Consider the following 72,089-nt stretch of genomic DNA (forward strand, 5'->3'; position numbering starts at 1 on the left):
ATAGCGTAGCACCAAATCACCTTCCTCAATACCCTTCTTCTTAATCTTCTCATTTATCTTTGTCAATGCCCTATTCTGCATCTTCTCATAATGTTCCAAGGCACTCATCCTGTCCAGCTGAACCTCTTGTAACTGTAAGAGTCTCTCTTTAAATGTGTTGCTAGATGGCCCTAGTAGCTTTTCTAACATTTTAACTGCAGGCAACTCAACTTCCACAGGTAACAAAGCTTCTTTGCCATACACTAAGTGAAAAGGTGTAAAACCTGTGCTTGTCTTCACCGATGTACGATAAGCCCATAAAGCACTGAACAGCTCCAAATCCCAATTCTTGCCCTGATGTTCTGTCACCTTTGCAAGAATGTGTACAAGTTCACCATTGAATCTTTCATTCAAGCCGTTGCACTGCGGGCAATAAGGAGTAGTAAAATTATGCTTAATCCACATTTTGGCACATAAGTATTCTAGCAAGTCAGCTCTAAAACCAGGCCCTTGATCAGAAAGAAGCTCCCCAAATTTACAGCAGATGTCTTCATAAACAAACTTTGCAACATCTCTTGCAGTAATTTGCTTCACTGCTCTAGCTTCTGCCCACCTGGAAAGATAATCCACAGCTGTCAAAATATAACTCTTCCCCCTGCTGGTAATGGGTAAGGGTCCTACTGCATCAATTCCCCACTTCTCAAAAATGTCAAAGGCCAAGATTGTCTTGCGCAACTCTGGTTTTAAAACTCGTTTCCCAAATGCCTGGCACCTTTTGCATGAGCTACACCAGTGATGCACATCTTTTTGTATACTTGGCCATATGTAACCCTCCTGTAAGATGTGCAATGTGATTTTAAATGCAAAGTGGCCACCGCATGCTCCTTCATGATTCTCCTCAAGCACTCTGTACAGCTCTTCCTTCCATGGTACACGCCTTAACACCAAGTCAACCCCTTGCATGTATAAGGTGTCACCAATGAGCTTGTATTTGCACGCTCTGCGTACAAACCCATATTTCTTTGCCTTCTCAATGTCCTTGGGAATGACTCCTGTCAACAAAAACTCTTCTTCCAGTGTCAGACTTTCACGACCCCGATAAAGTGGCAGATCTGCTTTTAACACATATAGCTCGCCAATCATTCCCTGTGCTGCTTCATGTGCTTCTGTATTAAGAGAACGCTCCACATGCCGAATGCCCCATGCTTCAAACTCCTTCAACAAGCTCTTGATCTTGAAACACTTGTTCCTCAATGCAGGGTTTTTGCTCTTCCATACTCCTAGTATCAGTAGAGAATCACCTCTTATGCATAGTCTCTTTACACCATGCTTAATGCAAATGTTTAGCCCTGCTTCCAATGTAGAATACTCTGCTTCATTGTTAGTATGAGCATCAACTTTGAATCCCTTTACAAATCAGCTTACCTTGCTGGTCATAAAGAGCTATACCACCAGAAGCTGCATCATGGCTCTTCCTGTATGAACCATCAAAGAACAAAACATGAGCATTGCTTACTTCTGCCACATTTTCTACCTTTCTGACACTTTCCTCTTTGACAAGCATAGGGTTTTCCTTATAAGTTAACAAGTCTGCCAAAGTAGCTCTGTTACTTTCTTCCACCAAGAAAGAGAACTCAAACTCCTGCAATTCAATCACCCACTTTTTCACTGCCTTAGACATGTTTACACCATTGATGAGCTGAGGCAAGAATGTGTAGCTAGTTAGGAATACAAATGGCTTTGTCAAAAGATATTGGCGAAATCGTCGGCAAGCAAACACCACACTTACCATTACCAGCTCTATTTCTGACAGTCCCTCTACTGACTTTACCCTACTAGCACAATAGACAGGGTGCATATATTGGCTCCCCTTCCCTTTTTGCAGCAACATAGCACCAATAGCATACTCTCCTACTGAAGGATTCACATAAAAAACATGTTCCCAATTTGGAGCCTGCACCGCTGTCATCTCCCCCAAGACTTCTTTGACTCTCCCCGAAACTCCTCTTCACACTTGTCATCCCATTGCAAAGGATCGTGCTTTGCCACCTGTTGTAATGGATATAAAAGCTGTGAGGACAATGAAATGAATCTTGACATGTACTTTACCTTCTGAATGAATGTTGCCAACTGTTTTGTAGACTCTGGAGAAGGAAGAAGCATGATTGCCTTGACCTTATCTGGATCAGCCTCAATGCCATTTTCTGACACCATATGACCCAACAATTTTACCCTTGGTTTTGCAAAGAAACACTTCTTGGGATTGAGTTGGCCACCACAATCATTATATCGTTCCAGCACCATCTCGAGCTTCTCACAGTGATCCATGCGTGTGCTGTAGACACAAAAATCATCAATGAAATCCTGTACACATTTTCCAATGAATGGCAGAAGCGCCCAATTTGCTCTCTTTTGATAGTGAGCTGGACCATTTGTTAGCCCAAATGGTAGTACTGTATAGCAAAAGCAGCCCCATGGCGTAATGAAAGTAGTTTTCTTCTGATCCTCTGGAGCAATCTGCAACTGGAAATAGCCTGAAAACCCATCACACACACTGTATCTTTCATGACCCGCCACTGAATCCAGGATTTGATCAATGAAAGGTAGTGGGTATGGATCCTTCTTTGTGGCTGCATTCAAAGGTTTGAAATCCACACAAACCCTCCATTTTCCGTCCTTTTTTGGTGTGACCACGACTGGGCTCACCCACTCTGTTGTCTCCACAGGGCATATAAAACCAGCCTTTAGTAGTTTGTCCACCTCTTCTCGCAAAGCCTTCATCTGTTCTGGACTCATTCTCCTTAATCTTTGACGTACTGGCTTGGCTCCTTCCTTTAGCTCTATGTGCAAATCTTCCCCTTTGAAGCCCCAAACTTCTTCATAAGATGTGATGAATAAGTCTGGATATGTTGACAACATCTTTAAATACTTCTCCTTCTCCACAACTGAGAGATCTGTGCTAATCATCCTGGCCATCAATTCGTGTTTCTCGTGCGGTTTCACCTGGGGTTGCATTAGCTCTTCAATCACCTCATATGGGCCTTTAGACTCATCTTCAATCCTCTTCATGGATGCGACTATGCTGGTCTGTTCAAAGATCCTGTCCACCATCAGAAATGCCACATTTACCTCTCCCTCACTACTAGTGGTGGTGCTACTGTCTTCATCTGACACAGTGGAAGACTCCTCACTACTTGGACTCTCCCCTTCTTCATAATCTTCATCTAGCGGCTTCCTGCTACTCATGTCAAATAATCTTTTGCCCCCTGTCTCCCCATATAAGCTGATTGTACCGTGTCTCCAATCTTGAACGGCCCGCACTGCGCGTAGCCATGGTCTTCCAAGGATGATAGGATAAGCCCCTAATCCTGCTGGCATTACATGAAAATCCACTACCGTTTTAACTGCATAGGCTTCGATTTCCAAGCTCTTCAATACCCCTAAACACTTGATCTTTTGATGGTTTGCCAGTCGTATGCGGAATCCTGAGACTCCTTCTACTGTGAGGCCCATCTTTTCTACACATGTTTGAGTGATTACACAAATTTGTGCACCACCATCCACGTATCCCTGCCCAAGATTCTTCCTCTTGTGCCAAACATCTACTATGGGACAAATGTCTGAAGACTCATCAATGGCCAACACTCTCACTGACCCTCTATTGGGTTCCTTCCCCAGCGGACTGACTAGTTTCTTCCATTGGCGCTTCAGCTTCGGTATCATTTCCACTAGTTGTCCAAAGGTCACGTCTGCCTTCCTATTGCTCAGGTCCTGTTTCAAGTCATAGCTATCCTGCCCTTCCCCTAGTGGAAAATCTGAGACGTGAAATTTTTGGCGGGTTCTCCTTTTCCTTTTAGCCTTCACATCTTCACCCTCATGACTCTTCCCTTTCTTCCTACTGGGACCTGCTTCATTTCTTCCTTCTTTATCCTCTGTGGTTCTCTTCCCAATAGGCATTACTAATGTATCTTCCAACATTGCTGCCTTCTCCAAGGTGACCACACTTAACACTTTTGTCTTTCCCTTGTCCTCCTTGGTCAATCCACTAGGTCCTGCCTCACCCTTAATCTCTATGCCATAATCATTTGATCGGTTCGACAACTGTGCAGGCAATGGATACATATCTCCACCCATTCTTGGTGGTTTATCACATTGTGGGCTGATGTGGCCAAGCTCTCCACAGTTATAGCATGTGGGCAACTGCCTCCAACCCCTGCCGTTATTCTGTCCACCAAAACCATTCTTTGGTTGTCCTTCACCTCCTGGCTGATTTGCAAGTCTCACACGACCTCGATTATTTCCCACATTGCTTAACATATTTAGACTAAGATTCTTCATCAAATCAACCACTTGCCTCAAGTCCTGCCTCAGTTCATCATCTTGTGCTGCAGTAGTGACCATTGCTGGCACAACTTGAGTAGCTACTGAAACCGCATCTGCCGGATGAACCTCCTCTGGAACCCGACTTTGCATGGAATCCATTTGCTTCATCTCTGACACCATAGGTAGTGAGCTCACTCCCAATTGAGTTAGTCTATTCAACTTCCACTCTTTGTTCCTTGCCACCTCCAATGCATCCTCGTATGTTCTTGGCTTCTTCAATTCTACCCTCCAACGCAGGTTTTCCTTGAGGCCAACCAAGAACCGATCCTTCTTCATCATATCTGGTGGGGGAACTTGTGGCTGCAAGGCTTGACACAAGCTCTCCAATAATATGGAAAACTTCTTGATGTAATCACCAATGGGCTCCGCTTTTCTTTGTCTCAATTCTTGTATTTCATGCCAAACTTTGTCTGGATCTTTCACCTTCACAAACTGTGCTGTTAAAGCTTGTCGGACATTTTCCCATGTCAATGGCATAGGTGGATCAGCCCTCTACAACTCCTCCTCATAACCCTTACACCAGCTCCATGCATCACCCTTCAAACAGATTTGCAAAAGGCGTAACATTTGAGCGGGTATCTGGATATGGTGGCTTATGCACGCAACTTCCATGTTTTCTAAGAACTCTTCCACACTCTCATCATTTTTTCCATGAAACTCTGGATAAGGGAAAGCCATTGTTACCCAAAAAAAACTCTTTTGACACAGATGCAAAAACAAAACCTTCTACTAACTCAATTCTCAGAAGAAAACTTCAAAACACTTCAGGTTTAGAAGAGGATGAACACATGCACATCAAACGAATTTGCATAGTTAATCATGGGAATTACCACTGGCAAAGGAGACTCCAATATTTCCCTCCGTCTTTCTGGCCCAAACATATATGCCATACGCTGTTGAAAGAAAATTTTTCTGTCCACATAAACATTTATCTGAATTCTTTGGGTAAAATGGAAAGGAGTAAATTGAGGTCCATTGTGATTATCCATTGAGAGTGGCCATCCAACTCCCAAGAGGCACAACTGGCTAATTTCCCGATTCTATCAGAATTTGAGGCAACACATCAACTGTGAAACGGCACCAATCCCAAGAATTTCAGCCTGCAAACCATACTTCAGTTGGCTGTCAAATCAAGGTAATATAGCACAATTTTAGAAGGCATCTGTCACACAACTGTCCTGGCATAGCAGTCATTCACTGAGATTAATCACATGCACATGTTTTCAGTCTTGTAAACTGAAGGTTCTTAGAATGCTCCTCAGTGGGGGCACCAAAAACTATGAAGGGAGGCGGAGAGACACGGAACACCTCTATAGCAATGCCTTTCCACAGTTCGGAGTACACACCAACATCAAGAAAAAGGGGCACCAGTCAACTACTCAGTGAGCTGACACAACATTTAACATCTCAAGCATGAGACTTTGTCTCTACCCTCATTCAATTTTCCAAGCAACTGGGGGAAGCCTACATACATTTGATCAAGACATGTAAGGGGAGATGGACACATCAACATCTGCCACCCTTTACTCAATTGATACATATGCATATAGGGGTGCACCCTTATTATGAAATAGGCTCACAGCCATAAGCCTAATGATCACCACAGAAAAATGGTGAGAGAACCACTTGACATAAACAAGGTTACATTCCATCAAGTATGAGCTTTATGCAAAACTTCAGTTCCCCAAGAAAAGACAACATCAGTAAGGAACTTCAATTCTCCCAACCTGGCAAGTAGTGTGTGACTAGGAGGCACAATCACAAGACAAAATCTTATCAACACCACACACGTTTCAAAGAGCATCATCCCAAACACACTCTCACATCACACATGCACAATGAGATAACCTCACCCGAGATCAAACAAAGATGATCTGAACAATGTTTTGATAGGCGAATCAAGATAGCCCAACCATAAGAACCACCAGCACTTATACTTCTACCTTGAGCTTGATTTTCTCTTGAACCTTCTTTAAGCCCCACCACCTTATATAGCCTAGTGTGAATAACCTCCAAAGCATGTGAATAGCCCAAGCCTCACAAACCTCCAAAGAATAGTGTCTTCATGTGAAAAGCCCCCAGTAGCAAACACCAATAAGGATATAATGGAAGCAAGCTGGTTGCGCTGAACCTTTTCTGCAAAAGATGCTTAACTTTCAAGCAAACCAGCATCTTTCTCTAGTGCAGGAAAACTTAGCATAGGTAGCATTGAATTTCTTCCCACAATCACCCCACGATGGTCTTGAGCTTTACCCTCAAATGAACACTACATAAGGACTAACATGCTCTTGTCAGCTTGGTTTCCCCTTAATTGAGCTTGGGTAATTAGAGCAACAGCATATCCCCCCTAAACCTAGCAGTAAAGCCCAACAAGGCAACACACGAAACAAACACAAGCTCTGCTCTCCAGCGGCGGCAACAATGCGATCACCAGCTCTGTGGGCAGCTGCACTACCAGCCACCAGCGCGGCAAAACAAAAAAAACACAACTCTGAAAACTACACAAGGCTTCATTCCCTCCTCTCTACATACATGGGCTACGCAGATGTATTGCGCAGCTCTCTGGGAATCTTAGAGCTGAGCCCCCCCACACTTTCCATAAACACTACAGCAACTCTTCTCTCTGAGAGATATAGAACCAACGCAGCTCTTCCACACATGGGCTACGTAGCTCATTAAAAATATCTAGAACTACAGCTCCCCTCGTACATCAGCTGCGCAGCTTTCTGAGCATTTAAGATGCGAGCTCTCCCTACCACTGGAAAACTACGCTACACCTTCTTCTCTCTACACACCTGGGCTGCGCTTAAAGCATTAGAGCTGCGGGTACCATCTCTATCCCTCTTGAGCTTGCTCCCCTCCTCTTCTTATACACCAGTGTGCGCTGCCCGTTCAACCCAAGAGCATTATATTATTCATAATACTCCAACGTATGTCAGAGAGCTCACCCCCTTTCACGCGGCGCCCTTTTGAATTTTAAGGCTAGTTGAGGAATTTTTGAAACCATCCAAGGCCACCTTCTATTTTTAGCAAGCCTTGTATTTAATTCCATGGTGACTCTTGCATTCGAGGAAGACTTTGCACCTTTTTAATAACATCTTGTGGACCACAAATACCTTGTTTCCCATGAAATGCCAAGGACCGGTACTGTAGTTGACCTCCTCTAACGGGTCCCTATCCAGTTTTTTTAAGAAATAGAGCTTTGCATGCTCACATTATTTGTCAACATCCTTGTCCACATGTGATAGTGCTAAAACCTGCCTTGTGAAACTGATTCTCATCTCACACTCCTTCCATTTCTTATTTATCAAGATAAACCAATAACTAACTGTACACATTGCATATTTTTGTTAGATCCGTTCACATGTGGCCTTATACCCCCTTTGGCCCTTGGAGATGGACACCCTTTATTTGTAAATGCCATGCATGAGTGTGTACATATGCCAAGAAAATATTACCAAAAAATACCTAACAACGTCTCATATACAAACTTGTATTTTTATTTCAAAGTTGCATAAAAGAGACATATTTTGTACAGGATGGAACCCTCCTATCTTAATACAGTGGGATTTTAAGATTCCTCCCTCCATCTTTTAAGATATAAAGGTGTAAGAACCTCTCCTTCTGTTCTTGTAATCATCCCCTCTCTGAAATAGAAGAAAGATCTTGTTTTACCCTGTTTTGGCCTAGAAAGAGAAAATATCTAGAGAGAGATAATTCAAAATTGAGATATCTTTAGATACAAAAATTCTCCTAATGTCTAAAATGGACTCCCTTGAAAGAGAAGTTCAAAATGAACTTTCCAATGTGCATTAGGAATTAATTAAAAATGTGTATAAGGGACCTTAGCCTAAGGGTCTACATTTTCAGAAATTTTTAGATTATGGTCCAATTAAGGTTCCAATCGGCCAATAGGATTAATCCAAGTGTTAGGATGAGATAAATGCAAAGAACAAAAGAAAATATCCAAAAACGAGTAAATGCTTACATAAGATGAAGAGTTGACTAAGTACAAGGTTTATTAGTTTAAAAACTAAGGTATAGTACTAAAAAAATGAGATATTTAGGTGAAATGATGCAATTTTGACACCTCAGTAAGGTGGGAATCCCACTTGAACTAGGCGTCTTCTTCATCATCATTGCTTGGGTTTTTTAATTCAAGAAAATGTGATATTTTTATCTCGCCTCTCTCCTGGAGTAAATTGGATCAAAAAGGGAGCCAAACTGATCCAAATCTTGTCCAAAATTGGGTCAATGGAAGGATCTAGAACCTAGTTGGACTTGGTTAGTGGCCTCCCTCACCTATAAATAGACCCTTTATCCTTTGTATTCTCATCCTTGAGCTATACCATGCCAGTATTATCTTAAAATAATCATATTTCTATTATCCCTTAATTTTCCTCTTCTCTTGGGGAGCTTGGAGCTTCTCTCTCTCTCCAACAACTCTTGAAGTTTGCTCTTCTCCTCTTGGTGGGCCAATTGATTAGTTGGGGGCTTCATTGTTTTGCTGATCAAAGAATCAAGCCAAACTTAGAGGTAAGACTAATTTTTATGGTTTTTTTCAATTATCTCAATGACTTTCTTCTTCTCAACCCCTCTCAAGCTTGAGAAGCTTTCAAAATGATGGTTTTTATTCAAATCAAGCTTTCCCTAAGATTCTTAATGTCTAATTAGAATTAAGTTAATCTTTATGCTTAATTGTAATGCTTTCCTTAAGTAATCTCTCTCTTAAAAAGAGTAGTCATCTTTATCGCTAAATCTTTAGCAAAAGAATGTTTCTCAATGATAATCTCTTATTTCAAAACTAAACTGTATGCTTGATGAGCTAGAGATTAAGAATTGATATTTTCATGATTTTGTGTTAGTAAAAATAATGGTTATTTGAGTAGATAAAAATTACTTTAACTCATTCTAAATGAGAAAAGGATTATCCTAACAAATTGGGAAAAGAGGAATGCTTAATTTAGCTTAATCAAGGAGAATAATCATAATTATGCTTATAATTATGGTTAAAATTATGATATGTATATATAGTTTAATTTTAAGCTTAAAAGAAGAACTTCTATCATATTTTCATTACAAGTTTTTATTCTTTTAGAAAAATTGAGAATTATCAGTTATGCAGACAACGAAGCTATGGTAAATTTTTCAAAAAAAAAACACATATCTTATTTTTATGCATAATGCAAAAAGAGGAATTCCTACCATATTCTAGGTTTAGATATTTTATGCAAAAAGGATGATTTTTATCATATTCATGGAAAAATACTTTTTTAGTATTTATGCATAAATATTTAATTAAGAGAAAAAGAGAAATTTTTGATAAATTTATTTTAATGCATAAGAATTTTGATGTAAAAAGAGAAATTTCCATGATATTCGAGATCCAAACAATTAAGTGTTAAAAGATGAATTTTTGGCATAATTCAAAATATGAGAATTTATCAAAAGTAGAATTTTGAGTATTATCATTTTTATTAAGAAATATGGGTAGAATTGATTTTGTAAATCCCATGAATCTTTTATTCAAAAAGAATAATATTAAAGCTATCTTATTTTGAGAAATTTGAGAAAGAATGTGAAAATATCCATCGAGAAAACTTGGATAATTCTTAATCAGAAAAGGAAATTTGGAATCCCTGGGAGGATCAAGGATCCAATAAAAAAATGAAAGTTAGACATTAATGAAGCTTGAGGAATGAAAACATAATACATAAATGCTCTTTCTTAATTTTTACATTAAAGTTTTGATAAGGTTTATTTATCCTTTTTAAACCTTCAACTTTGATACTTAGATTTATTGGGAGATCGAGAAAAAGTTACCTGTAGCTAAGCCAAGCAATTGGCAGGAACTTAGAAAAGTTCTATCAGATCGAAAGTAGAGTAACCATGTGAATGGATGAGATGTGATGTGGATAGATGTGAATGTGAATGAATGGATGGATGCGAATGAATGTGATGATGATTTGAATAGATGTAAACGGATGTGAGTGTGATGTGATGATATGTGAATGGATGTGATGAGATGTGAGTGTGATGATATGTGAATGGATGTGATGAGATGTGAGTGTGATGTGATTATATGTGAATGGATGTGAGTGTGATGTGATTATATGTGAATGGATGTGATTATATGTGAATGGATGTGATGAGATGAATGTGATGTGAATGGATGTGATTATATGTGAATGGATGTGATGAGATGAATGTGATGTGATTATATGTGAATGGATGTGATGAGATGAATGTGATGTGAATGGATGTGATGAGACGAATGTGATGTGAATGGATGTGATGAGACGTGAGTGTGATGTGATTATATGTGAATGGATGTGAGTGTGATGTGATTATATGTGAATGGATGTGATGAGACGAATGTGATGTGAATGGATGTGATGAGATGTGAGTGTGATGTGATTATATGTGAATGGATGTGATGAGATGTGAGTGTGATGTGATTATATGTGAGTGTGATGAGACGAATGTGATGTGAATGGATGTGAGTGTGATGTGATTATATGTGAATGGATGTGATTATATGTGAATGGATGTGATGAGATGAATGTGATGTGAATGGATGTGATTATATGTGAATGGATGTGATGAGATGAATGTGATGTGATTATATGTGAATGGATGTGATTATATGTGAATGGATGTGATGAGATGAATGTGATGTGATTATATGTGAATGGATGTGATTATATGTGAATGGATGTGATGAGACGAATGTGATGTGAATGGATGTGATGAGATGTAGATGGATATAAATGGATGTGAGTGTGATGTGATGATAAGATGTGAATGGATGTGATGAGATGTGGATGGATGTGAATGTGATGCGATGATATGTGAATGGATGTGAATGTGATGTGATAAGATGTGAATGGATGTGATGTGATGTGGATCTGATGTAAATGGATGAGATGTGATATGGATAGATGTGATGAGATGTGAATGTGATATGATGTGATATGGATGGATGTGATAAGATGTAATGTGGATCTGAATGAATGTAAATGGATGTGATGGGATGTAAATGGATGTGATGACATGTGATGTGGATGTGATGTAAATGGATGTGATGGGATGTAAATGGATGTGATGTAAATGGATATGAATGAATGTAAATGGATGTGATGACATGTGATGGGATGTAAATGGATGTGATGACATGTGATGACATGTAAATGGATGTGATGACATGTGATGTGGATGGATGTGATGAGATGTGATTTGGATAGATGTAAATGGATGTGATGTGGATGAATGTGATGTGGATAGATGTGATGTGATGAGGATAGATGTGATGAGATGTAATATGATGTGAATGGATGAAGGATGATGAGATGTAATATGATGTGAATGGATGAAGGACGATGGGAATAGATATGAATGGATGTGGAATAAGCAATGTGAATTGATGTAGAAGAATGTAGAATAACGAGAAATGATGTGGAACAATGTGGAAAGATGAGAGTTCATTTAGAAACTGTAATTTTATATGAAACATGTTTTTAAAAGATTGTTTTATGTCAAGAATGCTGGGAAGCATTTTGACTATCTTGTAGATTAAGGTCGTGAGTGAGGACCTATGTGATAAGGTTGCAACCAGCTGTGCTGCTGAGACAGAGAGTCAATGAAGGACGTTTCATGTGGCATGATCGATCGAGGTCTTGACTAGCCTCGGTTTGATTAAAATGGTGAGCTTCTGGTATGGTGGATGAGGGACCAAGGAAGCGGCCTATGAGTGAAGCACTAGGTGACCTGCGAAGGAGCCTAGAGGGTGTTGACCATACGGTGCTCGGGCTCTGGGTTGCTGAAGATACCCATGTGTGCGTCGGGGAAGAAAAATGAGTTGGAGTTGTTTTCTGCGGGCATGGATTTGGTTGATTGGCCTTGCTGGTCAACGGATGAGTCCATGGCTCTTTTATATGGATCTTGTTGGTTGATCTTGTTGATCTTTAACGGAGAGTCCATCTGCATTTTCTTATGTGATTATATTTCCACGTACTATGAGCTAGGAATTATTGAAAAGGCCATTGAGTGAGCAGGTGAGCGTTTTGCCAATGATGCCATAGGAACGCTGATGAAGGAATGATTGGAAATTGGATTTCAAGCTAGATATTTTGGAGGATTATTATCAGTGATACTATGGTTTCATTAAAAGATTTTTTTAAAGACAGTTGAATCTGTGAAAAATGCAATTTCATATTGGTGGGTGTGTAAGTGGTGTGACTATCTTGAATTTTGCTTGAAGCGCCGACTAGGGGGTGTTGAGAGCTTTGATAGCCCAAGCTCATCTGCATCTTCATCTATGGCAGTACATCATGAGCTTGAGAGGGGCTGTTGAGATTCAAGCTCGATGTCAGCTTATGCCAGTTGCACTATGTGCTAGCATGTTGGTAGTAACATGTGTGAGACATAAATGATCGTGTCTAGGTGGTCATAGCGTGTGGACAATAGCTAGGGTTAGCTGTGTGTGGACACAACACATGTAGTGTGTAGCTTATGGATTATGGCTTTATGCATTTGTGTGAGATGGGACATGGCTTTCCTCTATGGTTAGGGTTTGACTAATACAGTAGGGTTTGCTCTTGTGTGTGTGTCTCCTCTCCCTCTACCTATTTTTCATCATGGTATCAGAGCCCGGTGCTCTCTATTAGGGTTTATGAGTGAGTGAGTGAGAGAAGAGGGAGAAGAAGCTATGAAGAAAAGCTTTGGAGCTTGCCATTGGAGCTGTGAAGCTTGGAGCACACCGATTTTCACCAAATCTTAGAGCTTGGCCTACCGGGTAAGGAACACTAAACATCCTTGAGCAGATTGCAGGTGCAAAAACACAAACAATATCAGATTTGAGTTGCCCAAAGCAAAGAAAAATTTCTGTTTTGCAAGCTCTCCATTGAAGCTTGATTGTGGTGAATGTATGAAGAAGCAAATGGTTGCAAATCTGGTAAATGGGAATGTGTTGGCAAGCCCTAGAGTGAATTTGGAGCAAGTTTGATGCGCATTGAAGTGATTGGAAAAATACTATTTTGAAGCCCTCACAAAAACAAAGAATAGAGGTTCAATTTTGATGCAATTGGAGCTGTTCTTTTGCAAAAATCAACAAATTGGTGGCAGGAGTGTTGGGAACTCTCATGTAGCTTCAATAGTCTTAACCAACTCTCCAAATCCCTCCAATAGTAGGCGACGCAAGGCCAAAAATAGGGCAAAATTTGTATAGTATTGCAAAGTGGAGGTCAAATACTAGCTTTGTGTTTGATTAATCTCAAAATCTTCTTAGCAATAGTGTGATACACATAGAGGAGAAGGTTTCTATGTGGTTTGTTGGAGCAATTATGCATTTTGGAGCTAATTATGAACTGATTAAAAAGGCTATAAATAGTGATTAGTGAAATAGAGGATCATTAATTGACTAATTAATCTCTCAAATTTAACAATTGGTCAAATTCCTTTTACATGGAGTTAGTAGACATCATTTCTGAGCTAATGAATGCCTGGTCCCTCAATTTGGACAAGAATTGAAGAAATTAGAGCACTTTTCCTATTGGTTTTTACTGGTTTTTCTCAAAACAGAGAAGGGAATTTCATATTTCTAGTATGTATGCACCTTGTTTGGTGTTAATATGCAACATTGAGCTTGTTTGGGTGTCAATGCAAGTTATCCACACTTGATTGAACCACTATATTACAATTTGAAGCCTTGGAAAGCGTGCCAAAACATGGTACTTTGGACTATGTATGCCAGTTCAATTTGAATGCAATCAGTGTGATTTTCTAAATCAACAGTGAAGTTGGTTGAGTACTTTTGTGTATCTGGGACACTTATTAGAGTGTGGTTGAGCTGAGGAAGGCTCATTTACAGAATTGGACGTGTGCAAAAGGTGCATTTGCATTGAGCAAATATGTCAGACAACCCAGTACAGATTGTGGGTGAGAAATTGGATAGAAAGAACTTCCAGGCATGGAAGTACAGGATTAAAAGATTTCTGAGAGGAAAAGGATTTTGGAATCTTGTTACAGGTGCGGAGCCACCCCGACAACCTACATAACAACAAGTTGTAGCTCATAAACAATGGTCAGAGAGAGTATACAAAGTTTTGCATTACTTGTCTATATGTATCTCGAATGCAATACTCATACATATACATTGTGCTGAGAATCCCATGGGATACTTTGGTAAAGCTATTTGATACGGATACTAGTGCTCATAAGTCTCAATTAAGACAACAGATTCATAATGTGAAGCGGAAAGGAAGGAGTATTCATGATTATGTACAAGAGATAAAGAAGTATGCAGATGCATTGGCAACTATCAATGCCCCCATGCTTGATGATGATTTGGTAGACATTGCCTTGCGTGGTCTTGGCAAGAAGTACAAGTCTTTTGTTACATCTATCTCTGTTCGGAGTACAGGTTTACCAAATTTTGACAAGTTGGTTTCACTCTTGCTTGTTGAGGAAATCAAACTCAGTGACTCTTTTCATGATGCATCTACTAGCCATGATGATCATGGCAGGAATCAGGCTTTCTACTCACAAAGGGGATTTAGAGGCAGGGGGAGATTTGCATCACGAGGTCGTGGTAATGGTTGTGGATGGTAGGGTAGGTCACCACAATAGAATTTTTAGTGAGACAGGGGGAGATTTGCATCACGAGGTCTTGGTAATGGTCGCTCATGGATGGCAGGATAGGTCACCACAACAAAATTTTCAGCGTTCATATGGTGCTAGAGGTGGTCATGGATATACACCTCAGAGAGGTAGAGGTAATCCTCACGGAAGAAGACATTGGCAAGGCACCAACAAGCATCTATGCAAAATGTGGAATGCCATTACTATGGGAAGTTTGGTCATATGGCACGTGACTGTTACCGTAAACAAAATGATTTGAGAGGGAGTAGAGCACAACATGGTGGAAATTTTGCATCAAGTAGTCATGATGGCAGTGCAAATCACTTGTTTGCCATGAAACATGTCATGGTTGGGATCTATGATGACACATGGTGATAGTGATGACACTTGGTATATGGACTCTGGGGGGGAGCATCAAACCATATGACTTGTCATGGGGTGAATGGTTTGAACATATGAAGCCAATGGATGTGAAAGGCTTTGTGGAGACAGGTGATGATTCCCAGCATGTTATCACTCATGTTGGGAGTGTACCATTGGTGATGCATAATGGTGAAACGAAGTCTATGTCAAATGTCTTGTATGTGCCTTCTATTACAAAGAGTTTGGACTTAGTTGATCAAATGGTTGAACAAGGTTTACAGGTTTGTTTCAACAAGCATTGTTGCTTGTTGAACAAGGTTTACAAGTTCGTTTCAACAAGCATAGTTGCTTGTTGAACAAGGTTTACAGGTTCGTTTCAACAAGAATGGTTGCTTCGTTGAGGATTTCAAAAATGGATGTAGAGTCATTGCTAAAGGCAAGAAAGAAGGTAGGTTATTTAAGTTGTATGCTGGGATTCTTGAGTTGAAATGGATGTAGAGTCATTGCTAAAGGCAAGAAAGAAGGTAGGTTATTTAAGTTGGTGGATGCTGGGATTCTTGAGTTGAAATCGGCTATGTTCTCTTAAAGCCAAAATGTGGTACAAGACATTGAAATATGGCATAAAAGAATTGGACATGTGAACATACAAAGGTTAAAGAACATGCAGGCAAGAGGCATTGTTGGTGGACTGCCTAGATTCAAGTATGATGGGAATATGCATGTATGTGATGCTTGCCAGTTTGGAAAGCAAGCAAGGTTGCCATTTCCTAAAGAAGGCAACATGAGTAGCAGGCCACTTGAGATTGTTCATAGTGATGTATGGGATCTTGCAAAAAACCCATCCATTAAAGGTATGTGATGCATGTATGTGATGCTTGCCAGTTTGGAAAGCAAGCAAGGTTGCCATTTCCTAAAGAAGGCAACATGAGTAGCAGGCCACTTGAGATTGTTCATAGTGATGTATGGGGTCTTGCAAAAAACCCATCCATTAAAGGTAGCTTGTATTATGTGACATTCATTAAAGGTAGCTTGTATTATGTGACATTAATTAATGATTTCAGCAAAATGGCGTGGATTTACTTTCTCAAAGAGTGAAGTGTTGGGAAAGTTTATGGACTTCAAAGCTTTTGTAGAGAAGAAATATGGCTCTTGGATAAAATGTTTGAGGACAGATGGAGGTGGTGAATACACATGCTTTTGAGAACTTCTTGAGAAAGAATGTCATAAGAAGGTAGCTAACTTAGGAGCAAAGCTATCAAAATCATGATGGCCAAAGGGGTGCGAAAAAGCTATGTACTAGGGCCTCGTATAAGCCATTTTCGCACCTCTCTGGCCCTTCTATTTTTTTTTCCCTGTAATTTGAATGTTTATTTCTGGCCATGTCGTCAAGGGAAAACACGTTTATTTCACTTGAAAACCAACTAAAATTAAAGGGCAAATATTTTCACATTACAAATCAAACACGTACTTAAAAGCATCTTTCTACATTGTATTATATAAAAAGTTACGTATGGGATTTGGGAATACTTTTTACAAGTGAGGTTTGTTGCTTCCTCTACGGAGAGCTTGTTGGCTAGAATGGCAGTGGCGACTTCTCGAGGTGAGTCATGGCCAAGTGACTTGGAAATTCCTAATCAGGCAAGCACCTAGGATTACAAAACTGACTGACCAGCCCAATAGTGGCCACACATAGTTGCTTTGAGAAGGTCTTCAATGCAAAAAGGGGAAAGTTGGCATATCCGGTGTAAATTCTTTATGTGACTAATCACAGTCATTGGGTGGGAGGTGTCCAATGTAGTGGGAAAGAGCCGGATATGGACCTACAGTAGATCACATTCCCCTGCCCCACATAGCAAAATTGTCCATCTCTAGTACCCTCACTTGCTTATCGTCTTCGTCTACATTAGCCTTTCTTTCCAAGTCAATGTTGGACTTGGATTCATCGATATTTTGTGTTGGAGTTGGTGTCCAAGGCACAATTACGTGGGATACACTTTGTCGTGCCGCTTGGAACTCCTCATCGGTGACATTTGCCTGCTTTGCATTCCTGGCTGCCTCCAGAGCAATCACCACTATCTCCTCCATCGAGTTTGTGAGTGGAGGCGGTTCTCCTCCATGTTACCTGTGTTGGAGTTGTCAACGAATGGGAACACCGCCTTCACCTTGAGCATGCTCAAGCACTTATCCATGCAGAGGCCACATGACTTTTCAATGTCATGCAAAAAAAATAAAAAGCTCCCCCCTGCCACAACCGGACATAGAAAGTCAATCTTTATCTCAGGAAGGGGGGCACAGTCATCTTCATCTTCAATTGTGGTGCCGCTTCCACTGGCCTCAAAGCAGCACGTATTTTTGCGAGTGCCAGCGTACCTCCTAGAAATTATTTTGCGGTGACGATCAGGCTTTCATTGACACCTATGTGCATTACACTCTGAGGTTCTTCCTTGTCGTGGATGAATCCGCCAACATGCGTAGTTGTGGCATTTCAACCTCCTCTTCCTTCTCTCCTTTTGAAAGGAAGAAAACAATGTAGAGGCCAGCCCATGATAGGAAGCGATGGCCAATGGCACCTTTGTTGAGCTTGTGTACTTGCTTCTTATCAAGCTCTAGGAAGTGTCCAAATTTCATAGCCTTTGCTTCAAATCTTCTGAGCTACTTTTGGAAGGGCCTTTCATTATGGTTGATGTACTCTAGGACATTGGAGGGAACCCACAATCTGTCATTGGTGGCCAAAGAGATAGAGTGCGGCTTGATGTGGGTGTCCATGTAAGATAATGTGTCCACAAATAATTCCTCATGGAGGCGGAGTGTGGAGATCCAATCGATCTCACGAGTGAACATTATATGCAAGTGTGTGGCTTCTAGAAACTCCCTCTCACGGAGGAAGTCCATGCAGCGTTCTAGGCAGCCATGTGCTTTGAAGCTCGAGAGTGAAGGTGGCTTCTTGTGCTGTTGGGAATGAGTGAAAAATGACACATAAGGCCTTCAAAGTACTATTTATACAAGATAGTGGCCAATTCACACTTGACCCAAAAAAAAATTTGTTGATTTTTTAAAAGGCGAAACTACCTCTTCAAGAAACTAGACAACATATTTTAAATATCGAAGTATCTCAAAAAATATTTTTTTATACAAAACTCCAGTGGAGGGATATTACAAAATTGTTATAGTGGATACTCATAGCTTAGATTCTTTGAACCAAGGTGTCACCATCTGGGCCCCAATCCGAGGACACCCTGGTGTTTACTTCCATCCTCTTCCAACTTATCCAAACACCCAACACAGTAAGTGACTCCAAAAAGGGGTGAGCAAATACAGAGGTTTAAATGCCAAACAATCCTTTCCTTCCTACCCTGCACATTTGAAGCAAGCATTATTGATTCTCTCAAATCCCAAAATGTGTAGGTGATCATGGACGTTCAAAAGGATCCAATGCTTACTTGCTTTGAAAATCTCTATCCCCACATTAGGTAGGCATATATAGAGATATATAGGCTCTACAACCTCCTCTTGAGCTTGTAAGGGTATCCATGCACCCTTCTTCCTCATCCCCACCAATCGAAATAAGTACACAAAGTGGTATGAGCTCACAAGAATCAAAAGGAGACACTAGAATGCACTACATTGCACTTGGAATTCTCTCCTTTGTGCTCCCCTACCACAATGTCCTAAGCAAATTAACAATCTCTTCATAGCCTACCACGTTACACGTACATTGTTGGGGTTCGTGTGCAAGTAATGGCCTGAAACATGTAGGAAAACACATGCATAGGGCATGCCCATCTAAGAACAATCGATCTTGAGGCTTTTGTGTACTTCAAAGAAGAATGTATTGGCCATCATTGCTTTAAGAGCAACAATAGTCCAAACATCAGGCATTGGCCATTCAACACTAGAGAGGGAAGGAGAGGGGACCTCTTCAAGCTTGCCAAACCTCCTGACTTGTGTCAGGACTACATATTTATGGTTGTAGAAGAAAATATTTCAACTGGCAAGGTTAGAAGGGGCGTTGTCTGAGAATACACCATCCAATGTGCACGTGTATGACATAGAATGTTCCTGTTAGGCTCCTTATGGGCTGCTCCTCAATGATATTAGAAGGAAAAATATCTAGAAATTAGGAAACTTTCAAATAAAGTTGAAAAGAACAGTTCAAATACCATGTACACTAACATACTAAAGTGAAAGCATATAGTTGCAAGGGAAACGAGGACTATGATGATGTGGGCTCAAAGAATTTTTTATGCCAAGTACACATATTGCACTAGGGCCACCAATCCATCATGCCTTGTTTCCTTGAATCCTAGTATAGACACCCCTTCCAATGGTGCCCAAGCACATCTCGACGTCGAACTCATTGCGGTCTAGTGGCACTGGGCTGCAAATATACCCAATCTCTCTTTTGAAATTGTTTTTCAACCCAAGCACCGTGTTCATCCCTAGTATTGTACATAAGCATAGCCCCAACCTCGTTCCTTGGCCTTCTCCTCGACAAAGATGCACTACCCTCCATAATGTGTTCTTCTAGAAAGGTTTTAGGGGGGGGGAGAGAGAGAAAGAAAGAAGGTTGCACAATACAGATTGAAAAATGCACATTTGATTTTTTTATGAAAAATCCTATTTGTTAGGGATTTTTGACCCATGAGAATGATAGGGCTGAAATTGGTGGAGCCCTCTACTTTTTAGAAGCTACCCCCTTGCTTTATGACACCCTCCTACGTTTTGCACTCCACCTCCCTAATTTTTGAAGGCCACTCCCTACTTTTTGAAACCCACAAATGTATTAATGAGGGAGACAAGCCTAGTTGCCCCCTACTTTTGGAGGAGACCAAATGTGCACACTTCTATCTTCCTATTGGTCCATTGCTAAATGAGGGTCATTAGCAAAGGTTCCAAAAAAAGATGTCCTAATGCTTTTGCTTTGACAATAGTGGGAATGACCGGGTAGTCATTCAAAGTGGATGGGAAGAAGAAACGACAACCTTTCCCACTTCCACATCATCCGACAGTACCGCCTCTCAAAAGGAGCTTCTCATACAGTCCCAACCTAAAACTGAGAGCCACCGTCAGGCCCCCACGTCTAAGAAATTAGGTGAATATCCAAACCCTGCAATGGAAAAGCACAGAGTTGCTCAAGCACAAGCCTTGGTACGAAGCACGACTCAAGACAAGTAAGGGTCCAGACATGATCTACTCGAGAGGTGTAATGCGGGCGAAACACACAAAGCATTTACAGGTGCCATCACAGGTTGTAGAGGAGAGTGCACACGAATCCTCGGAAGAGGGGTCAACTCTCATGGATCGTATGTTCTGAGAGGACCTGGCAGTCCAACGTATGCAAGAAGAGGATCAATTGCCCTTGAATTCTATGAATTTGATGACCCACAATCGGAAGGAGCCAGTAGAATGGAAGGAGCTCGTGATCTTGCAGGACTAGCCGCATTTCTATCCACCCCACCACAGAAGTAAAGACGCCTATTGCAGCTCTCTTAGAGGGAACCCAACCCTTGAATTCTATGACTTTGATGACCCACAATCGGAAGGAGCCAGTAGAATGGAAGGAGCTCATATGTTGCAGGACTAGCCGCATTTCTATCCACCATGGAAGTGAAGATGCCTATTGCAGCTCTCTTAGAGGGAACCCAACCCTCTGGCGAGATCATAGATGAATGGCTATGTCATGGATTCTGAGCCAACTGACGATCAACAACTTCCCAAGGTTCATGTAAACAAGTTGGGTCAGTACTTCAAGAGTGATGACACAAATGCCATCCTCCCTATCTCTTACAAACATCACAATGTGACTACCATCTTGGATGGGGGAGCTGGAGTGAGCATCATCACCAAACAATGCTAGGAAATGGGGAAGACCACCCATTGAAGTCTCCTCATTGGTAGTCAAACTTGCCAATGGAGGTACGGCTAGGCCAATAGGAGTGGTGAATGGCATAAAGGTCAAAACCTTTAGCTTCACATACCGAGTCTCCTTCGTCTTGATGGACTTCAATAATATTTTGAACTTGTATGATATCATTCTTGGTAGGCCATTCCTCAGGAACACCAAGTTGGTTAACGAGCACCATCTACCTAAGAAAGGATGGGAAACAGTACAGAGAAATCATGAGGGTAGACTTGCCTACACGGAAATCACACCCACTGGGCGGTAATCTGTTTACGGGGCGACTGAATCATCTGACACAACCAATAGGTCAGTACCCATCAATAGCTTCCAAGCATGTAATGACAAGGTGGACGGCAAGGATCAGGATGATAAATGGTATGTTCCACTTCCTGAACCCGACTTCTCCCATAATTCCAACTGTCGCTCGTAGGAGATACGTAGGAGCCATCACAACCATGCAGCACGAGTTCACATCAGGCTAGGCCTCACAAATGGGAAAACTCGTTGTCCCATATGGGCTCAGTGAGTGCAGAAGAGACACTGAAGCCACAACCTAATGAGTCCAAGGCTAAGATCCCGTGGAACAAGGCCAAGAGAAAAGAGGGAGAAAAGCCTAAGGTCGAGAGTGAAAATAAGGAGGATCTCAGATTGGTTTCCTCTCACTTCAAGCCTTACACGGTCCAGGATCATAAGATCCGGTTTGAACAGGGAAAAAGATCTGCTGACGAGAGGTACAAGAGATAGATACAATGGCCTCGCCAAAGTAAAGGAAGTTGACTTAGCCGATGAGGGGGGAGGACCCAAAAGCGGTGTTCATTTGGAGAGGATTTAACCCCCCACAGCAAGAGCATGATCTAGTCACCCTACTCAAAGAATTCAAGGATTGTTTTTCTTGGTCTCACAAAGACATGAAGGGTGTTCCGCTAGAAGTGGTGCAACACACGATCCCTATGAAGGAGGGAGCCAGGCTAGTCCGCCACCCAAAGACTGTACCCAATGAATAAAGAATATGCAGACCTCGTGAAGGAGGAGCTCCAAAAGTAGATTGATGCAGGATTCATCTACGAGATTGAGCACGCAAAATGGGTGTCACCAATTGTTAGAACCCTAATATCTCTCTAGATAATTGTTATGCATAAACATATATAAATCAGGCATAAACTCATCCACCCGACCACCCGAGTCCAAGGGATGCACACATGAATTATAATGAAGTACATCATACATTTACCTTGATGTCCCATACTATCAAGTGGTATAACTCCAATCCAGTAGCATGTAGCTGTAGTGTGAAATGGTAGGTTAGTAGATATAATCTTCTATACAAGAGAACATCATATTATAAGCTAGCCTCAAGATAACATAGCCTTAGCCTCAAGATAACATTAAGAGACCATCCCTTGAGTGTGCCCCATGCCCCTATTATATAGGAGGGTCCTCAAGTGACTCTTGACTCTCCATTTTCCATGTGTGACCCTTAGATGCCTGACCCTAACCTTAACTCTTAAGGTTAGTCCTAACCCATGCTCCACTAGAGCTTGTTCCCATGCACAAGCTTAATGTGGGTTAGCCTCCTAGTATATGCCACATAATGTGCAGATAACATATTTCCCCTCTCTCAAAACATTGCACTCTTGTAATGAAAATAAGGAGAACTACACTGAATAATATCAATCGACTCCCAAGTGGAATCCTCTATTTCCATATCTTTCCACTTAATTTTAACCTCAAGGATTAGTCAACGACAAAGTTTCCTTTCCCTGAATTTAAGTACCTTATCAAGTTCATGTGAAACATAGAATAATTCTTCGACTTCAACGAGTTCTTGAGGAGTAACTATGTTATCCTCACCTCCCAGTTTCCCTTTCAATCTATTGATATGAAAGACTGGATGAACTCTAACATGTGGAGGTAGTTTAAGTTCATACGCAACCATGCCAATCCGATGTATAAATTGAAATGGACCACAATATTTAGGAGACAAATTCGAGTCTTTTCCTTTTCACAAAGTCTGAGAATCTTTAGGACCTTTTAAATAAACCAACACTCCTGGTTCAAAAGACCAAGTTGAGCGTCCTCTATCAGCATAGAACCGTGCCCTATTCTGAGCACTCCTGATAGAATCCCGAGCTTCGGTCAGTATTTCTTGCATATCACGTAAGAAATCCCTCGCGATGCATCAAGCTTGATGTCCTTAAGACCGACATCAATAGGTGCCCTGGGTTGATACCCATACATAAGCATGAACGGACTAAAACCAATCGCCGTACGTTTAAAACTATTATAGGCAAATTCCATCATTGGAAGATATTTTTCCTAATTTGATGCTTTTCCAAAGACATATGCACGAAGCATATTCTCTATAATCTGATTCATATGCTTTGTTTGTCCATCAGAGGAATTCATACTCAAAGTAGTTGCCTTGATGTAAACCATTCGGAATAAAGTAGGAAAACATGGCATTATAACAGCAGGAACCAGGTATCCCGATGTACCCCACATCTGCTCATGGAATTACTGGCATCCCGAGCTACCCATATCAACATAGAGAGTCATCAACGTCTCGATGAATCACATATGTCCATCCATAAACCATCAGGTTGACTGTATAAATCACCTAAAGTTTGGAACTAGAGAAAGAAATTCCAACAAAGAAAAAATCCAAATTTCCTTAATCCGAACACAACAAGATAAACTCATTGAACTCTAAAGAAAGAGATTTTAACAAATGAATATGCCGATGAGATTACACTCATCTCAATACATATAGACTATAGATAAAAGAAGTTTATCTGGAGAATACCCACACTATAACTTCAAGTGAATTAAGAAAATGAGATTGTCTTTGAATGTTGAGGTCAACATGCCAAGTGATGTAAGCAAAGCAACAATCTTGAGTCCAAATTATCCCATAAAATAATATATGTGAGGGATCACTAGCGTCCCATACCACCATGATACCCCCCATACATACCTTAATAATTTGAAACTCCCTAGTACGCCGTCTAGGAAATATAAATAAAATCCTATATAAAAGGAATAAGATGGCCTTATCCCAGACTTTCACATACTAAAACATGTCTCTATATACTAAAACCTGTCTCTATATACTTGAGACTGCATCAAGGAATAACTCTTTTCGAGTACATCATTAGAAAAGAAATTGAATTATTAGCACCTTTCTAATGATAACTACCCAATAAACACAATAAAGTTAGGGTAGAAAAATACCTCACCTAAATATATAAGCAACTAGGTATCCAAGTTGGAATATGTACAAAAGTACAAGGAACATAGTCCAAAATTATGTGCAAAAAAACGAAGGCAAATGCTACCTTCAAAGCACATGATATTATTCAAAACATCAAAAGATTCTTATAAAACCATGGATAAAAGCATAGAAGCTCCTCAAATCCATGAAAACCAAGTTGATCATAAAAATCAATGCATACCATCTAATGGTCATTAATCATGCCAAAAGAAGCATTAAAATTGGTGGTGGCCAACTCATCAATCCGGAGTATATGAATGTGGTGTCGTTCAAGCAAAACTCCAAAGTAAGCAAGTGAAACACGTGTGTAGCACTCATTAAAAAACCCCTAGACACAAGTGATCTAGGCAGAACCTGATGAGTCCAAATAAAAGTTAAAAAACATCCAATAAAATCCACCAAAACAAAGAGATCAACTAACCCATGATAGCATTTATCTTAGGCCTAAGAAATTAAGCACAAACCACACTTAAACAAGTGCAAAATAAATTATCATGAAAAAGTGTCAAAGGTGAAACACACTTTGAACGCAAATTATAGCCATCATTGAAGAAAGTATGGAACATGTCCAAAAAGGATGGCTAAACAATGGTAAAAAATCATGAAAACATCATTCAGAATTAATCCAAACAAAAATATCTACTAATACGACGTATAATCATATTAATAATATGTGAATAACCTGCATCTATCTAATGTCAGCACACGAGAAATCGTACTTCAACATTAAATAACCCTCGAAAATATTAAATTCTCGAGAAAAAGAATTATCATGAGTTTTTCCTAATTTTATTGGGCCTCAAAATACGATAATTTTGAATTCCACCAAACCCATCTTATGGCATTCCAAACCTATATTTTTCCAGAAAATTTTTAGCAATTAGATTTGCCAAAATACCATTGATATTTTAAAAATACAAATTTTCAGGATTTCTAAAAATAATTTCTAGAAAATTCCTAATTTTTCATGAGAATCCCATCTGACAATTCTCAAATCCAATGAAAATTTACAATTTTAATGGATTTTCTAATTTTTTGGGTCAAAAAATAAATTTTTAAAGGATGGCGGGCGCTCGAATGGACACACCACATGCCGAACACCAACCCCACATTTTCTAGAAATAATAACCTTTGTCTAATTTTCCACTAACTTTTAGAAACTTTTTGAAATTTTTAATTTACCCCGAACATATAAGAATACGAACGGTCAAAAAAGTTCAGAATCCCAATGGTTTTCCTAGAATACGGAAAGCCAACAATTTTGGGAAAATGAAGACAAAAAAAAATCAGAATGTGAAAGGTCAAAAGTTTCCGAAATCCGAAAGGTCAAAAGATTTTCCGGAATTCGGAAAGCCAACAGGTTTCATGGGAATGCGAAAAGCCAAGAGTTTTAAGGAAAATACATTGAAAAAATTTCAGAGAATTTTTATCTCAAATTTCATATTTTCTTTTTTTTTGGGGCCTTTTTTCCAAGCTTTTTTTGAGAAGCTTTTGAAAAGGTTTTTTTAATAATAAAAAAACTCTTTAATAAAAATAAAATTTAAATAAAAGCTTTTAATTAAGGTTTTTAAAAACCTTCAAAAAATGATTTTTGGGGGGGTGGTGATTTTCGCCCGCCTCGCCCGCCTGCAGAGCGAAACCCCCCCCCTCCCCCCTGGCCGCGTGCCCGAAAAAAAAAGAGTGCTTGTAGCTCTCTCCTCTCCTTCTCCATTCAATTCTCTCTCCACCCCCTCCTTCTCTTAACAGAGAAGAGGATTAAAGATTAATTAATATTTTTTATTAAAGAAATATAATTAAACAAAGCTTAATCACAATTAAAAATTAATTAAGATTAGTGTTTAATAAAATTGTGCCTTAAGAGGCGTTCTCATCATCACGAGCGGGAGGAAAATAGAAGAGAAATTTAGATTTGAGAGACGAAGAGGATCCCACACACATGGGAGAGCATTCCATGCATCAACATGTTGCCCCTATTGCATTTCAACAAAAAATCAGTAAAAAATGGATAGAATATCTGCGAAAAACCCGCAAAAATGCATAAAAATACATTTTTAACCAACTCAAAAAAATGCTCTAATTTTTTTTAATTAGGAAAAATTTCTTAAAATTATAAAAATTCAGGGAATCCATTCTACCAAAAATATCCATAATAAAGTATGTGGTATTTTGGTAAAACTTACCATTAATGCTTATTTTAAACCACAAAAAATAGGAAAAAATATCATTAAACTCACGAAATTCCCCCGCAACGTCGATTCGTCCATTGAATAGTAGTAACACACGTTTCAACCCCCATATCGAGACTATCCACATGCAAATCATAAACACAAATCAACAAAATAACATTTTTATTTAGTAAATATTAAAATTTACTTTAAAAAATACTAAAAATTACAATAAGAAAGAAAAAATAACAACAATTAACTAGAGATTGCTCTGATATCACTGTTAAAACCCTAAGATCTCTCTAGATAATTGTTATGCATAAACATGCATAAATCAGGCATAAACTCATCCGCCCGACCACCCCGTGCACACATGAATTATAATGAAGTACATCATACCTTTACCTTGATGTCCCATACCATCAAGAGGTATAACTCCAATCCAGTAGCATGTAGCTATAGTGTGAAATGGTAGGTGAGTAGATATAATCCTTTATGCAAGAGAACATCATATCATAACCTGGCCTCAAGATAACATCAAAGAGACCATCCCTTTAGTGTGCCCCATGCCCCTATTATATAAGAGGGCTCTCAAGAGTGACTCTTGACTCTCCATTTTCCATGTGTGACCCTTGGACCCTAACCTTAACCCTTAAGGTTAGTCCTAACCCATGCTCCACTAGAGCTTGTTCCCATGCTCCCATGCTCACAATAGTGTGCCCCATGCCCCTATCATATAGGAGGGTCCTCAAGTGACTCTTGACTCTCCATTTCCCATGTGTGACCCTTGGACCCTAACCTTAACCCTTAAGGTTAGTCCTAACCCATGCTCCACTAGAGCTTGTTCCCATGCTCCCATGCTCACAAGCCTAATGTGGGTTAGCCTCCTAGTATATGCACACATAATGTGCATATAACACCAATCATCATAGTGGTCTAAAAGAACAACAAGATTCGAGTCTATGTAGACCTCAAAAAGGTCAATGCAGCAACAACGCATTGTGATCACTACCCCTTGCCAATCATGGAGTATGTCTTGGAGAGAGTAGTAGGAAAGGAAGCTTATAGCTTCCTAGATGGCTTCTCGGGCTATAATGAGGTGTCAGTAGATCCCAAAGACCAACATAAGATGACATTCACCTCCGAGTGGGGAGTCTTCGACTCAAGGGAAATGATACTCCAGCCACATTTTAAAGGCTAATGATAACATCATTCAAGGACTACTTTTGGGACTTCCTTGAGGTGTTCTTCTTGGATGATTTACGTGTCCACTCAAAGTGGCATGAGCACCTCAGGCACCTACAATTAGTTCTCAAATGATGTTGTCTATATAGGATCTCCCTAAACCAATTCAAATGATGTTGTCTATATAGGATCTCCCTAAACTAATTTAAATGTCATTTTGGGGTCAAGCATGGACACGTTGTGTCCAAAAATGGCATCTCCACGGATGCAACAAAGTGAAGCTCATCTTGGAGCTTCCACCTCCCACGAGCACTAAAGGGGTCCAACGTTTTATTGGTCACACTGGATATTATAGGAGGTTTATCAACTTCTATGCTAACATCGCTTGACCCCTTTACTGTCTTCTGGTTATATTATAGGAGGTTTATCAACTTCTATGCTGACATCGCTTGACCCCTTTACTGTCTTCTGGTTGTATTCAATTGGACCAAAGAGTCTCAGCAAGCATACAAAACACTAAAACATCGCTTGACCCCTTTACTATCTTCTTGTTGTATTCAGTTGGACCAAAGAGTGTCAGCAAGCATACAAAACACTAAAACATCGCTTGACCCCTTTACTGTCTTTTGGTTGTATTCAACCAAAGAGTGTCAGCAAGCATACAAAACACTAAAACATGCACTTGCCTACCGCACTCATCCTTAGGACCAAAGAGTGTCAGCAGCATACAAAACACTAAAACATGCACTTGCCTACCGCACTCATCCTTAGGCCACCTAATTGGGATCTGATATTCCATGTGCACATAGATGCTTCTGACTATGCAATAGGATGTGTGCTAGCACAACCAGGTGAACATAACTTAGACTTCCCAGTCTACTTTGCTAGTCGCCAATTGAACATCGCTGAAAAGAATTACACAACAATTGAGAGAGATAGTTAAGCCATGGTATATGCTGTGAAGAAATTTAGGCATTACCGTCTGGCTAATGAATTTTTGTTTTTTGTTGATCATCAAGCCCTTCTCTACTTAGTAAAAAAACCTTGCATGATGGGTCACATCACCACACGATGGATGTTGATTCTTCTCGAGGTTGACTTTACGGTCACAATTTGCAAGGGTAAGACCCATGTGTTGGCAGATAATCTTTCTAGAATACCCAACAAAGAGCCAACCCATGGGAGTAGATGAAGACTTATCGGATGCCCCATTGTTCATGGTAGACTTAATTCCAAAATGAGCAGACGAGATAGGTCATTTCCTAGCAAATAGATTCCCGCAAGATAAAACACTCAACAAAGCACGGGCCTAAAAGTTGATTAAGACTTATCGGATGCCCCACTGTTCATGGTGGATTTAACTCCTAAATGGGCAAACGGGTTAGGTCATTTCCTAGAAAACAGATTCCCGTAGGATAAACCACTCAACAAAGCACGGGCCTAAAAGTTGATTAAGGATGTAGCACCTTATCAACTTATTGCATGCCAACTCTATTGAATTGATAAGGATGGAATCCTTCACTGGTGTATCTCAAAAACATAATTCTTAGATGTGCTAGAAGAGGCATACTTAGGAATCACAGGAGGACACTTTGTATCAAAACTCACAGCAAGGAAGGTACGTCAAGTTGGACTATGGTGGCCTACACTATTTGGTGATGTCACTGAGTTCGTGAAAAGATGTGATCCTTGTCAACGAACAAATAAGCCATCGTAAAAGTGGGACTAGATGCCCCTCACAGGTGTGTTGGCTAATCAACCCTTTGAGAAGTGGGGCATTGATTTCATTGGTCCAATAAGTCCAGTCTCGCCAAGTCTACTAGAGCCCGATATGTTATACAGACTATTTCACAAAACGGGAAGAAGCTAGGGCTACTCGAAAAGTAGATGCTAGAACTACAACCAAGTTTCTGTATGAGCAAGTCATATCCTGATTTGGATGCCCACTGGAGATAGTAAGTGACTGTGACATGCACTTCATGAATGAAGTAATCACCGGGCTGATGGGGGAGTTTTTGATCATCCAGTGCAAATCCACTCCATACTACCTCCGAGCCAATGGGGTCAAGCCAAGAGCTCAAACAAAGCCCTAACCACCATAGTAATAATGAAAACAATCAAGGGTGGATGTAGTGATTGGGAACATAAGTTAACAACAGCTCTTTGGGCATACCGCACTGCCTACAAGGTTGCTAACGAACTATACATTGTTTAGTCTTGCATTCGGCATGGAGGTAGTCATGACAATGGAATTTTTGGTTCCAAGTCTCCGCATTGTAGTGAAAGAAAGGCTAGCCAAGGACTCCCTAGATGAACGCCTTATCAGTCTTGAAAAATTGGATGAGACTTGCACGTGGCCAGCCCAAGGACTCCCTAGATGAACGCCTTATTAGTCTTGAGAAATTGGATGAGCCTTGCACGTGGCCAGCCTATTGAGAAGTTATGGCATGAGAAGTGGTTTGACCAGAATCTAAAGAACAAAAATGAAGGAGATCTTGTCTTGATGTACAGTATTCGTAACACAAATCATAAGCTTAAATATAGAGGAATGGGTCCATATTGAGTCATTGAGATCATCCCTAAGGGGACAGTACACATCGCTACTCTGGATGGAGTAGATATGGAAGAGTACATTAATGGTAGCAAGCTTAAATGCTACTATGGACCATTGACCCTACAAACACCATAATCCATACATCAGGAAAAAGAACTCCAAAGAGAGGTCAAGTGCCTCCAAAGACAAGCACAAGCAGAAGATAAAGTACATAATGATAAACTCCAAGGCAAAGCTCCTATGTCCACATCAACAAAATCATGGTCCAGGAGAGCACCACTGTTGAAGAGCTAATCGTCCCGCCTGCAAAGGTGGAAGTTAAATTTCAGGTGCATGAAGACGAGATCACCACAACAGCATTGATCGATTCCTCCATCAAGAAACGTGGCAACGAATGTGTTACAACTTGGGAGCAATTTGTGTTTATATAATGGTTAAGTTTTTATAGTATCCATTAAAAATTTATACTATGTAAAAATGTTGATAAATATAAATTATAAAAAATGAGACAAAGAACATTGCATATATGTACTCTCTATGTTGTTAAATTCTTGTAATTTACTCCCTTATATTAAGTACACCAATTTTTGAATAAAATTACTCATATATTTACTCAATGTAAAAGTTGATAGTAGGCACGCAAGGATAGAAAGGCCTCATGGTGGCAAGAGAATCAATTGGTTACATGATTTACATCAAAGGGCTGAATCTTTGGCCAACTCCATGATGCCGAATAAGTCTATCTCTAATTCTATTCCTAAGTGACCTATATCATCGAGGTCCACACTAGCCAAGACTTGATACTCTTCATCCTGATCTTCAATAATAGAAGGGGATTTACAATCCTCCTCTTCATCCCCAATGTTTTGTTCCCCACCCTCTTCTCCCATATCATGATCTTCCTCTTCCTCCCTACTAGCATCGGCATCAACTGCATCCATGGGCATCTCCCCATCCACATACCTATCTTCAAAAATTTGCTTGCTTCTAGGGGCAACTTGAACCACATACCACCATATGTGATCAGAAAACAGTCGTGATGAAAGACCACCTGTGTTCAAGGTGAAAATGCTATTAATTATTTGCAATTAAGTATGGTCACGCTACATTTTCTAAAAAGACAAATGCACTAGCATGTTTCATATCATTATGTATGTACCTCCTCACTTTGTTTAGCAAGTACCAAAGTATCACTTTCATTGGTCTAGAGTTTGGTGGAGTCTATGGCAAAAAAACAACTACCATCTTTCTTGATTGTAGCATTGGACCCGTTGTAGATAGTTTGAAACCATTTTACAGCAAGAATAAAAATACTGAATGCTCTAAATAGAACTTCTAAGATATCTTGTATGGTCCCACAATAATCTAACTATGAGGAAATGAGATTGGTATCAAATGTGCTTGCACGACTATCTTGTACGAAGTTAGCCAAGACTCCATAATCAAATGTGGCTCTCCTTGAATCAATCCGGTCCACACAAAAATGTCATCCATATGACCATAATGCACTATGCCTTTTGTACTACAAATAAAAATCATTAAAATAGTGAGGATGTTTGTTATAGTGATTGTAATAATTACTTAAGCAATTAGAGAAGAGAGAAACTTACATGGAGATCACATCCGCGTGTGTACTCCTCCTCTCTCTCCTTTACTACTTCCCCACCATCATCCTTGGCACGATGAAGAGCTTCTTGTAGCCAATCTCATAAGAAAAGAGGAAAAGAGGATACTAGATGCATGCCCCAATGATTTCATCCTCTACATAGGCACATATGAACTCTCCATATCATGTCCAAAATTCGGTGCATCTCGATATAGGCAAGACACTCAAGGAGACAAGATAACATCGAAGGTATTGTGACACATGCCTATCTTGACACACCTAACACATATGTTCCATTGTTCATCACCAGCTCAACTCATGGATTGGCACTCTCGCAAACCGCTCTATGGATGCAATCTTAAGGATTCCTACCACCAGCAGAGATGGAAAGGGTTAGAGACACATAGAAACGAAGCGGCCAGAGTTTTGACATGAGGCTTGACATTTGCATCTTGGATTAGCTATGGATGGTGTTAATCCATTTGGGCAACAATCCACATCACGGTCCACATGGCCAGTGGTAGTCATAATCTACAATATTCCACCGTGGCTAGCTATAAATAAGGGGTGTTGGTGCTCATTGTATCGGGCAAACATAAGTTGAAGAACATGGATGTATATATAGCTCTTTTGATAGATGAGCTACAAATCTTATGGATCGGGATGCAAGTTTATCACATTTTGCGGCCTATTGTGGGCACAGCCAACGAGATTTTGTATTGAAGGGCATTCTTATGTAGACAATGCATGATTATCACGGCTTGCATGATTGCTCAAGCACACACAACTCGACCATTCTGGATCTAAAAAAAACCAATGCAAATTTTTCACTTTATGTGAAAAAGACAGATAGAGGGATCATGTTATTAGTCATTTATGTGGATAACTTGATTATCATTGGTGATAGTGATGCTAACATACATGATGTCAAGAGGGTTTTAAAGAAGAAGTTTGAGATGAGGGATTTGGGTGAGCTATTGCGGTATTTCTGATTGTGGTAGACCAGAACTGGCATCTATTCCTTTGGTAGACGAGAACTGGCATCTATTCCTCCACTCATGAGATATGGAGATTGGGAGATACTTTGGCATGATCCTGCCATACCAATGCCTCCACCTAGCATGACTCATCTTTCCATATTTTACACTCTTCCTTATTGGAAGCATCTAAAAGTTACATATCTATTGCATCCCCCAATGCATTTATTCAAGAATGTGTCAAAAAGTATATGGAAGCATATGATTGGGGCTAAAGACAACAAGAATGCATGCAATGACTTGCAAGTAATGGGAATCAAGAGGAGCATGTGGCCAAAAGAATAACATGGCAAGGTGATTTTACCAAAGGCACCATGGGTGTTGACAAAGAGGGAAGAGAAATACGTGAAAAGTGTTACTGCAAGTTTGAAAACCTCAACTGGGTATATGCATAACTTGAAAGGCGTCTTTACCTATACAGACGAAAAACTAAGTGGTCTCAAGTCACTTGACTGGCATAAAATGATACAAGATGCCTAATCCACTTCCATGGGATAGATCTTTTGGAAAGGAGAGCTTTCAATACACTAGCACCTTCTTGTTCAAACAGTATGTTCTACCACTTGCTTTGTGGGGTTGTTGTACTGAAGATGTTAGGAATGCTATCAACAAGCTTAGTGCATTTGTGAGGTATGTTACAATACGTCACAAATCATATAATGCATTTTTGTATGTATTCTCTTTGAAAACCTATTCTTGTGGATAACGAATGCAGATGGATTTCAACAAAAGAGATCAAGAAGTCATCCATTCTAGAAATGAAAATTCGAGTGATCGAAGCAGTATGTTTGATTGAAAAGGCATTTCCAACTAGCATTATGGACATCCAATTGCATCTAATCATGCACTTGGTAGATGAAGTGGCAAATGCAAGAACTCTACATAGTTGATGGATGTTTTTCTTGATGAAAGTATTGAAAGGGTATGTAAGGCAAAAATTTAGACTAGAGGGTAGCATGGTAGAAGGATGGCTAGTACAAGAGTCGAAGTTTTATATTTTAGAGTTTCTTGTACAAATCGACCCATCAATGCCTAGACTTTGCAATGAAGGTGATGATCCACGGGTTGCAGAGGAGAGGTTGGACAAGGAAAGGGAAAGAGAAAGAAAACGAGTGCTTCCTGGCACACGTTCTACCTTTACAATTGTGAAGGAATGGAAAAGTGGATTAAGCAATATGAAGAAGAGAAAACAAAACATGAGGAGGAAAGGAGAGCGTGGCAAAGGACTAATAGAGGAAGACCTTATCCTCCAGAGTTATCACAAATGCCTACTAAATGCACCACAGAGTGGCTGGAAGGTGCACTAGAAGGTGCTAGTCAATGAGGAGAAAGATTGATGAGGAATTTGCAATAGGTTGTGATCTACACACTATGCAATATGGGCATATTTTTGTCACTTTCGAGTGGAGAAAGTTGATGTGAAGCGTAACACATTTGATCGTGGAGCCATGGCCAACTTCTCATAAGATAGTAGAGCTATTGCCAAGGATACAAATTTCATTGTAGACGAGATGGGTTATGTTGGAACCATACAAGGCATTATGGAAGTGGATTTTAGAGAGTTCAAAGTATTTTTGTTTGATGTGTTATGGTTCAAAGTCATTTGCAGAGGTGCTCAAGCTATAATAAGAAAGGATCCGAGTGGTTTTTTTACCATTGACTCAACGAAATTTTGGGATGACCTTTCACCTATTTTTGTTATGCCTTTAAATTGCGAGCAAGTAAGAATATCAATTTTATTATTCTCATGCATATTTAACATTATTAATTTTATTATTCTCATGCATATCTAACACTCTATTAAACAAAGCTTGCAAGGACTTATCATTGGATTTTTTTTTGTAATTTTTCTTATGTAGTTTTTCAACCTAATCAAGTGGACAAGAACTGGTGGTATGTGATTCAAGTCATACCTCCAAAGTTACATGTATTTGAAGGCCTAGAAGTGGAGCATGAAATGGAAGGTGTGCAACCAATGAATGTGTTGCAAAGAAGTTATCACTTCCAATACACATCTTACACGAATTATGGCTTGTGAAGATAGTTTAAGCTCCTTAGAGGGGTTCTCAGATAATGATTTAGCAAAACTCAACTTACATGCCCAAGATCTCCAAGACATGGCCATAGATGATTTGGAGAATGTGAACGAAAGTGATGATGACCACTCGTACGATTCCACAGATTAAAAAAACAAAATATGCAAGATGTTTTTCACATGTACACATTATTTATAGAATCATTGGATTTGTGGAATTTCATGGACAATTTTGGATGAATTTAGCAAAGGCTTTCGAAAACCTGTATTTTTTCGATATCAACGTTTTTTTCCCACGCTTTTGTCGATGCTTATTGCGATGTTTATATCCACACTTATATCGACGCACCCGCTAATCAAATTTTAATCATACACTTATATCGATGGTCTTCTGTACTTAATCAAAAATTAAGTAACAAACGTCGACGATTAGCATTGAAACAGGTAGTAGCGCTCGTCAGTATATCTGTCGGTATTATCGATGCTTCAAACTACAATAATTATATTAGCATTTTGAAAAGTGAAACTCTTTTGGGGCAAACTTGGGCTACCATATCCCTATTCTGCCCTGGAGTGGAAGCCTCACTCAACAATATTCTCAAGCAATCTTGTTGCCACCAAAATCAAGTAATGGAAGGGTAGTGGGATCATGCGTAGGGGATAGAGGATGAATGGGATAGGGGATATATTATAGGATATGTATGAAATAGGGAAATAAGGGTGGGGTATGTACTCCACACTTCATAGCTAGTAGGAAGATTTGCCCACTTGGGATCTACATGCCATAGCTATGTTTTACAAATGGACATTTGAAATGGACTGATTCCATGCTACCAAGCTAATCATTTGTAGCTTCCCATGCGTAGTTGTATCTCCATCAAAAAAACGATGACACTTAATCTTCATCCCCTCCCATGTCAATGAAATTGTAGGTTCAAAAGAGGGAATACGTAATTGCTTCTCCCATAGATCTCTAGTCCCATCGCACTCAGGTAGAGTGGGTGTATTTGATCGTAAGAAACGAGTCCCTCTTCTTTCTTCTATGTTCATAAACTGAGCAAATGGTTTCCATTTGTTAATTTAGGGTTGTTTCTCCTCCTACTCTTACCATGGCTTCTTGTGTCTTATGTGGAGCTTTACAAAGCACATTATGGTGCCCCTCCTCCTCTCCCATGTAAACTAGCACAACATCACCACTTCCTGAACACAGATGCCCTCTCAAATGAACTAGAGAAACTAACACTTTAGCTTGGTACATTTCTCCTCACATTTCCCATCGTCTTCTATTTCAATTGTGGGCTATGTCGCAACTTGCATTCCACTCCCTTCATCCTTTTCACCATCCTAGAAACTTCTTTGACGTGTTTATCTCTCTTTGTCTCAACAAAAGGGTGGTTGTAGGATCAGGGTGCCCAGTTTTGTCCACTCAGGCACCCTGTAAATAGTAAAAAAACAGGCATTTATTTACCTTTAGTGGCCAATCTCTCCTAGCTAACGAAGGAATTTCCTTTCAAGTTCTTTTGTTGGAACGTCACATGCAAAGTTGGGAATATAGTTACATAATCTATTTAAGCATTAGATAGTTAAAAGTTCTCATTTCCTTAGGTACAAGCTCAATGTATACACCATGTCCCAAATTTGGGTTGGTTCCATAAAATGCTAATATCTTTCACATATAAACTCATATGAGATTTCCACTTTGCATCTTATATCTTCACATAATATAGAGCTTAACTTGATTTTTTGAGAAATTTTTAAGCTATTTGTCTATTTTCTTTAAATATTTCAAGGTCTTTAAAGTGTTATAATATATGCCACTTTTTGCACCCACAATAACTACCACTTAAAAATGCATAATCTTGTAGATCAAAAGAGTAGTAGATAGTGAGACATTGGTAGAATGTGGTGGTTAGTCAAAATTGCAAATCCAATGGTTTGATTTTTAATGATCTCTTTTCTGAAATTCTTCCAGGCTATCAGAAGGCCTGTAAATACTAATAATCTAATTAGTAAAATTACATTTTTGATGTAAATCATCTAAAACCTATAGGGACTAGTGTACCTGCATTGGTGCATCTATGGAAAAAAAATTAGATCACTCTAAGTATGGAAAGATCATTTTTAATTGTTTTATCATATTTTTGGTTAATTTTGATAAATTGGACTAATTTATACTAATTTAAGTTATATTGGGGTTAAATTTGAGTGTATGTGTATTTTCTATTAGTTTCTTGATCTCGTTTGAAGTACCTTTCTTCCCCAAAGTTGTTGTCCAAGAATTGTCCCAATCCAGCATAAACTGGACAAAACTGGACACCCTGATCTTGCAACAGCCCAAAATTGATTGGATCGTGGGATTAAAGCTTGTCAAAATTACTCATAGCTATTTCATTTAAGCTCATAAAATTGGGCAGCATGTCTTCATAAGGCTTTCATAATGGCATGACTATAGGCATCCACAATGACAATTATATTTACAAGAAGAATTTGGTAAAGCTTGAAACTAGCGTGCCTTTCAAAATGACATTAGGTTGAGAGACAAGAATCTGAAGGCTCTAGTTTGAAGACAGGGTCTTCTCCCTCTGGCTTTGACAAGCTCAATGGAATACATAACATCATAACAGCGGATGATTAATAAATTTTCATAAACCATCTTGGTTTTTGTAGACGTAGATGTGGTGGGGATTGTTGGCCCAATGCATAGTAACATCCCAGCATACCCTTCATGTTGGCTTTTAAGATAGAATTGTTTCTTTTGGGTGATTCCAATAGGACGTCATTTAGAAATCCCATGGATTGTAATAGACTATTTCACATTGTTAGCTGTTTGGATTCTTCCATTGCCCCTAGTTCTGATGGGTCCTATGAAAAAAAGATCAAGAATAGATTGCAATCTATTATGTATTTGATGAGTTCTTGCTAGAACTCACACAACATTCCATCATTAGTAGATCAAAAGGTGGTTGCATGCATTAATCTAATCAAGGTTTGAAGCTTACAAAACTATTGTGGTCTTATAGAAGAAGAAAACAATTATTGTGCTAAAATTTGATTTAAAAAACATTGCCCACCATTCCCGCCCATGCATGCGATATCTTTTCTCACACCTCATGAGCCATGCCTTACTAGTTGGTTTTCTTCCTATTAATGACTTGGATTTACTCTATTCAATAGCCATCTACAAGCAACACTATGCACATGAAAGTACTAGAGTTGTGGGTTGTCAGTCACACCGCTAAAACTAGTCAGAGACTTGTGACGACTTGCACACTCTTTGTTGAAAGATTGGAATTTTGTGATGCTTCATATTTTATATAGGAAATTTTGGAAATGCGTATCATAAAAGTCTCTAGAATATTTTATTATTTTCATATTTTGGATGTTTTGACAAAGGTTTAGGTTGCGTGAAAATTTCCAATTTTTTCTATTTTTGTTTCGGCGGTCTTTTGCGACCTAAATTCGAGCAGGAGAAAGTTTGTATGAGATAGTTTTAGCATTTGTGTAGGAAAACTTTGTCTAAGTGAAAATTTTCTGGATCAATGATTTTCATGCCTATTTGGAGGTTCGAGGATGCTAACAAAGTGATTTGAGCTGAAATATGTGCATGGAAGTTTGTGTCGAGTCTTTGCAAGTTCTAAACAGAGGCCATATGGAGAAATTGACCGTGCCTTGTCCAATGCAATATCAAGGTGGAGGGTCAGATCTTCAAGATGAGCTATCAAACTCATCCATTGGATCACCGAGGCACGAGTGGCAGTCTTCAGAAGAAAAAAAAAAGATCGAGAAAGTTGATCTTGCACGCTATTCTGGTGGGTGACACATGCATAATGAGAATGGTAAAAGGAGGTCGAATTTGGAATTGGCTTTTTTTGGGAGAAAGGTTATGTTTTTTGGCATGAAGCATGAACTTTGAGATGAGAGTAGATAGAAGATTGATGATCGAAGACGATTTGAGAGTGAGAGTGTGAGTGAGATAGCTTGGGGGTGGTCGGGTGGTTCGAGCTCCATAAGATCTGATTTAATATGTAAGATTCCTCCCCAGAGCTCCATAAGATCTGATTGCAAAATAAATTTTGATTCAATATATAAGATTCCTCCCCAATCTCTCAAGATGTCCCCAGTATCTTCTCCTGTAATCAAATACCTCTTCAGAAAAGAAAGATCTTGTTTTTACCTGTTTTGGCTTAGAGAGAGAAAATATTCGAGAGAGAGGTTATTCAGATTTTGGATATTTTTGGATGGAAAAATATCTCTTCTTATTAAAATAAATTTCCCCGAAATAGAAGTTTAAAAAGATTTTCAGAAGGTGCATTAGAAATCAATTATAATCTGTTCAAAAGACCTTATCCTCTAGCGGTCCAGATTTTCGAAAAATTTTAAATTAAGGTTCTAAGGGGCCAATCAGATTCATCTAAATGTATGGAGGAGATAAATGAAGAAATAAAGAAAACCCCCCCAAAAATGAGTAAATACTCACATAAGATGAAGAGTTGACTAAGGACAAGGATATTAGTTAAAAAAGAAGAGATATTTAGTGAAATGATGCATTTTTGATAGCTCGATGTGGGGGAATTCCCCTCATGAAGGAGGTGCCTATTTCACATGTGTGGGTGAGTTTTAAACTCATAAATAATGAGATATTTTCATCTCTCCTCTCTCCTGCTTCAACTAGATCCAAAAAGTAAGCTAAACTGACTTAAAAATGGTTAAAAATTGACCAAACTGATCTGGAAAATTCTAGAATCAGTTTGCTTGGTTAGAGGCTCACTTTTTCCTATAAATAGAAGCCTCCCCCTTTGTTAAAGCTTAATAGTGTTTTATGCACTGTTACTCTGCTCCTCCCCCCAGAGCCAAAAACTGTGAATTTGTTAATAATTCATTAGTTTTTGACCATTCCCTCTTCGAAAGAATTGGTGGCCACTCTTGTTGCAAACAAGAGTAGATCCCTTAAACCATCAAGCCAAAGGAAAGCTCCCAGAAATTCATGTAAGTAAGAAATCTTACTTTTTCTTTATTCTTTTAATGGTTTTCTGATTTTTTGTTATCTTTAAAATGATAAACATATGCTATGCCTTGTTAGAAAGGCTTTCCCCCTCTCTTCTTCTTGAAATTCAGCCCTTCTTTATCCTAGTTAAGTAATCTAATTGTTGGAATTAATCTTTTCATATTGTTTCTCTTTTAAAAGTAGAATTTGATTAGTTTGGAATGCTTTAGACCAATTGGGGATAATTTTAAAGTAATTTAGGATAGAAAAATTGAAAAATGGTCAGCCATACAAAGGAGGTTATGGTAAAATTTTTTTAAATTTTATGAAATAAGTTTTATCTTTTATTATTCAAAAAGAGTAATCCCCATCCTTTGAGTATTCTAAAAGTGTTATTTTCATTCTATGCATAGAAAAATGCATAGTAGAAATAATTTTATTATAAAATTGATATTTCTATTAAAATTAAATTCTATGCATAGAAAGATGAATATTGGTTATTTTTTTTAATTATAAAAGAGTAATTTTTATTAGATTTTTATTTTATGAATAAATAGATGCATAAAGAATTTATTTTTATTCCAAAAGAGTTATTCCTATTAATTTTGATTTTATGCATAAATAGATGCATAAAGAAATTTATTTTTATTTAAAAAGAGTTATTCTCATCAATTTTTATTTTATGCATGGGAAGATGCATAAAGAAATTTATTTTTATTTCAAAAGAGTTATTCTCATCAATTTTCATTTTATGCATAGGAAGATGCATAAAGAAATTTATTTTTTATTCCAAAAGAGTTATTCTCATCAATTTTCATTTTATGCATAGGAAGATGCATAAAGAAGTTTATTTTTATTCCAAAAGAGTTATTCTCATCAATTTTCATTTTATGCATGGGAAGATGCATAAAGAAGTTTATTTTTATTCCAAAAGAGTTATTCTCATCAATTTTTATTTTATGCATAAATAGATGCATAAAGAAATTTATTTTGATTTCAAAAGAGTTATTCTCATCGATTTTCATTTTATCATAGGAAGATGCATAAAGAAATTTATTTTTATTTCAAAAGAGTTATTCTCATCAATTTTCATTTTATGCATAGGAAGATGCATAAAGAAATTTATTTTTATTCTAAAAGAGTTATTTTAAATAGATGCATAAAGAATTTATTTTTATTCCAAAAAGAGTTATTCTCATCACTTTCGATTTTATGATAAGGGATGTGAATGAATGATATAGGATGTGAATGAATGATAAGGGATGTGATGTGATGTGAATCGGGATGTGAATGAATGATATAGGATGTGAATGAATGATAAGGGATATGAATGGATGTGATGTGATGTGAATCGGGATGTGAATGAATGATATAGGATGTGAATGAATGATAAGGGATGTGATGTGATGTGATGTGATGTGAATGAACAATAAGGGACATGAATGAATGTGTTAGCATGTGAATCGGGATGTGAATGAATGAGATGTGATGTGAAATGAATGTGATAAGATGCGATGTAAACTTAATGTATGAGAAGTGATGAGATATATGGGTAGATGCAAGTGGGTGAGATCTGATGAGGATAAATGAGGAAATAAGCGATGAGATAGAAAAATGAAAGGTCCTCCCAAGTCATGTATGTATGTGTCTCTTTTAATATAGATTTCAATAAGGAAAGAGAGTGTACTTAGAGAAGAGTGAGACAATAAGGCTAGAAACATTAGGAAAGTGTTAGAATAAAAATATTAGCTCTAAAAATCCTAAAAGAATTAAGAAGACAAGAATAGTTTTATTAAGAGATAAGTATCTCCAAAAATAAAAATTCGAATTTAGGTGATAAGAGGTCATATTTAGAGTATTTTTACAGATTTAGATTCCATGCATACTAAAAATGTGGAAAAACAACGCGTTTCTAAAGATGGTACGTTACCTATATACAGACGTTTTTGCCTATTCTACCCACGATTGCTTGTAGACCAGATACGTTCCAGTTCTTTTGACTGGTTATATGACCATATTCTAAGTTTTCATTAGAGAGTTCTGGCCGAAACAATTTGCTGATTCTATCAGGGTCTCTACACAGGGAAAACTGTAAGAAGGCAGCAAGTAGCCTCAAGGTAATCCTAGAGTTTGAGATGTATATATCCCTTCATTCTTATCTAATATCTTAGAAAAGAAGCTTAGATTGCTGGAGGAAGAGACCAAAACTCCATAGCTTTTGTTTTAGAGAAAGAATAGTATGCCGTAGCCTTGTAAAAGAAGGCTATTTTGCCATAGACCTTAGAAAGAGAGAAGAGTCACAGTACGAGTAAGAGGAGATAAATCTTGGGGATGATTGGATGATTTCAATCGTAAGACAAGGTATTAGAAAACTCTATTCTCATATGTCAAGTTCTAAAGCTCTTGTAACTAGCAAAGACAACGATAAATGACAAATTTCTATAAGGTATATACATATGTTGTTTCTCAATTCTATATCATTCTTAGGGATTGAGGTATGGCCCCGGCTTCTCTATTAATTGTTATTAGTGATCTATTTGATTGATTTACTATTTAAAGTTTGTATTCTTTTAAACAATAGCATATGCCTTAGTAAAGAATGTCTTATTGCAATCTCAAGTTGAAATGCTAAAATCTTTGTGAAAAGGATTGTTTTCTTAAGAAGGTAACATGAATTCTAGTCCTATGGTTTAGTGAGCAAATGGAGTGTTATCTTGGTTAAATTAAGATACAGGTACAACTCTCCCTGCCTTGACGCTGCCCCGTTCTTGTGCTTGTATAGCCGGACGGCGGAGATGTTAGTAAGGCCCGGAGTTGGTCCATGGTATCCCTCATACCATTGGGAGAATGAGGTTCGCCGATTGAGGCGAGTGATTGTGATGCTACCTAATTTTGAGGGCCCAGGCTAGTGCGGTGAATTAGCCCACCCTAGTGCGCAGACATCCCTCTGAGGGGCGAGAGGATCGAGCGATGGAGCCTGAGACTGCGACGACAGGCCGGCTTGAGTCCTCGCCAGCGTGGCCGACGATGAGGTGTATGGTCCCGTAGGGTTTTGCCCAGCATGTAGAGGCTGGAAGGCCGAATTCTAGATCATCGGCGGTATAAAGGAAAAGAATAAGAGAGCCGGTTTGGCTTGTATGAAATTGATTCATGTATTAACTTTTCTTTTAAATCTTGTCTTGGCATTATTGTACTATGAAAAAAGGCTGTTTTATTAAACCTTGTGTATTAAACCTTGTGAAAAGGGCCTTAATTAAGGAACATGTTTATTTATGTCAAATAGTGTGGTAGGATTAATTAGAATGAGGCGTGAGTAGGGTGAACAGTGCGAGGATGGAATGCCCCGACGGCACCATCCTACCATTAGGATTAATTAGAATGAGGCGTGAGTAGGGTGAACAGTGTGGTAGGATTAATTAGAATGAGGCATGAGTAGGGTGAACAGTGGGAGGATGGAATGCCCCGACGGCACCATCCTACCATTAGGAATTTAATGGGGTCTTCTTGGGCCCTTTAATTTGCCCAAGCCTAATCAAGGTGATTAAGGAATAGCCAAATGGGGGGTTGCCATGTGGACTGAAATGTTGGGTTTTTAAGAGAGGTGTAAGAGTGGTCAAAGGGTGCACTTTTTCCCCCAAAAAGGGAGAGGGGCAATTTTACAATTTTCGGACCTCCATATCTTCTACATACAAGCTCCGATTTGAGCGGAGATTACAGATCCGTGATCTACGCATCAAGAGCTTTCCATAGATATGTTACATGATATGGTCCGCTAGATTTTAAATTCCATTTTTCCCCCAGAATTCAAATTCGAATAAAGTAGCCGTTTTGAAGCTTCTAATTAGAAAACGTTTCTTCTTAAGAGAAAAGGTTTGACTCCCTTAAACTGCCAAATAAAAGGGCCCAAGAAGCCTTCCATTGAGGTAATAATGAGACGGGTGGACCCAATTAGTCGGGTAGCTTTCCAACATTAAGTGAAAGCCCTACGTTAGATAAATAGGTTCTCGTGGGCGATTCTATTCTAGAAGACTAGGCCAGCGCGGCGGCTATGCCTTGCATGGATGAGGAAAAAAGCGTTGCCTCTAGAAATCAAGTCTTGTAGTTGCCCAATTTATAATCAATTACCCTATGGGTGATTTGATTTTCGAAAGACCACGCTCCCCCTCGGGATAGAATTAGGTATTACCTATGAATCGTATCCTTGAATCTCTGCATGGTCAAGGTGTCGATGAGTAGAAAATTTTCTCCAAGTTAAGACTTAGTAGACTATCTTAAGTATTTCCCCTATTTTGGAAGAGGGGGAACCTTACAAGTGGTATTAGAGCTAATCTTAGTCCCTAGGATTTGTTTTTCAAAGGTTAACTATCAAAGGGATTAAAACAAGTGATTGTTTATCATATGAGGACGAATCAATCATCTCTACTGGCCATAGAGGTGATTTGAATATCCTCACATGTTGAGACAATCATCCTATGAAATTGTGCTTGTATCTTGGGTGTGCACACGCAAGATATTTGTATAATAAATTTGAGAAATTAGATTGGGGAGAAAACCTTTTGTGAGGAAAAACATAGGGTGATCAAATTAAGAAACTAGTGAATAGAAGGATAGACTAAAACTTTGTTTAGAGAAATTTTTAGGATATATCTCAATAGTTCGCATATTATAAATTATTAAGATTATAACTCCATTAAGGTTTGAATAGTTGACGTCGTGTGAATGTCATCCATTGGATGCTTTACACTAGGACGATCATCCAAGATCTTGAACCCATCTCAGACAAACATGGGTCTAACTTCGGATGTGTAATTCCCAGAGGATCATGCTCTTAGATGTGTTAATCCCAAGATACTAGATGTGTTATTTTCAGAAAACTAATCATCTCAGATATGTCAATCCTGATAATCTTTGGATGTGTCAATCCCAAGGCACCAGATGTGTAATTCTCAAAAAATGAAGATCTCACACATATATTAATCCAGAGTGTCTTTAGATGTGGCGCTATGATAAGTATTTGATAGTTTTGAGCTTTTCATGGATACAATGAAAGAAGCAAGTTCACCCTTGCTTGTCTAAAAATCGTAAGAAATGCCAAATTAGTTGGAAGCATTGTTGTCAATCTTACACTGGAGCTAGAATCAGTTTATAAGATGCCATGAAAGTACACCTTCGTGAAAGGTTTTGTCCTCTAGGATTTCAAGAGGATAAAATGAATGAATTTTTGGAGCTAACCCAAGAAAAGAAGACCCTAAAAGAATACCACCAAACTTTTGTTAAACTTCTCTGATTTGCTCTAGAGATGGATGAGGTAACTCTTCTCCATCAATTCATTTGGAAGCTTAATCTACCTTTGAATAACCTCATCAAGAATGTAAAACCATCCTCTATTTCAGAAGCCATAATTATAGCTAGAGACTGTGATAAAGTTTTTTTATATAAACATGAGTCCTTCCATGTTAATCAAGAAGAGGTCTCCTAATTCAAGAGAAATATCAAGCCCCCTGGCTATACAAGGAATCATGAGCTAGAGCAAAAATTAGGTCAAGAAATAGGGATAGCAGGGTTAAAGATAACTGAATTCAACAAGTATTTCTATGAGTAAATAGCAGAGGATTGGTGCAAGATAACTGAATTCAACAAGTATTTCTATGAGTAAATAGAAGAGGATTGGTGCAAGATTCATGTGAAGTAATGTGCATGATGAATAGAGGTATTCTACAAGACGATACTAAGATTATGAAATTGCTATCATAGGTTAGATTGCGTAAAGAATTGATTCCCTTACGTTTTTCCATGATAATTTGTTAAGTGCCATATTACATGGGGGTATAGAATAAGGAATTCGAAGGTTCATATCATATGAGAGGTATATGGATGCATGAACTTAGGATAATAAGGCCAATTAACTTTAGAATAATAGACATTTTGGAGGCACAACAAAACAAGCCAAACACATGAAATAAGGAACTCGGAACAATGTTTAGATAAAAGAAGATTTCTACCTAGTCAGGGCACCACTTTGAAAGAGACACGAGGATTTACTTAGATTTACTTAGATACTACCCTAGCCCGTAAGATGAGGACATCTCGAATCTTTTAAGTGGGAGAGATTGTAAGGTCCCTCCCAAGCCATGTATGTATGTGTCTCTTTTAATATAGATTTCAATAAGGAAAGAGAGTGTACTTAGAGAAGACTCAGTGAGACAATAAGGCTAGAAACATTAGGAAAGTGTTAGAATAAAAATATTAGCTCTAAAAATCCTAAAAGAATTAAGAAGACAAGAATAGTTTTATTAAGAGATAAGTATCTCCAAAAATAGAAATTCAAATTTAGGTGATAAGAGGTCATATTTAGAGTACTTTTACATATTTAGAGTCCATGCATACTAAAAATATGAAAAAATAACGCGTTTCTAAAGATGGTGCGTTTGTGCCTATATACAGACCTTTTTGACTATTCTACCTACGCTGGCTTGTAGACCAGATACGTTCCCCTTCTTTTGACTGGTTATATGGCCATATTCTAAGTTTTTATCGGAGAGTTATGGACAAAATAATTTTCTGATTCTGTCAAGGTCTCTACACAGGGAAAACTGTAAGAAGGCAACAAGTAGCCTCAAGGTAATCCTAGAGTTTGAGATGAATATATCCCTTCATTCTTATCTAATATCTTAGAAAAGAAGCTTAGATTGATATGGTCTTTTGGAGGAAGAGACCAAAACTCCATAGCTTTTCTTTTAGAGAAAGAATAGTATGCCGTAGCCCTGGTAAGAGAAGGCTATTCCATTGACCTTAGAAAGAGAGAAGAGTCACAGTACGAGTAAGAGGAGATAAAGCTTGGGGATGATTGGATGATGTCAATCATAAGACAAGGTATTAGGAAGACTCTATTCTCATATGTCAAGTTCTAAAGCTCTTGTTAACGAGCAAAGGCAACGATAAACGACAAATTTCTATAAGGTATATACATATTTTATTTTTCAATTATATATCATTCTTAGGGATTGAGGTATGGCCCCGGCTTCTCTATTAATTATTATTAGTGATATATTTGATTGATTTACTATTTAAAGTTTGTATTCTTTTAAACAATAGCATATGCCTTAATAAAGAATGTCTTATTGCAATCTCAAGTTGAAATGCTAAAATCTTTGTGAAAAGGATTGTTTTCTTAAGAAGGTAACATGGATTCTAGTCCTATGGTTTAGTGAGCAAATGGATTGTTATCTTGGTTAAATTAAGATACAGGTACAACTCTCCCTGCCTTGACGCTGCCCTATTCTTGTGCTTGTATAGCCGGACGGTGGAGATGTTAGTAAGGCTCGGAGTTGGTCCATGGTATCCCTCATACCATTGGTCCATGGTATCCCTCATACCATTGGGAGAATGAGGTTCGCCGATTGAGGCGAGTGATTGTGATGCTACCTAGTTTTGAGGGCCCAGGCTAGTGTGGTGAATTAGCCCACCCTAGTGCGCAGACATCCCTCTGAGGGGCGGGAGGATCGAGCAATGGAGCCTGAGAGGGCGACAAGCCAGCTTGAGTCCTTGCCAGCGTGGCCGGCGACGATGAGGTGTATGGTCCCGTAGGGTTTTTCCCAGCATGTAGAGGCTGGAAGGTCGAATTCTAGATCATCGATGGTATAAAGGAAAAGAATAAGAGAGACGGTTTGGCTTGTATGAAATTGATTCAGGTATAAACTTTTCTTTTAAATCTTGTCTTGGCATTATTGTACTGTGAAAAAAGGCTATTTTGATAAACCTTGTGAAAAGGGCCTTAATTAAGGAGCATGTTTATTTATGTCAAACAGTGTGGTAGGATTAATTAGAAAACAAATTGACACGTGAGTAGGGTGGAAAGTGGGAGGATGGAATACCCCGACGGCACCGTCCTACGGACGGGTGGACCCGATTAGTTGGGTAGCTTTCCAGTGAAAGCCCTACGTTAGATTAATAGGTTCTCGGGCAATTCTATTCTAGAAGACTAGGTCTAGAAGACTAGGCCAGCGCGGCGGCTGTGCCTTGCATGGATGAGGAAAAAAGCGTTACCTCTAGAAATTAAGTCTTGTAGTTGCCCAATTTATGATCAATTACCGTATGGTGGGTGATTTGGTTTTTAGAAGACCACGCTTCCCCTGTGGGATAGAATTAGGTCTTACTATCTATGAATCATATCCTTGAATCTCTGCATGGTCAAGGTGTCGATGAGTAGGAAATTTTTTCGAAGTTAAGACTTAGTGGACTATCTTAAGTGTTTCCCCTATTTTGGAAGGGGGAAACCTTACAAGAAAGATGTGATTAGATTAGAATGGGAATGCTTATGAAATGAGGTGGATTGATATGTGGATAATGTGGATTGATGTGCATGGATATTTGGATGATGTGGATTGAAGTGTGGATTGATGTGGATGGATGTATGGAAGATATGGATGGATGGAAGATATGGATGGATGTGTGGATAATGTGGATTGATGTGGATGATGTGGATTATGAGTGAATGGTGTGGATGATGAGTGAATGGTGTGGATGATGTGGATGGATGTGTGGATGAGGTGGATTGATGTGTGGATAATGTGGATTGATGTGCATGGATGTTTGAATGATGTGGATTGACGTGTGGATTGATGCGATTGATGTGGATGGATTGATGATGTGGATTGATGTGGATTGACGTGTGGATTGACGTGTGGATTGATGTGGATGGATTGATGATGTGGATTGATGTGGATGGATTGATGTGGATGGATTGATGTGCATGGATGTTTGAATGATGTGGATTGATGTGGATGGATTGATGATGTGGATTGATGTGTATATGATGCGATTGGATGTGATTTGATGTGTGGATGATGTGATGTGATAGGGATCGATGATGAAAATAAAATTGTGGTAAGATGAAAAAAAGATGGGGTCTAATGTGAAAGGATGCGGAGTAGTGAGAAAAGATGGAAATATTATTGGAGCCGTATTTGTTTGTGTGAAATCTATTTTTAATGACTGTTTTATGTCAAGAATGCTGGGAAAGCATTTTGACCGTCTTGTGAATGAGGTCGTGGAGACCTATCTGTTAGACGGAGAGTCATCAGAGGACGTCTCGCGTAACAAGGTCGGCTGAGGTCTTGACCAGCCTCGGTTTGATTAAATGGTGAGCTTCTGGTACAGTGGATGAGGGACCAAGGAAGCGGCCTATGAGTGAAGCACTAGGTGACCTGCGCGAAGGATCCTAGAGGGTGTTGACCATACGATGCTCGGGCTCTGGGTCGCGGAAGATACCCACCATGAGTACGTTGGGAAAGATATTGGAACAAGAAGTAAGAGTTGTTTTTTGAATTCAGACATGGATCTAGTTGATTGACCTTACTGGTCCTCAACGGATGAGTCCATGGCTCTTTTATATAGATCTGTTGGTTGATCTTGCTGATCTTCAAACGGAGATTCCATCTGGATATTTTTATGTGATTATATTATCGGGTACTATGAGCTAGGATTTATTGAAAAGGCCCCTAAGTGAACAGGTGGTGAGCGTTCTGGTTTTTGCCAATGATGCCATAGGTACACCGATGAAGGAAGGAATTGAAAATTAGGATTCAATTGGATAATTACAGGATTACAATCAGTAACACTATGGTTTCATTAAATGATTGTTTTAAAGATTGTTGAATCTGTGAAAAAGGAAAGTTCATATTGGGTGTGTAAGTCGTGTGACTAGTTTTATGTTTGCATGAATATCCGACTAGGGGGCATGGGAACTCTTTTCCCTGGTACTCGGGACAAAACCTAACCAAATTCCTAATTGGATCCCATCACTATAGTGGTGGGGTGGTTGGCCAACCCATGGGACTGGATGGGGTTAGGTTGGACTGATGGATCTGTGTAAATTGAGACTCAATTTTTGTGTATAGTATGATAGATGAGGTAAATCCTGGTTAAAAATTGTTCTATGGAAAAGAATCAACGGTTATGCCTCTGCCTCTTAATGAGGAAAAAAGGGTTGATCTCTATGATCCAAGTACAATCTTTTCCCTGATCTGATTATGGCACTTACGAGTTTGGTCAGATCAGTTCAGTTAGTTCAGGCTTTTGACTACGTTAGAGAAAAGTTATCCTGGAGGAATCGCCCGTGCTTTCCGGGAAAGGGAAGTTTTTCCGAGTTCGGTTTTGGAAGAGCCGATGGATTAGTCTCTTGTCTGGATATCTGTGGGCGAGGCCCCGAGTGTGGGACCCCGCCCCGTGCAAGAAGTGCTACTTCCACTGCTAGCATCCCCAAATTTGTTGCGGAGTGGAGTTAGGGATCTTACACAATACAAAGCCTTGAGTCCCTTCTCTATTTCGTTTCTTTTCTCTTGCTCTTATTGCAGATCTGGTCCTGATTTGGAGTTCAAAGCATTTCAAATTTTAAAAAATTGTAGTAGTTTTGTTGTTGTATGTATAGATTAAGTGAAGTTCAAGCTTTGGAAGGAGTTATAACCTTGTTGATAACTTGATCTAGGCACCAAATCTTATTGCTTGACATCAAATTCTTACGGTGATTCCTTTTGATACTACAAGTTCCATGTACAAGACAATAGTGAAGCTCGTTGAGGAAGAATGTTCTACATGTTGCATAAGAGTTAGATGCCATCCAAAACTATTCCAATTCCTTTCAAAGTATCTCTAATCATACAACAAAAAAAGATGCCTTAAACTACCCAAGAGTACAATAATCAGAAGAAGATGAAGAAATATGTTTGAATAATCAGAAGAAGAAGATGAAGAAATATGTTTGAATAATCAAGAAGAAGAAGATGAAGAAATATGTTTGCATTCCAAAATAGTATCCCAATAAAAACCATAGTACAAGAAAGAAATTACCATCCTCCTATTTCAACACCCATTCTTCACGACCTTTTGGATGATGGAACGGAGACTATCATAACAAGAACAAAGTTTCTATCTCTCTTATCTGTTGTGGTGGCAAGTCTTGATGGCACTCCCCTATTGAGATTTTCTTGTAGCCACAATGGCCCTGCTTTTGCCCCTTGCACCTCTTCATCTCGGCTCCACACTACTTGCAGTTTTCCCTCTCTTCCTTCAGATCATACACTGATGTCCTCCCCCAATTGCACCACCTTGCCCCTCCTTTCCTTTGAGGAGGGTAAAGACCAGGCGAAGGATTATATGGAAGGGGGAGTTGCAGTGAAATTTGACACGTTCAGCGGGGCCAAAGACAAGCTTGTAAGGTTCCTCCCTTCTAAAATGGGGGAAACACTTAAGATACTCCACTAAGTCTTTTCTTGGGAAAAATTTCCTATTCATCGACACCTTGACCCTGTAGAGATTCAAGGATACGATTCATAGGTATGACCTAGCTCTATCCCGCAGGGGAAGCGTGATTTTTTAAACATCAAATCACCCATAGGGCAATTGATCATAAATTGGACAACTACTAGACTTAATTTCTAGAGACAATGCTTTTTTCCTCATCTTATGCAAGGCACAGCCGCCACTGACCTAGTCTTCTAGAATAGAGTTGCCCAAAAACCTATTTATCTAGCGTAGGGCTTTCACTTAATCTGTTGGAAAGCTACCCGACTAATCGGGTCCACCCGTCCATGGGATAGTGCCGTCAGGGTATTCCAGCCTCCCACTTTCCACCCTACTCACGCATCAATTTGTTTTCTAATTAATCCTACCACACTGTTTGACATAAATTAACATGTTCCTTAATTAAGGCCCTTTTTCACAAGGTTTGTTAAAACAGCCTTCTTACACAAATACAATCATGCCAAAGACAAGATATATTTAAATAAAAAGTTTATACATGAGTCAATTCCATACAAGCAAACTAGCTCTCTTATTCTTATACTGCCGATGATCTAGAATTCGACCTTCCAGCCTCTACATGTTGGGCAAAACCCTACGGGACCATACACCTCAACGTCGACCGCCGGCCGCCGCTGGCGAGGACTCAAGCCGGCCTGTCGCCCTCTCAGGCTCCATCGCTCGATCCTCCCGCCCCCCTCAGAGGGATGTCTGCGCACTACGGTGGGCTTATTTACCGCACTAGCCTGGGCCCTCAAAACTAGGCAGCATCATAATCTCTTGCCTCAATCGGCGATCCTTATTTTTCCAATGGAATGAGGGATACCTTGGGCCATTCCCGGGCTTTGCTAACGACGCCGCCCGGCTACACAAGCATGGAACGAAGTTAGTGTTGAAGCCATGAGAAAAAAAAACTTGCACTCTTAAAGATAACAATTTCAATGCAATTTGTTGAATATAGCATTACACAATTCGAGAAGATGACAATTTCAACGCAATTTATTGAATATAGCATCACATAATTCATAACTTCATATAATCTTATGTCGTTATTTTAAAAGGAAAAGATACCATTCATTAACACTAATTTAAGGAAAAAAAACTCTTCTTTAAAAAATAACCAAGCTAACCCGGCCACCATTTCCTTGAGGAGCTTGAAAAGGGAGGGCGGGAGCCGCATTGGGAGCATCTTCCCTAATCTCATCGTTGCGTGCTCCTCTTGAGGCAATATTTTGACGTCTCCAAGAAGAGGCCATCTTGGGCGGCGCCTTGCAGAGCTCGCTGCCGTGATCGAAACACTTCAGTCGGATCTCAATTCTGAGATCGTTTGCTCACCGTGTGAGCAAAAGAGTATGGCACACGAACCCTTTCTTAAGGCAAAAAACCCTTATTAGGGGGGGAGGAATTGTGAGATGTGCTTAAGGGCAAAAACGTGGAGAGGGCTGTGAGGGGCTGTTGTAAGTCTCTTCACACGGGGGGGAGAAGAGTTAAGGACACTGCCTTCTAAGCAAGAGGGGGATGGAGGAAAATTGGCTTATCTGAAAAGAGGCAAATGAGGGGCTGTGAGAGGGTGGCTGCAAGGGATGGCTGTACTACAGCAAGTACGTTGCACAGGGATAGGTGGCAGTACGGACGGCGGTACAACAGGGCATACGCTGCATAGAACTGTGTGTGGCCTGTGGAGCACCCCGGGGGTTTATATAGCTGAGGGGTATGGGTACGGGTGCTGCGCAAAGCAAGGACGAAAGGACGGTGTACCTTCAAAGGCTAAGGATCAGTGGCCTATGGAGCACCCCGAGGGTTTATATAGCTAAGGGGTATGGGTACGGGTGCTGCGCAAAGCAAGGACGAAAGGATGGTGTACCTTCAAAGGCTAAGTACCTTCAAAGGCTTATTGTGCGTGCTTTGCCACACCAAAATGTTGCTGCTTGCTCTTCCCCTTGTTGGTCGTGGAGCTCTACACTAGAGTTGTATTGCTTGGTTTGCTAGATCTACGGCGACAAGCTATAATGTATTGCTTAGCCCAGCTCTCACAGATGTGCAAATGTGCGCTTGCTTGAGGCTCTCAATACTTTGCTAAAGGGGTTGTTGGATAGCTGCTACTAGGAACTCTCCAAGGGCTCTGCACTAGAGTTGTATTGCTTGGTTTGCTAGCTCTACGGCGACAAGCTATAATGTATTGCTTAGCCCAGCTCTCAGAGATGTGCAAATGTGCGCTTGCTTGAGGCTCTCAATACTTTGCTAAAGGGGTTGTTGGATAGTTGCTTCTAGGAACTCTCCAGGGGTTTGTTGCTTCACTATTACACGATGCCCACTTGCTCTATTTCCCTCTATGCCCTCAAGAACCTCTCTTTCTCTCTCTCAAAGGCACATATGCTAACCCTAAAAAATAGAATACCAAGCTAACAAATAAAAATTATGTTCTAGCTGAATAACGTTTAATCCAATGCTTAAACACTCTCTAACCTTCAAGATAATTACTTGCTAGAAAATTGAAACTCATGGGTCTAGGGAAAAGGTACGGTGTCGGTTGTCAGGGAAAAGAGTGGTACGCATGTACCTTATCTGGTCTGGGGCAGCATGGGTGTCCACGTAGTGGTACGTGTGGACCACACAGTGGGCGGCCATCCTGTGGTTCTTGGGCGGCCATCGTACGGGCACCCTAGTAAGTGTGCACGGCCCAAATTTTAGGACGGGGTACCCAAATTTGGGGCGTCCGCCTCGATTTGCGTGCCGGACCGCCCAGGGGGTGAAATTTTTTTTGTCTGCCGAGAGGTTCTCCTGGTCATTGGGGTTCAAACCGTTCGCCAATCACACGCCCCGTCATGCATTTATTAAGGTTTAAAGGTCACCGTTTTTTAACTAAAATGACTGAAATTTGCGTATAGGCTTGATCCGATGTCCGTTTTGGATGCTGTAAAATCCTATATTAGGGTAAAATCATGCGTAGATTCCAAATTTGGACTTAGAATTTAAAGATTCTAAGTAGAAATGACTCAAATAATAAAATAATTAATTTTTATACCATAAAAGCTCATAATTACATGGATATTTCTTTATTATATGAAGATGGGTATGTTACATCCTTCCCCCCTTAAAGAAATCGAGATGTCCTCATCTTGTCTCATGAATTGGGGATAATACTTTAAGAGTGTAGCTTCATCTTTCCAAGTTGCATCCTCTTCAGGGGTAATCTTTCCACTGTACTAGATGTTCTACAAGAGTTCTATTTTGGAGTTGCCTTTTCCTAGAATCTATGATGCTACTGGGCTGTAGTTCAAGGACTCCTTGAGTAGGGATTACAACTTGATCATCATCAAGAATATGATCGAGACTGGGTACATATGGTTTTAACAAACTTACATGAAATACATTGTGGACTTTGATATGGGCTAGGAGTTGGAGTTTATAGGCACTTTTACCTAGACACTTGATAACTGTATAGAGACCACAATACCTAGGGCTGAGCTTCTTATATTTTCCAAGTGATAGAGGACTTTGTTTGGGTCGCACTCGTAGAAGAACTCTGTCTCCTTCCTTGAAGATCCTTTCAGACCTCTTATTGTCAGCATAATGCTTTTGTCGATCTTGGGCAGCTTTAATATCCTTTTGGATTGCCTTGGTTTGTTCCTCCATTTCTTCGAGCATTTTCCTGGATGCCTCAACTCTTATGGTTGGATCTGAGAAATTTAGAGGAGACAAGCATTCTTGCCCATAGAGTGCTTTGAATGGTGACATTCCTATGCTTTGATGATAAGATGCATTTTAGGCAAATTCTACCAGAGGAAGGTATTGAATCCACCTTCTTGGTTCCCGTCCACAATATGCTTCCACAATATGCTCTGAGAATGTCTTCAATTACCTGATTAACTCTCTCAGTCTGGCCATCGGTCTCTGGATGATAAGCTGTGCTAAAGCAAAGTTGAGTTCCCAGGGCTTGAAATAAGGACTGCCAGAACTTTGAAGTGAAGTCAGAATCTCGGTCACTTACTATCCTTTTTGGGAGACCAGTATAAGGTGAGCTACTTTGGTAAGTAAGTCCACTATTACCAGAATGAAGTCATATCCTCCTTGAACAATGGGGAGACTTGTGACAAAATCCATACTAATGCACTCCCACTTCATTTGGGGAATATCTAAGGGTTGAAGTTTTCCAGATATCTTGACTCTTTCAGCTTTAATCCTTTGGCATGAGAGACATTGCTTCAAGTACCGAAGGACATCATTTTTCAAGCCTGCCCAATGAAAGCTCCTTCTTATGGCATTTAATGTTTTTGCATAGCAGTAGGGCTATCATGAGCTTCATGGACGATTAGTTTCTTTAAAGCAGGATCCTTAAGCAAGATACATAGCCTGTGAGATGATTGAAGTAGGATACATAGCCTGTGAGATTGAAGTAGAGGCTTCCTTCATGAGTGGAGTATCCCTTGATTAGATTCTTCTCTTTCTCTGAATTTTCCCCTTCTTCTACTAACTTCATCATTCTCTGATAATCTAGATCATGAGATGAGACTTCTTTCACCTTGGGATTATTTGGCATTGAAATTGCACTCAAGAAAGATTTGCGGCTAAGTGCATCTGCTACCACATTATCTTTCCCAGGGTAGAATTTGATGTGGAAGTCATATTCTTATAGAATTTCAATCCATCTCCTTTGTCGCATGTTGAGGTTAGGCTGGGTGAAGATCCACTTTAGACTTTTATGGTCAGTTACAAGCTGGAATTTGCCCCCCAAGAGATAATGTCTCCATAATTTGAGGCAATGAACAACTGCTAAGAGCTCCAAATCATGGGTGGCATAATTTGCCTCATATTTCTTCAGCTTGCGGGAAGTATAAGCAACTGGTCTTCCTTCTTGGCCTAAGACACCACCAAGTGCTAGACTACTATCATCGGTTTACCACTTCAAATTCCTTAGCAAAATCAGGAAGTTTCAAGACTGGGGCAGAAGTAATAATGACCTTGAGCTGATCAAAACTGTTTTGATGGATTGGCAGCCACACTATTTTGCAATCCTTTTTAAGAAGATCCGTCAAAGGTGCGGCTACCAAGGCATAATCTTTGATAAAAATCCTATACCATCCCGTGATTCCCAAAAAACCACGAACTTCACAAATTGATTTAGGGGGTGGCCATTCTAGAATATCCTTGACCTTGGCGGGGTCTACTGAGATGCCATCTTTAGAGACGATGAATCCAAGATACTCAATTTGATGAGTAAAGAAGGTACATTTGCTCTTCTTAGCATAGAGTTTGTGTCTACGCAGCAATTGCAGAAATCTACGCACATGCTCCTCATGCTCTTCCATTGATTTGGAGTAGATTAAGATGTCATCAAAGAAAACAAGTACAAATTCATCCAAGTAAGGACGGAATATATCTTGCATTAGGCGGTTGAAGGTTGCAGGAGAATTGGTTAACCCGAATGACATTAGGCGGTTGAAGGTTGCAGGAGAATTGGTTAACCCGAATGACATTACAGTAAACTCATAGTGGCCATAACGGGTATTGAAGACTGTCTTAGGTATATCTGCTTCCTTGACTTTGATCTGATAGTAACCAGATCTCAAATCTATTTTTGAGAAGACTTTGGCCCCATGAAGCTTGTCAAGAAGCTCGTCGATGCGAGGGATAGGATACTTATTCTTCACAGTGACTTGATTTAGCCCTCGATAGTCTATGCAGAGGCGGAGAGTCAGGAAGGGACATTTTAGAGGGAGTTTTTGTTGAGACGGGTTGAGCTCCAGGGATCACCTCAATTTCATGATCGACTTCTCGAGGAGGCAGTAACCCTGTAAGCTCGTCTGGGAAGATGTCAGAGAATTCTTGTAGAACCCTCTTGTAGCCAAGAGGGTTCTATCTCCATACTAGGTTCAATGACTTTGTTGAGCTTGACTAAGAAAACTTGCTGACCCTTACGTGTTCCCTTTAGAAGATGTTTTTCCTTGACTACCCTAGATTTAGGTTTTCCTGTGATCCCCTGAACAGATATTACTTGGCCATGCTCATTTTCAAAAGTGATACTCCCCTGGTTACAATGAATGCTAGCTTTGTTTGCAATCAACCAATCTATCCCAAGGATTCCATCATAAATTCCTAATGGCAAGACTCTAAAGTGGCCATGAGTTTGCTCATTACCCAGCTCAAAATCAAGGTTTCCTATAGAGTGACGAGATACTACTTCTTTCCCACTAGCTAACTCTACAATCATTCTTCTAGTAGCTGTTTTTTGACCCAAGTTTAATTTTTGCAAACACCTAGGAGAAAGGAATGAATGGGTACTGCCACAATCAGTCAAAAGCTGAAATGGCTTACCGTGATGAGTGGCGGGGGTTTGGATTACACCATACTGTTTATTCGGACCTTGGTGTTCTACTGCCACCGCATGGACGGTGGCGCGCTCTTCTTTGGCCGTTTCCAAGGTCGGTTCTTCACTTATAACACAGGCAGTCCTAGCAACTGCTCCTCCGTGACCTCTGCCGGCCACCGCCTCTTGCACCTTGGTGGGTTCCACGGCCTTGATTTCCTTTGCTACCTTGGGGAAATGATGTTGCCATCTTGGGACAGTTGGCTCTAAAATGTCCTGGCTCATTGCACTCAAAACACAGAGGGACTTCTCTGGAAGAAGCAGCATACGAGCGGGGGGCAAAAGAGTTGCCTTGTCGCCCTCTGTTGAAGTAGGGAAAATTCTGTTGGGGTTTCTTGTAGGGTTGATATTTAAGATTTGCCTCAGGGTAAGATCTCTTTTGATGCTTCAGTTTGTTAGCCTTCATTTCCTTCACAAGGGGCTTTGCTCGTAATGTGCTTGGCCTTATTTCTTCAAGGCGGGAATTTAGGGGTTCATTTAGCCCTTGGCAGAAATGAGCCACTTGCTGGGAAGTAGTCATAGCTAGGGCATACTTTCGAAGAGTGATAAATTTTGAATAGTAGTCCTAGCTGGGGCATACTTCCGAAGTAGTCATAGCTGGGGCATACTTCCGAAGAGTGATAAATTTTGAATAGTAGTCCTCAAGAGTTAAACTGCACTGTCTAAGACTAAAAAACTCATTCATCTTTATGGATTCATGGGATGGGGGAAGATATCTTTCCTTCATTGCCTGCTTGATGTCTGCCCACATTCTAGAATGCTCTGTGACTTCCTTGTCATGGCACCACTGTTTCCACCAGAGTTTAGCATCTCCGATGAGGCAAAACCGTGCAAGCATAGACTGATTTGCTACTCCAGTTTCGGCGAGACAGAGAAATAATCGTCCATCGCCTCAATCCAGACTTCAGCATCCTTCTCAACCTTTGAACCTTCTCCTTTAAAGGAGGGAGGTTGCATTTGCTTGAGCAGGAGCTTCTTCTCCTGGGTATCGATGTGAAGCGCATTGGGAAGTGGAGGGTGGTCGTCCTGGCCATCATTGTAAAAACAATTTTTAAGATTACAAGATTCTTATTTGTACAACGCTTATTTTTGGAGAGTAAAACATTGAAATCACTTTATTTCCAAATATTTACAAGAACGAGTTTTATCACAAAGATATGAGACTAATATAATTAGTCTTATTTGACATCAAGGGAAATTCCTAGGCTTGACTATGACATAAGGGTAGAGCGGTCCACATAGGTGAAATATGGGGGTTCCGCTGTAGTTTCTACTAAGACTCTAAAAACTGATGGGGTAAGGGTGGCATACTCTGCATTGGGGTAGATCCCAACACAGCTACTCTATCAGCAGGTAAGATTTGGATCACTTGGTCATGTACCCAGCGGTCTTGAGGTATGCGAACCCCATCTATAGTCACAGAGGTGTCGGCCCTGGGGGTACCGACGAACCAAAATAAACGGATCATCTTCAACTTCTCAATCCAACGAATCCGCTTTAGGTCGGTGGTAAGGTTCCCAATTTGATCTGCTCGGTTGAAGAAGTATCTCGGCCCACGACTCTAGAAATCTCTACCCCATCCTCTTTGAATACGAGAGAAATGAGGGAGGGACATCTTCTCTAGTATCTGCACCATGGTGTCTCGAAACTAGAAATTTGAGGAGTGACTGCTAGTAGGCATCTTCCTCTTCCTATAATCATTCAAACATCAATTCAATTTGTTTGTTTTAGTAGGATGTTCTTATTAATTAGCATTACGTTAGGTAAAACATTCATTGCAAAACAATCCTTAAATGGTAATTCCTAGAAGCTAAGATCAGCTCTGATACCAATTGTAAGGTTCCTCCCTTCTAAAATGGGGAAACACTTAAGATAGTCCACTAAGTCTTATCTTAGGAAAAATTTCCTATTCATTGACACCTTGACCCTGTAGAGATTCAAGGATACGATTCATAGGTATGACCCTAGCTCTATCCCGCAGAGGGGGACTGTGATTTTCTAAACATCAAATCTCCCATAGGGCAATTGATCATAAATTGGACAACTACTAGACTTGATTTCTAGAGACAACGCTTTTTTCCTCATCTTATGCAAGAAGGCACAGCCGCGCTGACCTAGTCTTCTAGAATAGAGTTGCCCAAAAACCTATTTATCTAGCATAGGGCTTTCACTTAATCTGTTGGAAGCTACCCGACTAATCGGGTCCACCTATCCATAGGATAGTGCCGGCATTCCATCCTCCCACTTTCCACCCTACTCACGCATCAATTTGTTTTCTAATTAATCCTACCACACTGTTTGACATAAATTAACATGTTCCTTAATTAAGGCCCTTTTTCACAAGGTTTGTTAAAACAGCCTTCTTACACAAATACAATCATGCCAAAGACAAGATATATTTATATAAAAAGTTTATACATGAGTCAATTCCATACAAGCCAAACTGGCTCTCTTATTCTTATACTGCCGAGATGATCTAGAATTTGTCCTTCCAACAACTACATGCTGGGCAAAACCCTACGGGACCATACACCTCATCGTTGGCCGCCGCTGGCGAGGACTCAAGCCGACCTGTCACCCTCTCAGGCTCCATCGCTCGATCCTCCCGCCCCTCAGAGGGATGTTTGCTCACTAGGGTAGGCTTATTTACTGCACTAGCCTAGGCCCTCAGAACTAGGCAGCATCATAATCTCTCGCCTCAATCGGTGATCCTTATTTTCCCAATGGTATGAGGGATATCTTGGGCCATTCCCGGGCTTTGCTAACGACGCCGCCCGGCTACACAAGCACGAAACAGAGTTAGCATTGAAGCCATGAGAAAAAAAACTTGCACTCTTAAAGATAACAATTTCAATGTAATTTGTTGAATATAGCATTACACAATTTGGGAAGATGACAATTTCAATGTAATTTGTTGAATATAGCATTACACAATTTGGGAAGATGACAATTTCAACGCAATTGATTGAATACAGCATCACATAATTCATAACTTCATATAATCTTATGTCGTTATATTTTAAAAGGAAAAGATAACATTCATTAACACTAATTTAAGGAAAAAAAACTCTTCTTTAAAAAATAACCAAGCTAACCTGGCCACCATTTCCTTGAGAAGCTTGAAAAGGGACATTAGGAACTCAATGGAGTCTTTTTGGGCCCTTTAATTTGCCATGAGGTTATGGAAACGTTTAACTTTTTGACAAATAGGAGCCCGCCATGTAAGCAAAAACCAATGGTTTGTAAGAGAGGTGTAAGAGTGGTCAAAGGGTGCACCTCCATAACTTCTACATACAAGCTCCGATTTGAGCGGAGATTACAGATCCGTGATCTACGCATCAAGAGCTTTCCATAGATATGTTACATGATATGGTTTTATCCGCTAGATTTTAAATTCCATTTTTCCCCCAAAATTCAAATTCGAATAAAGTAGCCGTTTTGAAGCTTCAAATTAGAAAACGTTTCTTCTTAAGAGAAAAGGTTTGACTCCCTTAAACTGCCAAATAAAAGGGCCCAAGAAGACTCCATTGAGTTCCTAATGGGCTGTTGGAGCCGCATTGGGAGCATCTTCCCTAATCTCATCGTTGCATGCTCCTCTTGAGGCAATACTTTGACGTCTCCGAAAAGAGGCCATCTTGGGCGGCACCTTGCAGAGCTCGCTGCCGCGATCGAAACGCTTCAGTCGGATCTCAGTTCTGAGATCGTTTGCTCACCGTGTGAGCAAAAGAGTATGGCACACGAACCGTTTCTTAAGGCAAAAAACCCTTATTAAAGTCTACGCACAAATGGGGGGGGGATTGTGAGATGTCCTTAAGGGCAAAAACGTGGAGAGGGCTGTGAGGGGCTGCTGTAAGTCTCTTCACATGGGGGGGGGGAGGAGAAGAGTTAAGGACACTGCCTCCTAAAGCAAGAGGGGGATGGAGGAAAATTGGCTTATCTGAAAAGAGGCAAATGAGGGGGTGTGAGGGTGGTTGCAAGGGACGGCTGTACTACAGCAAGTACACTGCACAGGGACAGGTGGCGGTACAGACGACAGTACAACAGGGCATACGCTGCATAGAACTGTGTGTAGCTTGTGGAGCACCCCGACGGGGGTTTATATAGCTGAGGGGTATGGGTACGGGCGCTGCGCAAGGACGAAAGGACGGTGTACCTTCAAAGGCTAAGGATCAGTGGCCTGCATGGGTCTAAGGGAAAGGTACGGTGTCGGTTGTCAGGGAAAAGAGTGGTACGCATGTACCTTATCTGGTCTGGCAGCATTGGTGTCCACGTAGCGGTATGTGTGGACCACACACAATGGGCGACCGTCCTTTGGTTCTTGGGCGGCCGTCGTGTGCGGGCACCCTAGTAAGTGTGTACGGCCCAAATTTTAGGACGGTATACCCAAATTTGGGGCACTCGCCTCGATTTACGTGCCAAACCGCCCTGGGAGAGAAATTTTTTTTTTTGTCCAGGAGGTTCTCCTGGTCGTTGGGGTTCAGACCGTTCGTCAATTGGACGCCCGGTCGTGCATTTATTAAGGTTTAAAGGTCACCGTTTTTTAACTAAAATGACTGAAAATTGCGTATAGGCTTGATCCGGTGTAAAATCCTATATTAGGGTAAAATCGCGCGCAGATTCCAAATTTGGGCTCAGAATTTAAAGATAAAAGTTAGCTTAACTGACCTGAAAATGGTCAAAAATTGACCAAACTGATTTGGAAAATTCTAGAATCAGTTTGTTTGGTTAGGAGCTCAATTTTTCCTATAAATAGAAGCCTCCCCCTTGTTGAAAAATATATAGTGTTTATGCATCGTTACTCTACTCCACCTAAGCCAAGAACTGTGAATTCATTAATAATTCACTAGTTTTTGGAGCTTCCTTCTTCCTTCAATCCCCATTAGTGGCTCCATCAACATACTTAACCAATTGATTGGTTGGGGGCCTCTACCGTGAACAAAGAATCAAGCAATTTGTAAGGTAATTAGTGAATTTTGATCATTTTCTATAATTTCTCAATGCTTCTCTCTTCTCAACCCCTCTCAAGCTTGAGAAGCTTAATTGGAATGGTTTTTGAATGCTATTGAAGTTAATTGATGAATGTTAGTGAAGAGTTACATAATTTGATGAATGCTATTGAAGTTAATTGATTAATGATAGTTAAGAATTAGATAAATTTTCATTTATGCTTAATTCTAATGGTTTTTATGTAATTTCTCTCTCTCACTCAAGAAATGGTCATACTCATGACCCATTCTCAATCCAAATGAAGCTTTTCATAAAGCTTTTCCTTAATCTAAATGAATCTTTTCATAAAGCTTTTCCTTAATCCAAGATTAATATGCTTGAGGCCAAATTAATGGCTTTTTTCTATGCTTTTAGTTTATGTATTTCATGAATATTGATGATTCAATCCATTATGGATTATTGATCTAATTAGGGATCATTCTAATTATTTCCTTAATGATAAGCTTTATCCCTTAGAAAAATAGAGATTTATCAGTCATAGCAGCGGAGCTATGGTAAAATTTTTATAAACATTACGCATAAAATAATTTCATTCAAAGCATGAAAAGAGGACTTCCTACCATATTCTAGGAATTATCATCCTAGATTAATTGAAAGATATTCATTGTAATCCTAGAGAAATTGATTTTTATATTATGCATAATTGATTTTCATGCATAGAGGTATGCATAAAAGATTATTATTTTAACATAAAAGTGTTACTTTTATGTTAAAAGATTATTATTTTTATATTATGCATAGAGGTATGCATAAAAGATTATGATTTTAACATAAAAGTGTTACTTTTATCATATTTGGATTTCATGCATAGAGGTATGCATAAAAGTTGACTATTTTATTATAAAAGTGTTACTTTTATCATAATTGGATTTCATGCATAGAGGTATGCATAAAAGTTGATTATTTTATTGTAAAAGTGTTACTTTTATCATATTTGGATTTCATGGATAGAGGTATGCATAAAAGCTGATTATTTTATTGTAAAAGTGTTACTTTTATCATATTTGGATTTCATGCATAGAGGTATGCATAAAAGATGATTATTTTATTGTAAAAGTGTTACTTTTATCATATTTGGATTTCATGCATAGAGGTATGCATAAAAGATGATTATTTTATTGTAAAAGTGTTACTTTTATCATATTTGGATTTCATGCATAGAGGTATGCATAAAAGATGATTATTTTATTGTAAAAGTGTTACTTTTATCATATTTAGATTTCATGCATAGAGATATGCATGAGTTGATTATTTTATTGTAAAAGTGTTACTTTTATCATATTTAGATTTCATGCATAGAGATATGCATGAGTTGATTATTTTATTATAAAAGTGTTACTTTTATCATAATTGGATTTCCTGCATAGAAGTATGCATAAGAGTTTATTTTAAAAGTAATACTTTTATTTTATTATAAAAGTATTACTTTTATCATATTTGGATTTCATGCAGCATAAAAGATATTCTTTTTATACTAAAAGTGTGATTTTCATCATAAATGGATTTTATGCATAACTTAGATGCATAAGAGAAATTATTTTATTCTAAAAGTGTAATTCTTACCAAATTGAATTTATGCATAGGAAGATGCATAAAAGATTGAATTTTAATTCAAAAGTGTCATTTTTATTTAAAATGAATTTATGCATAGGAAGATGCATAAAAGATTGATTTCTACTTCGAAAGTATTAATCTCCTTAAATGGAATTTATGCATAAATAAATGTGTAAAGAAATCTTATATCAAATATAAGAGTTCTCTTGTATTCTATAAATAGATATGAGATGTGATAGGATGTGATAAGAGGTGTATAAGATGTGATAAGAGGTGATAAGATGAATTAAGATGTGATAAGATGTGTATGAGATGAGGTAAGAAGTGTATGTGATAGGATAAGATGTATATGGGTTGTGGATAGGGCAAGAATGGATGTGATGTAAAAGATTAGATGTAAAGGCATATGGGGTTATATGAATGGGAATGTGGAAATGGATGTATGTATGTGGATGTGTGAATGTGGAGATGGGAGTGTGGATGTATGAATGTGAAAATGGATGTATGCATGAAGATGTATATGCGTAGATGTGAATGTGGATGTAGATGTGCATGTATGTATGTGTGTGGATGTATAGATGTGAATGGAAATGTGAATGGGAATGTGGATGTGGATGTATGTATGTATGTATGTGGATGTAGATGTGAATGTATAGATGTGAATGGGAATGTGGATGTGGATGTATGTATGTATGTGGATGTGGATATATGAATGAGGACGTGATAATGGATGTATGCATGTAGATGTGTATATATGGATGTGAATGTGAATGTGAATGTGAATGTGGATGTGGATGTGGATGTGGATGTATGGATGTAGATACAGATGTGGATGTATGTATGTATGTGGATGTAGATGTGGATGTATAGATGTGAATGAGAATGTGGATGTGGATGTATGAATGTGAATGTGGATGTGGATGTGGATGTATGGATGTGGATATGGATGTGTATGTATGAATGTGGATATGGGATGTGGATGTATAAATGAGGATGTGAAAATGGATGTATGCATGTAGATGTGGATGTAGATGTATGGATGTGAATGTGAATGTATGGATGTGAAAATGGATGTATGCATGTAGATGTGGATGTATGGATGTGAATGTGAATGTGTATGTGAATTAATGTGTCGTCGATATGTGGAATAAGTAATGTGGACTAAAGAGGGATAATGTGGAAAGACGAGAGTTCGATTTAGAAACTGTATTTTGTGACTGTTTGTAAATGACTGTTTTATGTCAAGAATGCTGGGGAAGCATTTTGACCGTCTTGTGGATTAAGGTCATGGTGGTGAAGACCTAATTGTTAAAGTTGCAACTGCTGACGGAGAGTCAATGGAGGACGTCTCGCGTAGCAAGGTCGACCAGCCTCGGTTCGATTTAAATGGTGAGCTTCCGGTACGGTGGATGAGCGACCAAGGAAGCGGCCTATGAGTGAAGCGCTAGGTCACCTGCGAAGGATCCTAGAGGGTGCTGACCATACGGTGCTCGGGCTCTGGGTCGCCGAAGATACCCACACGTGCGTTGTGGAAGATATTGGAACAAGGAATAAGAGTTGTTTTTTGAAACCAGGCATGGATCTGGTTGATTGACCTTGCTGGTCCTTGACGGATGAGTCCATGGCTCTTTTATATGGATCTGTGGGTTGATCTTCCACGGAGATTCCATTCTGTTATATGAATATATTGCCGGTTACTATGAGCTAGGAACTATGGAAAAGGCCCCTGATGAGTGAACAGGTGGTGAGCGTTCTGGTTGCCAATGATGCCATAAGTATACCGATGAATGAATGACTGGAAATAAGGATTCAACCAGAGACTATGAGGATTGTCATCAGTGACATAATGGTTTCATTAAAGGATAAAAATGATTCTTCCATAGTAACCGACATGTCCCATAAATCTGTGTACTCCTTTTTAGTTGGAGGTGGTAATTCTAAAATTACTTTGATTTTATCATCATTTCTTGAAATACCATTCTTTGACACTGTGACCTAGGATCACACCATGCTTCATATGAACTACCGACATTTTTCAAGATTCAAAGAGATCCTATAGAGTGTGCATCTAAGAAATACCTTTCTTAGATAACTCAATTCCAAAGAGATGCCATAGCTAGGTCATCTATAAAAATATCAAGAAATTCTCTCTAAAGGCCATACACATTAGCCTTTGGGGAGTTGGTCAGACCAAGAGGCATAACTTTGTATGCAAAGGTGTCCCATTCAATAATAAAAGCTATCTTGTGTTGGTCTACAGTGTTAATCTAAACCTGATTATAATAGAGAAGCCATCCAAGAAGCTATAAGCTTCTTTTCTTACAACCCTTTCTAGAACATGTTCTGTAATTGCAAGGGATAATGGTCCTTTACCATCACAATATTGACTTTCTTGATATCTACCATCGCAAGGGATAATGGTCCTTTACCATCGCAGTATTGACTTTCTTGATATCTACATGGACTTTGAGTTTTCAATTCTTTTTAGGTACAACCATAATGGGGGACACCCATTCTGTGTGTTTTAACTCATAAATAAATTCTACCTTGATCAGTTTGTCAATCTCTTCATGCATAACTTTTTGGGATTGTGTTCCTATTAACAGGAGGTACATATGGTATTTTGATGAGATTGCTTCGCCCCTTTATGCTTTAACTAAGAAGGGAACTCCGTTTTGATGGGCTGATCGGGGTTTTACAGCCTTTAAAAAGCTTAAAGAAAAGCTTACTTTGGCTCCTGTATTGGTATTACTGGATCTCCGAAAGGCTTTTGTTATCCAGTGTGATGTATGTGGGAACAGGGTTGGGGTAGTTCTCATGTGGGAAGGACATGTGATAGCCTATATGAGTCGTATATTACAGAATGCCAAGAAGCATTTACAGGTTTATGAGAAAGGGATGTTGGCTATAATTCATGCTCTTTCTACATGGAAACACTATTTGCTTGCTAATTTCACTATGCAGACAGATCATCAAACCTTGCGTTATTTCCTCACGCAAACTAAACTTTCTGAGAAGTATATGAGATGGGCCAACTTTTTGTCTATGTTCCACTTTCAGATTGTACATGAGGAAAGCAAAAAGAATGTTTGTGGTGGCAGATGCTTTGTCATGCAAGCCACAGGTCTAAGCAGCTTCACTTGCTTATCATCACAAGCTTGATGAGATGAAAGAGCAGTATGCCCAGGATGAGAATTTTGCAAGGCTCTATGATCAGATGTCTGAGGGTCAGCGTGTCATGACCCTGTGAAAGTGGAACAGCATAAGTGTGAGCATGGTGGTTGGTGAGCAAGATAAATTTTAAAGATGCATACTTGGGTGTCCGGACAAAAGTAATATGCGTGGACAGCCCAAGGTATTTAACTTTCTAACATTTATAAATCTTGGGTGGCCCTTAGAAAGTTTAATAAACTTTAAAGGGCCACTAGGATATTTATGGAGGGAGGGTTACTCTACTTTTGGAGTACACGCCTCCCTCTCCATGCTCTCTCTCTCTTGTTTTTTGGAAGACCGAGTCGGCTAGCTGCATGGAGAGAACCGCAGGTTGGCTGGCTGCGTGGAGAGGGACTGGAACTGGTCACCTGCAGGAAATTGTACACACGTGTGCTGTAGGTACAGACTTATACGGAAAAGTATAGGTGGGTATAGACAGTCCTGTCCAGTAGGTACAGTTCAGTCCAGTCCTGGTAAAGGTGGCGCATCACAAAGCCGGCTACAAGTGCATACGGGTACAGACAAGTTCAGTGTCCGGCTGCTACAGACTGGCTGACGTAGGCGGCTGTAGGTACAGTTTTGAGGCGGTTGTAGGTGCAGTTGTGTACGGACAGGTACAGTTGGGTAGAGTCCATCCCAGTCCAACAAGCCCAGTCCAACAGTATAGGTGGCGCATCAGTCAAGCGGTTGCAAGGTGAATAGTACGGATAGGTACACACGTGTGTTGCAAGTAAAAATCTGTAGTACATACATGTGCACATGTGTGCTGGCAGAGTTTCTGCTGACACACAGGTGGCTGCGGGTATAGGCATGTACGGTCAGTCCACATCCACAGTGTAGAACTGTGCATAACAGTTGGTATACTGTGAACATATATTTTTCTCTTTTTCTTTCCACTGGCTTATGTCTGCTGTAGAGAGTTGTTTCTTTTAGCCCTTTGTGAGAGGAGGGGTATGGCAGTTTTGAAGGGTGGAAACAAAGTTGGAGAGTGGATTTGTACTTTGGCTGAGTTTGAAGCCATGAACATGGAACAGCCACATGCGTGCTCAAGGCTGCCGTGTTGTATTGTCTTGGTTGATTAGAGGAGACCACAGTGTGCTGCTTTGAAGGACACAAATCTGTATGTGAATCCTCTACGCTAAGAGGTCTTGAGGGGGGCTGCCAGATTGGACATGCAGGCTTACTTTCCTTGACTGGCTTTGTTGTACTCAGTTAAACTTTTCCATTGAATTTGACCTATTCCACAACAGTCTATGCAGCCAGGCTATTTTGGTGGTGGCTCTGTGTTCCAATCTATGACTGGGGGTTATCCTCAGGGAGGCATGAGAACGCCAGGGAATTTTGGAGCTAGTTTTCAGCCTGGTATGCAAGGGAATATGTATGGTGGTATGCAGCCCCCCGGAATGCAAGGAAACATGTTTGGGGGCATGCAGCCCGGAATGCAAGGAAACATGTATGGGGGCATGCAGCCTGGTATGCATAGTGGTATGTTTGGAAACATGGCAGGAATGTATGGAATGCTAGGTGTGGAACTGGCAATGTTGACCCTATGATGGGCATGAATGCTGGGGGTAGCAATCTTGTGAAGCCACTTCCTTACGATAATCTAACGCCTATGGGTAAGGCGAAGGATTATAAGGAAGGGGGAGCTGCAGTGAAATTTGACACGTTCAGTGTAGCCAAAGACAAGCTAAAGGCACTTGCACATTACCCACAGCTTGCTTCAATGCACATTACCCATGTTGCATATGTGACAGCTAGCCTTGTCTTTATGTCCAAAGGAAGTAAAAGCTCATCTGGATTTAAAGTGGATTTAAAGGAAGTAAAAGCTCAAGCAAGAAATGTGAAAAGTCAGGGCATGCTTTGCGTGATGTAAAAGGGTCTACAGAGAAGCGATATAAGAAGTTACCAATGCCCAAGAGAACTCCTGAGGAGAGACAAGCTTTGATGGATGCTCGAAAGTGCTTTTACTGTATAGACATTAGGAAAATTCTGGACTCAAAAGAGGGCTGTTTTAACAATAATATAATAATAGACACATAGATTGAGTGACATGTAATCTACGAACGATATTCACCGGTGGTGGGACCTCTATACAAACCCACCCAAAACGTGGAGAAACTCTTATCTTCATGAAATATTTAAAAAAAAACATCACCTTGTCTTAAAATATTTAAAACCGTTTTTTGTCAGCACCTAACACAATAAAAGAATGTTTTCCACATTCCTGTGTTAGACGTGGAGCACTAAAAAATTCTTTCCACCACCCCTAGAACTAATGAAGCTTGAATGCTTGGAATAGATAGATACACATTCTCTTGGTTATTTTCTCAACTTTGTTCCACTTTTGAATCTCAAAACATCTTTGGCACCCAAAAGAACACACCGTCCCTCATTTCTTCTTCCCTCCTTGATCCACAAAAGCGGTTAGCTCAGTCATCAACTTTCTGCTACTTCTTCTTTCTCATACATCTGTTAATCTATCATGGCACCCGAAAGTGGACTGAAACGAGCAAGGAGCAGTATCTCATCTGTTGTGTTGTATAACATAAAAGACGAGAACGAAGAATGGATTCCCCAAGTATACAGGAAGTACTCTTGGGTCACTATGCAGCCAAGAAAACAAGGCCACTACCGAGTGAAGGGAAAGGCATCTGAAGACTTTTTTTTTTCCCGGGAGAGAGATCCTTTTAATAGTTATATTACAACTCGCTCAACGTCCCGGGAGAGAGATCCTTTTAATAGTTAACATTACAACTCGCTCAACGTCCCGGGAGAGAGATCCTACTAATAGTTAACATTACAACTCGCTCAACGTCCCAGCCACGCTGGTGTCGTGAGCTACAAGATCATCTACGCGGCCCTCTGAAGAGGGCGACGAGCACACTCAACCAGAGAGAGCGGAGGGGCTACACTGGAGTCCTCCTGGGAAAGGCAGCCAGAACACGATCAACGCCGAAAGGGAAGCTTATGGAGAGCACGGATGAGAGGTGCCGCCGAGGGGTCCAAGCAGGGTTTGAACCCAAGACCTTTCGGTCCTAGGCAAACACTTTACCACTTGGACTATCACCTCTTTGGCAAGGCATCTAAAGACTTGGCCAAACATTGGAAAGGAAGGATCCTTGACTTTAAGTTGGCACTAGGAGGGAAAACTGTCAAAGAAGTGTTGATCCAACATGTATTCATGCAAAAAGAGATCAACGTGGGACCATTGGAAGGACTTCCAAGACACAGATCACATTGTAAGTGCTTGTGTTTTGTATTTCAATGTTGCAAATAAGGTGATTGATATACATTTTTCTGCCTTGCACAGATTTGTACCCATCCAATCTTCAGAAGTGGGAGCCTGCACAAAGCTTGACGGGATTCTTGAATGTCGTACATGGTAAGGTGGGGGAACTTCAATATGAAGGTCATGCACCAAGTGATCTCGCAAGAAGTAGAACATATTTCTATGACTCATTTTATACCTTGCCCACTCAATCGAGTCGACATGGAAAGTTGGAACGTATTTCGTTGCCCGCACTTGATAGTCCTGAGTGGCCATTGCTTGACACAGAAGTGATAGAGTCATACAGGACCAAAATGTTTAATGATATTAAATGTGCTATGAAGCCTAGCATTGGTGCAAGAAATGTCCACTTAAGTTTGTTTGTTCCAATTGCATGCTTTGTTCATTTATTTTCTGATTGTAAACAATTGAGAAAAACTAGAACAACTTTTGTGTGCAAAGATATAGATGAAGCCTGGCTTGATCATTTGTTTGACAAAGGTTGGAGAGTGAAATCATCAAAGGGAGATGATTTGATCGAATGTCGATTGAACACCTCCGACATTGCATTTCAGTGAGTGTTATGACATTCAAATGTATTTTTGTGAAACAGTTATTACAACGCTTATTTGATTATACTCGAAAAATTATCCTAATGATATTTTGGAATCAGATACTATATTGCCAGGCAACATATGTGCATGTTGTGAGGCAGCTCAAGAACACAAGAAGGCCACTATAGCTCGCCGACTCACCACCTTCGGAACACTCACAACCACAAGGGGCACCACTTCAGCACGATGCTGGAAACAAAAAGCTCTCAAAACACCACACAGAGACCAGAGAAAAAATAGCTTCAATGGCTCACATATTTCATTATCCAGGCTTTTTATCTGTTAGCAAGGCTAAGCCACTCACATATCATCAACACAAACCCTACTATCCATTTACAAGGGGTGATCCATCACACATAATTTTTATCAATTGACAAGCTTCAACCCACTCTTCCTCACACTCTCCTTTTATCACACACTCACAGCAAACAACTCACACACACACTGCCCAAATCTTCCTTTTGGTCTCACACCAGGGGCCTCGAACCAAGGCGGCTACCACATTTCTTTCTCTGCTTCCAGTCTCGGTGTCGTCCCGCTTCTAACGAGACTGCCAGTCTCATCTGCACCACCAGCTCGTCTTTCTCCCACTGTCCAGGCGACCTTGCTTACTCGCCAACCACTACCACGTACAGAGGCGGCTGCCACAACCTGTTCTCCAGG

The sequence above is a fragment of the Cibotium barometz genome, chromosome 16 (genome assembly GCF_041138505.1).
Source record: "Cibotium barometz isolate CiBa-2024 chromosome 16, ASM4113850v1, whole genome shotgun sequence".
In the NCBI taxonomy this organism is placed as follows: Eukaryota; Viridiplantae; Streptophyta; class Polypodiopsida; order Cyatheales; family Cibotiaceae; genus Cibotium; species Cibotium barometz.